At 38.3% G+C, this 72,089-nt stretch overlaps 2 protein-coding genes and 3 pseudogenes across 2 annotated transcripts; 1 reads left to right on the plus strand and 4 right to left on the minus strand.

Annotated features, from left to right (window-relative positions):
* Positions 1-8,914: 8,914 nt before the first annotated feature.
* LOC141632620 (phospholipase D alpha 4-like) lies at positions 8,915-10,379 on the minus strand (annotated as a pseudogene).
* Positions 10,380-20,853: 10,474 nt separating this feature from the next.
* On the minus strand, positions 20,854-23,812 carry LOC141626795 (phospholipase D alpha 4-like; annotated as a pseudogene).
* A 7,180-nt stretch (positions 23,813-30,992) lies between these two features.
* Positions 30,993-31,715, plus strand: LOC141632622 (secreted RxLR effector protein 161-like). Its single transcript, XM_074445153.1, has one exon. It carries the CDS (start codon positions 30,993-30,995, stop codon positions 31,713-31,715), a length of 723 nt encoding a protein of 240 aa, XP_074301254.1.
* Positions 31,716-33,991: 2,276 nt separating this feature from the next.
* Positions 33,992-36,951, minus strand: LOC141626798 (phospholipase D alpha 4-like; annotated as a pseudogene).
* A 7,887-nt stretch (positions 36,952-44,838) lies between these two features.
* LOC141632623 (uncharacterized) lies at positions 44,839-45,426 on the minus strand. Its single transcript, XM_074445154.1, has one exon. It carries the CDS (start codon positions 45,424-45,426, stop codon positions 44,839-44,841), a length of 588 nt encoding a protein of 195 aa, XP_074301255.1.
* Between the last annotated feature and the right edge of the window lie 26,663 nt (positions 45,427-72,089).

A 72,089-nucleotide genomic window follows, 5' to 3' on the forward strand; every position in this document is an offset into this window, starting at 1 on the left:
CCGATTCAAGAAGTTGGTGCGAACCATACCGCATCATGGGTTCGAAAAGTGGAGTTTGTGCAATCATTTCTACAATGGGTTGTACGACGATCGAGGGCCATTTTGGATCTTTGCCGGCCATCGGGAGATTTCTTTGAAAATTTGGGAGCAACCAAGGGGTGGAAGATCATTGACGATCTAGCTACCCACAAGGCCGAGTATGGGAATTCAAGGGGAAACCGAGAGAAGAGCTGCTGAATCCTCTTCTGTTCTTTGCGCTTGAGGCTCTCACCGCGAGATTTGACAAGTATGAGCTAGGAGGAGCTTCTAAAGGTGGGATATACCAAGTTAATGCCGTATCAGACGGCCCCTTCGTCTGTGAAAGGTGTGGAGTTGAGGGCCATGTCTCGAAAAATTGCCCTAACCCCTTTGAATCTTGTGCTGCTTTTCAACACTATAGGCAGACAAACACCTACTACGAGCCACCGCATCCGAACTTGAGTTGGAGAAGCCAAAATGTCCAAAATCCAACCCAACAATGCCGCCACAAAGCGGCCATATGTCCCGCCTCATCAAAAGCAACAAAGAATACCGAGAAGCCTCCTTATGTGCCGCAAAGAACAATCACAAAACTCTGAGTTCTCCGAGCTTAAGAATCTTTTGCTAAAGGAGTCCCAAGCAAGAGAGGCCGGGATGAAGTTACTTGAGAGCCAAATTGCTCAACTGGCTAGTAAAAGTAACACTCGAGCTCCCGGACACTTACCCACTCAACCCGAACAAAAGGAGACCCTAAATGCCATCACTCTGAGGAGCGGGTCCACCCTCGATGGTCCTGCCATGGTTGAGGATGCTGTCGAGAAAGATGAGCCAGAAATAAGTCAAGAGAAAGCTCCAACGAACAAATCAAAGAAAAAGGCGTCTGCCAGGCATTTCAGTCGATCGACTGAAGTACCTAGTCGATCGACTGAAACACGGGTTCCAGGAGCTTCTGGAACTGTGCAACCCGGTCGATCGACTGAGGAGGTTGGTCGATCGACCAATATCACTGCTGATGTTGAAGAGTTTCGTCCTTTAATGCCAAATAATCTACGAGACCACTTGTTTCGGGGAACCACCGTCCCGAAAATTTTAGGGGCAGACCCGAGTGCTGATAGGTCAGTCCCGGCTCCGAAGTTCGATCCAATGACGGTCAATGGTTCTCATTTGAGACGGTCTGAGGAGGGGTCTAGCTTCAACAAAGAAAAGGTGACGGACTTTCAGCCTAAGTCCAAGGATACCGGCACGCGCGAGTTAGAGGAGAGGGCTAAGGTGCTCCTTACAGCCCCATATCCGGAGAGACTCGTGCCGACGAAGGAGCAGGTATATTTTAGTAAATTCGAGAAAGTTATTCGTAGCTTGAATGTTCAGGTACCATTCCTAGAGTTAGTTAACCAAGTGCCAGCATACACTAAATTCATGAAACAGTTGTTGTCAAAGAAAAAATCTCTTGAACATGTTCACACTGTTGCGTTAACTAAAGAGTCTTGCTCCTACTTGTCTCACACTTTTGCCCCATAAGTTAGAAGATCCGGGCGTTTTTCGATTCCTTGCGGATAGGTACCTTTTCTATCGAAAAGGCTTTATGTGACTTAGGAGCTAGCATAAGTGTCATGCCCTTGAGTCTAGCTAGGAGGCTTAAGTTGACCAGGTTTGCAATAACTGAGATGACAGTTCAGATGGCTGACCGATCTGCGGTCGAGCCTATAGGAGTCCTAGAGGACATACCCGTCCAGATAGGGAAGTTTTTCTTCCCTGTTGACTTTGTTGTCCTTGACATGCCTGAGGATGACCATATTCCCATTATTTTGGGTAGGCCATTTCTCGCACACTTGGTGCGATTATAGATGTCGGTCTAGGAAATTTGACTTTTAAAGTGGGAAAGCACTCTATTGTCTTTGCCCAGCCGGCTAAGAAAAAGGATCCCATGTGGCCTGTTACATGTAATACGGTCTTTGACAAGAAATCGTACTTTGTACTTCCCGATATGCCTGTTTCTATTCCTGTTGTAACCCCTCCGCCCCGGATTGGGAGCAAGAAGGAGGAAGAATCTGTTATTTTAAATAATGCAGGAGCTGGTTTGGGGAAGAGCAAGCTGCAAGTTATTCCAGCCGCGAGAGAGCCGATCATTCAAAGAGGAGGTCTTGGATGCCTAAGCTATGGGACCGATGAGGAAGTGGAAAATGAGCCAGCCAAGGTGAGATGGTCTGATTTGGAGTCTAACGATCCCAAGGAAGTCCTTAATTGGGGAGATGCCGAAGCTGATCAGCTGAGTTCTCCAACTGTTGAAGCTAAGAAGGGTGCAGCTGATGAGATGAGCACCATTGAGAATACCTCTAGTAGCCAAAAGCCGACGAAATGGGCCATACCATGGTCCTTCTTGATCAACTATTAGTTGATCATGCTCGTTATAAACTTCATTCTTTTTGCTTTGTTCAGACATTTTTATTGCTTTTGTGTGCGCGAAAACTTCGCTTTTATTCTTTTTGCTTAGAATTTTCAAGTACTTTAGACTTCTTTCTGGGTTTTGCGAAATTTTGGGCGCGTACTATTGTGCATTTGCAGGTATTTAGGGCTTGTTAGCTCTACTCATTGAGAAATTACGAAGAAATAAGAAGTACAGCAGTTCTTCCAGTCGATCGATCGCTATCGTGGTCGATCGACGAGTTTCGCTTTCCGGAGCTTCGATCCTGTTCACATGGTCGATCGACTACCCCTATAGGTCGATCGACCACGTCTCTTCTTTGCACTGTTCTCACGACCTCTCCCCTGCTGTGTTTGGTCGATTTGCGGACTTAAGGGAGTTTTCTACTCCACTTTATTTTCCGTCACAATTATTTATTTCTTCCATTTTCTCAATTGTGCACAGTTTTACCCTTCCAAATTGTTTCCTTCGGTCTTATGCGTGGTTTTGATTGTCTTTCAGGCACTCTTATTGGTAGCACTGCTGGCTACTGAAACCACCTAGCTCACGCTGGTTTGGGGAGGTTTCCTTTGCTGCGCTTAAAGTCTTGTGAGTTCCATATCTTTCCTTTATGTCTTGCTTATTTAATCTCTCGCAAATTCCCATTTCTCTTTTCTTCATTACATGATTTTGCACAATGGGGACATTGTGCGATTTGGTTTGGGGAAGGGTTTTGCGTCGCACATCATTTGCTTGCATTCACGTTTAATTTTGTTTTGCATTGTTTTATCTCATTTCTCTTATATATACAAAATTCCAAAAAAAAAAATTGAAAAATTTCAAAAAATTTCCATAAAATGCACGTTTATTTTAGCATATAGGTAGAGTCGGAACGGTAGTATTTCTATGATGATTTTGCATTTGCACCTGTTTTTGCCTGAGCCTTGCTTATCATCATGTTATCAGTAGAATCATATAAGTGCATACCTACGAGTTTTCGTTAATTTACTCACTGAATCTTGAGACTTGACTTTGAAAATTGGCAAACTACATTATATTCTGAGATTTAGAGCCTATAACTGGTGACAATCATGACCAGTTCATCTAGGAATGTGAGTAGTACTCCTTATAAGACATGTTTCCTTAATTTGCATGAATATGAATTTGATCTACTTAATACCTGTATGCATTCGGTCTGTGGTTTGTTGACACATGTGGTAGAGGTTTCCTTTTCTCATTTTGCCCATAAGCTCCACACTGCCAAAAATATCTTTTTTGTCCCATTTGCTACATCCTACATATAGCCTACCTTTGTCAAGCTAGTAGTCTGGTTTTTGGGATTGTTACTCGTTTTTGGTAGCCATTGCTCTTTTGAGATGAAGTTGGGAAGATGAAAAGAAGGAAAGAAAGAAAAAAAAAAAGAAAAGAAAAATGAAAAAGATGAAAAAAAAAAATGATTCGAAAAAAAAAGAGTTCTGTACTGTTCAAGGCAGTCGATCGACTGCCCAATATAGTCGATCGACTGAAGTTCGAAGAGAAAAAGAAAAAGTCAATTCGCACACTTTAATCCTTATCTTTTGGCGATTTTTGCTCCCATGTTTTATTCTTATTTTATGGGGAGTTAGTTGATTACTTTTACATCTGGAGATTGTGAGTTTGTGCTTGCTATAGCACCGTGTTGTTTGCCTATGAGCAAGAAGTTGGATGTAGTCCTTTGGTTCCGTTTTGGTACTAGCTTGATCACCTGTACCTCCACTTTACCATGAAATGTTTTGCCTCTTCTTACCCATACCTCACATTTCCCATATATACCTCGGCATGTGTCATTGGTCATCTGTTTGGTTGGAATGCGTATGTACGGCCGTAGAGATCACTTTCATATTTTATTGCTGGCATGTTCTCATAGGTCGTAGTTAGGTGAGAGTCTCTACAAAAATGAATTCTTTCTATCCTCTTACATATATATCACCTATGCTTACTTAAGTGATTTGAGCGACCCGCGAGAGTCCAATTTGATAAGTCTCTATAGTCAACGGTTCAGCAGTTTTTAACGACTTTATAATTCGTTTGCATGATTCACATTACTAATTGATTGTTGGTTGTGCATTAAATTGGTTTGGGCTTAACGGTTTGCATTTCGCTACGAGGTCGAACTCGTTCCATTAGGTCATTAGATCGAGTCTAGTTCTTGCTTGGGGACAAGCAAGGTTTGGTTTGGGGAGATTTGATGCGTGTCTAAAATATGACGTTTCGCACTCTATTCTACACGCATTTCAGAGCTCAGATGTGCAATATATGCCTATATTTCCCTATTTTCTTCTACTTTCGTGTTTTTGTACTTTATTGCAGAAATGTGAAGAATTCAACGGGAAATCAAGCCAAATCCGTCCCCGAGTGACCTGCATTGCATATGACGTAAAGGAATTACTTAAGGAACGAGCTTGGTGCGCGATCCAAGGCCCAAAAAAGACAAGTCCACGAGTTAAAAGAAGTCAAGTAGCAGGCTCGGCCGATCGATCGACCCGGCCTTGTCGGTCGATCGACCAATGCTCGGTTCCGAACTCTTTGTTCTTTGAGGAGCGATCGATCGACCATCCTTTTCATCGATCGACGGATTTCTATTTCAGACGAGAATTAGATGACCGTGAATCTTGAAGCCCGTGAAGTCTAGGTTTAGGAAATAAGTTGTTGCGTTGATTGCTATATAACGTAACAGAGATCATCAAGTTTTTATCTAAGTTTTACATCACAATACAGTGCTTTGAGTTTTAGTTTTATTTCGAGTAGCTAGGGTTTGGGATAATCGATTGTAGCATTGGAATTCCCCCTTCTTGATCCTTCCTCTGAAATTCTCGGTATTCATTCGCCTAATTCCATTTATTGTTTCGCTTTTCGTCATTAGTATTAGGATTGCTAGATTAGTGCCCAAAGCCAATCATTGTTATTGTTATTTGCTATCTATTTCAAATCATGAATTCAGTACCCTATTGTCTTAGTTGTATTATTGTTTTTACCTTTATCATGAGTAGCTAAATCTGTAGTGCTAGGATGTAGGGGAATTGTAGCATAGGCGGCATTAGATTGAACACGGACTGAACCCGCGTGTCAGTCGATCGACTGATCTTGGTGGTCGATCGACTGACCTTGTAAGGTTATCCTTCGTTTTAATTGTTCTTAATCTTGTATTTAGCAAATCGAATGCATGCGACCAGTTAAATACCTATTTTGTGACCGACCCATTAGATCGAAAGATAGGGAAGGTTATTTGACCGTCAATTAAATCGAATAAATTGTGCTAAGATCGAAAGATAGGTATAGTTTAGACCATTAGTCACTTTTCGGACGAAAGTCGAGATTAGTGACAGGGGACCTATAGCGAGATCGAGAGATGCTATATGTTAGGAGTGGACCGAGAGGACCTCTTATTTCCCGCCTTACCTGTGATTGATTCAGACCGACTTAGTTTGCTGCCGCCGAAGCTATAATGACCCGACCATCCTAGTACCCTTATTTTATCTGTTTAAATCGTATTTTTAGTTTATTTTCTTTCTATTGTTATTAGCTATAGACCAATTCAAATCAACCCCCATAATAGTTACCTCAGACTGAACATAGATCAACTAAAGTTTACAAGTGCCTCCTTGTGGTTCGACCTTGTTACCACTAGCCTAGGTTAGTCTTAATAGGAGATTATAAATTTTATCTTTGGTACTCACAACGACGGGTATCAATATTAATCAACAGGTTACTCCTCTCCCTCCATTACTCTACTTCCCCTTTCTTCTTTTTTATTTCCTTCCTCCTCTTCAACCATGACCAAACTCCATTAATCCATCCATACCCAACCCAGAAAATTAATTACTTACAAGACCCAATTTAATTACAAACATCTTTATGTAATGGGCTTACGATATTTATATTACTCCAATAACTGAAATAGTTAATCATCAACTCCATTAATCCATTAAACCATATAAAATCATCCAACCAATTCAATTGAATGTCATAAACGTAAGGCAATAATAAAAGGGTCTGGAGCAAAAATAATAATCATACTAAACTCAAAAAAAATAATAAGCAAAGGGCTATAATAGTTAGCAAACAGTTTATACATTTAAGTGTCACATTGCTGATTACTTTAGTTAACCACCTCTATGTCTCTGTAACTAAGCGGTAAGGCTGTGTGAATCCTCGTTAGTCCGTTCATTGATGTAGATTAGTTTTGAACTCAGCTCCTCGACAAGTTGTTAATGTCAGTCTGAGCATGGATAATTTGACAAAACCCAGAAATTAAGTGAAACTGATTAGTAAATGGAGAAATGGGTTGTTAATGTTAGACTGAGCATGGATAATTTGACAAAACCCATAAATTAAGTGAGACTGATTAGTAAATGAAGAAATGGGTTTTGAAGATGAAGAACAGGAAGATGAAATTAAAGATGGAACATGGGGATTTCTAAAGATGGATATGACGATGATGAATTAATGATATGGCAATGATAACAAAACCTTTCTCTATTTCAACTTCTTAGCCGCGCCATACCAATGCGGCGTCGTCAGCCATGTTCATATTTTGTTGCCTTGGACCGCCGCTCCACCAGTAGTTGGGTAGTTTTTTAAAACCATAGATCCCAATTTCAATTTGATGATAAATGTAATTCGGGGTAAGGGTAGATGAATGACATGTCACAATGGCAGGTGCAGATGGATGATGATGACAGAATAAATTGAGGAAGATGAAGCTTTAATGGATAGAGATGAAGAACGTTGAAAACAGTAAAAAGGTAGGGACATAGGGTAAATAAGAATAAGACGAAAGATAATAAAGAAAAAAAAGAAAGAAAGAAAGAAAGAAAGGCGTTTAAGATAGGTAAAAGGTAACCTGTTCACCAGGTTGCTCTTCTAATGGAGTAATACGAGAAAAATGAGTGCAAAGATGGGATTAATATGGGTTAAAGTATAGGTTAGGGTAATTTGAGAAAGGGGAGCATAGGTTGGATTAATACCATTAAATAACCCAATCTTATATAAGGCTGTGAAGGTTCTGTTTAGATTGTTAGATTGTTAGTAGACAAACTCCAGATGTAGCATCTGTATAACCGATTGTGCGTCGTGAAGATTATATTTTGTGATGGTAATATTCATATTCTGAGTCCGGAGTTTACTGGAATTCGGTAAATCCATTCACCTGTTAATCACCTCATATGCAGCATAAGTGTGAAATTCTTAATTCTCGTTGCTGTAAAACATTGCCTGTGGAGATCTGTTTTTATATGCTATTTTAATCTCATTCGTCATTTCCCTTTCCCTTGTCATGTTCTATGATCCTTGTGATAGATGAACCATCTCAACCAAAACCTTACTCAAATGCCCGTTGGGCTTGAAGAGTGGTTAGTTGTGCACCGGCTCCCCCGTACCGTGTGCTTGGTTTCCACTTCAAGTTTTTGAGGAGTTTTGAGGTTGCCAGGATTTGAACCCGTGACCTTCGGTCACACTGGCTCTGATACCATAATAGATGAACTATCTCAACCAAAACCTTAAGGTAATGGTTGATGCCCAACTATTATAAATAATCCTATTACCTTGTGCCTTATATCTATGTTTGCCTATATGATATGTGCGAACAACCTGTTTCAAGTACTCCTTATAGTTTAGAAAGAAAAGAATACGACACTTCATTTTTGAAGTCTCTTGGGAGTTCCCTTCTTTATTTGTTAAGATCAAGGCTGAGCCATGGTATGAAATCGCGGTTTAAATCATGATCTTAGTATCGACGGAGGTGGCTTAATCTTGGTCGTCGTGACTAAGTCACATGTTTCTAGTTTTGTTCAATGGATGTTTGATTGTAATAAATCAACCAGATCATTTGAGTTATGAGTATCTCTATCATTCTGAAAGGCGTAGGAAGCATTAAGGTCGGTTTGGATACCAATTTAGGAGGGAAGGTGAGGGGAGGGGGAATGAGGGGAGGGGAGGGGATGGAAAATGAATTGTGGTTGTTTGGATAACATAATTGATGAGAGGGAGTTGGGAGGGGGGGGGGGGGGGGAGGAAGGAGGGAGATGGCAGATTAGATAGAGAATGCCGATAGAATATGATGAATAATAACAATAATAGAGTCTAAACAAAGGTTTCCTTCCAAATCTTGCCATTGTAAGAAAGATTATAATTTGTTCTATAGGAGGGAAAATAAATCCTCTCAATTCCCTCCCTTTCCTTTTCCCTCATTCCATATTTTGTTTCCAAACAAAGGAAATTGAATCCCTCCCTTTCCCTCCCCTCCTCTTCCCTTCAATTCCCTCAATCCAAACGGACCCTTAGATTTGGACTTGTTTCTTCTGCAATGCATTATCTCAGTATTTTGCCAACTATTATTTTACTTTGGCATCCGTACTCCAGAATTACATGTTAGAGACTCCTTATACACAATCTGTGCAATCTTCAAACATAATTTTTGTCCAAATTGTGTGGAATAATTTATTCATTTTTACTGTTTTAATGAAATCTGTCAATCTGTCATTGTGTCCAATTGTACATTTAACTTAGTAAACAAACATGATAAGAAGAACTTGTGCACTATATATTTCCGACGTTATGTTGTGAAGATAGGTGGTAAAAACTTTGATCTTTTCCCCTTAATTAGAGCTTGTGTGTCTGGAAAGTGCAGCCTGCTAGATCCTCTAAGCATCCATCGTCTCCCACAGTCACAAGATAAGATACCAGATGAACTTCGTTCATGTCTACAATCTCGTCTCCACTGTATATCTTCCACATGTGCTCCCCTATAGAGCGTATGCTGGCCACACATTCTAGGCTATGCGGTTCCTAAAACTCTTTCTCTGCTCTTCCTGTGTGCTCGTACCACAGAGACATCCGATAAGCATAAATTCCTCCATTCTTCTGTCCGCTCTCATCACTGGTTTTATTTTGATAACAGCCTATCGCAATCTCTGTGTCTCTTGCTCCGTCCATTGATCTCTGGTTTATGTTTGCGGAGCCTGTTAGGATGTATCTGTCATCCACTGTCACGTAAATAGTGGCACACCAACCAATGAAATGTTAGTATGCTCTAGCAATGGTGTTTAGTTAGATTGTAAAACAGGTTAGTGATGACTAAGTAGTTGGAAATAGAATTCATACCTATCATTAACTTGGAGTGGACATACACCATGAACCTTCTATTTTTTTGGGCACTCCAGTATAATGTCGAGGGATGAGGAAAAAATGGGGGAAGAAACTCTCCTGGTCCCTCCTTTTCTCTATTAGCGAGGCAGAAAAAGTTCAGGTAATCTCTAGGATGCGCTTGTTCTCCTGTTTCTCTGATTGCTTCTCCTATCAATCTGTACATCATCTTCATGGTCTCCCTCGTCCAGTGCAGTATATCCTGTACACTTTCGCTCTCTGGTGATCCTTCTGGCCACATTGGTATAACCACGTAGACCGAGAATCTCTCTTGTGCCCTAATCTTGTTTGCCACGTTAATTGCAATCTCAATTGGAATCAAATTTTTGCATCCACTATTCTGATCAACCTCCCACAAGCTGCATCCTCCGATAAAATATTGGTTTTCTATATATATGAATTTTTCTGCTTTTCTGATAGCCTCAACATAAGCGTCGTGGGTACTTTTTTCAGTTTTGACCTTAAGTGACAGTGGACTTGCAGAGAAATGATCAATTGACCTGAAAACCTGCACATTCCAGTTCCTGTCGGAGCTGCTTGGAGGAGACGATTTGATTATCTTCCCTATGGCGCTTGCTGGGATTAATAAGGAAGGGTCACATTGCTTGGTCCATCTCTGCTCGAAATTTGTAAGCAGAATGTATAATTCACTAAGATGAAAATTCAGAAGTTTTCAGTGAGAATGTTCTATGGAAAGTTGGTAAGACGTGGTTCGTCTTCAGAAGTTTTAAGCTGAATACCTACTCCGAAACCTTAGAACTCCACCGTCTCTTACCATAGTACATTCTTACCCAAAATTTGCTCAACGAAGTAGTATTTTGCACGAGCATTTTTTTTTTAAAAAATATCATGCAATGCATATAGCTCGGATATTTAGTGTAATATTGTGTCAATAAATGCAGTTTCTCATGGTAATACTTACGGTGAAGGGAAAGGATGGCGCAAATGGTGTAGCATGGAAGATGGTGGCTTCCAATGTTCCATGGAAGAATTTTTTGTCGTTCATCTATCTTGAAAGCGGCCTCAATTACGTGATTTTTGTTAGACAGACAAAGAAAGTGACCGATAGGGAAAGGTCAGGTTTAAGGTGACCTGTTGGAAGATGGAGAGTAACTGATCATCATTGCTGTGGATATATATGCAGGTAAGTTTACCAGTTTTGAAGTATAAGTAACAAATTTTGGAACGAAACTTTTGATGCAATTATAACATTAGCAGTTGGAGAAACTTGTAAAACTATGTTATTTAGTCTTAGAGGCAACTCCTTTTACCTAATCACATGTTTTACCTTTAAGCTTAAGTCACTAAAATTGGAACATAAACAATGTAGTTTCTATGGCTGACCAATTTGTGTATAGTTTGTTTCAGCTAATGTTTTACGCTTTTTGTGAAGTTATGTTCATAGTACCATATGGCTGACCGATTTGTCATTGGAAACTACCGCAATGTACTTGGTTGTTTGTCGTGTCGTTCGCTAATTGTCATTTAGAAACGCTAAGAGATCTACTAAACTTGCTGACATTTAGAATTCGGCGCGAGTTACTTTTGTTTATCGAAAACTGACCTATATTATATTGGACTTTAATGCCCTAATTTGTTGGATTTATCCTGGTTTTATTGGATGTGTATTGCTTTGTAGGTGAAGCTGTGAAGATGCTGATGTTCCATTTTTTCGAAAAAAAATTGGAGTCTGTCATCCATCAAAGGTGATGGCTCAGGTTTACGACGCTTGAAGTCGACTCAAAACCATTCTCACAGGAATATAAATTTGGAAACTCTTCTTCTTTGGTAAGGCAACGAGCAATAGTTGCGCGATGGCCACAATATTTGTAGCCACCCTTCAAAAGCATTCCCAATATGGGAAGCTAAACAAATGAATGATACCCAAATATGGGATAGGTAAACAAATGAGCGGAACGGAGGAGTATTCTGTAATGTTGAAATCAACCGATGAACTGTTGATAATCATTATCCGATTGATTCAGGAAGCCGATTGATTCAGGAGGCCTCTTATGATACGGGAGGTATTACTATGCCCACATAGTAACGTGTCTATTAAAAATTTGAAAGTCAATCTTGGCATTTTGAATAACTAAAAGTCATATTGCTACCATTACCTATCTCTCATCTCAACCCCTTTCTAAATATGTCCCGAATATTCATGAGTTTACGTCATTGTCAGGAGCAAACTGAATTAGGCTTATGTACAAAAAGTGAACAATTTCTCAAATATTTCTTAGTTACCACTTTGACCCATATATTATCGTTTTCCATAAGAATTTTCCATAAAAGTTTCATTTGGAGGGCTTTATTAGCTACGTCAGAGGATTTTATTCCTAATCCACCAAGAGACTTTGGTAAACAAACTTTATGCCAACCAATTAAATTAGGAGAACGCTGTGAAGGATTTTTATTCCATAAAACATCTCTATTAATTTTGTCTAATTTGTTATGGATACTTGAGGGAAGGAGGAAACTTTGCATTTGAAAGGTTCCCTTCGCAGCAAGGTTAGCATTAACAAGAACCAGTCTACCTGCTTGCGATAAAGAATTCGCTTTCCATTTCGATAATTGAGCGCAAGAGGAATTAATAATACTTTCAAACATATTTTTAGTCACTCTGCCGTCAATTAAAGGACAACCTAAGTACTTACCCAAATGAGCTTCTTTGTTCATACCAAGAATACCTCAAAAAGACCCACGAAGTGAGCGATCAATATTTCTAGTGCACTGGAAAGTCGATTTGTCAAAATTAACAAATTGTCCAGAAATCGTGCAAAATTTATCCAAAATAGATTTAATAGTTCTACAACTCTAATTAGATGCTTTAGCAAAAATGATAGTGTCATTCGCAAAAGTCAGGAATGGAATTTTTTCCAATCCAGATCCAATTCTAATACCAATATCACTAGAACTAAGACCACTATTCTTTTGTAGGAATCTTGCTAAAACCTCAGCACACATAATAAAAATATATGGCGAAAGTGATTGGATGTTTAATGTATGCAATTTCACAACTTGAGTACTCGCAAGTGATTGGATGTTTAATGTATGCAATGACGAGTACAAGACCGGATATTGCTTATGCAGTAAGAAAGTTAAGTAGGTACACAAGTAACCCAAGTACTCATCATTGGGTAGCGGTTAAACGTGTATTACAATACTTAAAGAAAACCATGAACTATGGTTTGACTTATATGGAACATCCATCGGTAATAGAAGGATATTCGAATGCAAGTTGGATCTCCAATGTGGAAGATCATTCTTCTACAAGTGGATGGGTATTCTTGCTTGGTGGAGGCGCCATTTCGTGGGCTTATAAGAAGCAAAATTGCATTACAAGTTCGACAATGGAGTCGGAATTCATAGCCTTGGCTTCAGCCGGAAAAGAGGCGGAGTGGCTACGGAATTTAATTTATGAGATTCCATTGTGGCCTAAACCTATATCACCAATTTCGATTCTTTGTGATAATGAGTCTACTTTGGCTAAGGCATATAGCCAAGTATATAATGGTAAGTCGCGACACCTAGGCATTAGACATAGCGCGGTACGAGAGTTGATCACTCAAGGGGTGATATCGGTGAGTTTCGTGAGATCTCAACAAAATCTAGCTGATCATTTGACCAAGGGATTGGCCAGGGACTTGGTTTACAAGTCAATGATCGGGATGGGTCTAAAGCCCTTTTAACTTATGGTGGTAGGACACCCAATTCCCCTCTAATATGACATTAGAGGTAGAATTCAATGTGGAAAGCCTACTATTTTAAGTTGAAGCACAAGTTTAAATAATCCCGAAGGTATGTGCTTAGACCTACATGATATGTTAGGATGAAGTTCATCTTCTTAATGGATCTTTTGAAAAATTGCTTTTGTAGGAGCATGAAGAAAAGAGTCTACCTATGTGATTGTGAAGTTGGCCGCTTCAATAAGCTCGGGCTTGGCTTTTAAGCACTCATGAATGGATAGGGACACTAGGCCGTGTAATATAGTGTCGGTTAATTAGCTTATGAAGTTGTAATAAATTTATATGTGTTTAATCTTCATGTATTCAAATGAATTTGAAGGGTTCAATCCATTGTGACACCCCGATACTCGAATGCAGAATGTATAATTCACTAAGATGAAAATTCAATCTTTGTGAAATTTTCGTTTTATGTATAAGTTTGGTTTGGTTTGTTGTTTTGAATCAAGGATTGCATTTATATGGGGGAGGAATGTTGGTGATTTTTGTTAATCACCATATCATTTGAATGAAATCGGGATTTGGCCAAAAATCGTAGCGAGTTTGACCGTTATAATATGGGTTAGGGAGCGTGGAGTACACGCTCATATAAACGAGTTTGAATGAGCAAATTTAAAGAATAAGTTGCAATGCAATTAGACGATGAAATCGTAGCAAAAATATGGAAAATGGACTAACCCCTATCGGGGTTGCTAGCCCCGATCGGGGCCATTGTATTCTAGTGAAAAATTCCAATTTTGTTGTTTACGTGAAAGTAGAAAACCACGTCCCCGATCGGGGACGCTAACCCCGATCGGGGTGAGTATTATTTATCGGGTTCTATGAACCGTGTTGCATTGTTTCATACTTGTCTTTATGTTCCGTTTGGAAAGTAACTACCTTTCGTTTTTCTGATTATTTTGCATAAGTATATATATACTTAAAGTGTGCATGAGAAAGGGTTAGATAAAATAATAAACACAAACTTTATTTTTAGATTTTTGGTATAACAAATAAAACATAAAAACTTCATAAGTTTTCTCTTGTTTTGCCTTAGAACAAGAGGGAATTTGGTGTATTATCCTAGGAAAGATTTCTTGCAACCCAAAGGCTTAATAGGGTAGAAATACTTTCTAAGGAAAGCGATATATTTCGTGATCATCAAGTAATCCAAGTTCGATTTGTCAATTACCCTACACAAAACTACAACATTTTTAGAAAGTATTTACTGTTTTAACAATGTCGAATGTTAAGGAAATGACATCCAAGTTTGGAAAACTTGAGAAATTTGAAGGGGTTGATTTTAGGAGATGGCAAAAGAAAATGCATTTCCAACTCACCACGCTCAAGGTTGTGTATGTCCTAAGTACCCCAATGCCGGAGCATCGAGATGATGAAACTATGGAGGAAGCCCGCAACCGTCTCAAGTGGGAAAATGATGATTACATTTGTCGGGGACACATTCTAAATGGTATGTCTGATTCTTTATTTGATGTTTATCAAAATTATGTGTCAGCAAAGGAACTTTGGAATGAATTAGAGTCTAAATACATGGCCGAAGATGCTTCTAGTAAGAAGTTTCTTGTAGGCAATTTCATGAACTATAAGATGACGGACTCAAGGCCGGTAATGGAGCAATATAATGAATTGCTCCGGATATTGGGACAATTTGCCCAACACAAGATGGAAATGGATGAATCCATTTCGGTGTCAAGTATAATTGACAAATTGCCTCCTTCTTGGAAGGATTTTAAGCATATGCTCAAGCATAAGAAAGAGGAGTTGTCTATTGTACAACTAGGAGGGCACTTGTGCATAGAGGAGTCTCTTAGAGCGCAAGAGAGTACTAAGGGCAAGAACAAGGAAACCATGGAACACTCTTCAATCAATATGATGGAAGTAGGTGAAAGTTCTAAGGGATTTAAGGGGAAAAAATGCCCCATGCCTAACACCAATGATGACACAAACAAGAAACCCAAGGGTGCTTGTTGGATATGTGGTAAGACCGGGCACTTTAAAAATGATTGTCGGTTGAAGAAGACCAAGAAGGTTTCTAATTACAAGAACAAATCCGGGCAAGTGTCTAAGGACAAAGGCCCTCCAACTCATCAAGGTCAGAATTTTGACAATGGTATTAAACATATTGTAAATTATGTACCACTAATTTCTGAGGCATTTTATGTGCAGGATGATGAGATTGCATGGTGGATTGATTCGGGTGCTACAAAGCATGTATGCAAGGACCGTATATGGTTCAAGACTTATGAACCGGTTAATGACGGTTCAATTCTTTATATGGGCAACGAATCAACAACTCCAATACTTGGTCGGGGTGTAGTAGTGTTAATATTTAGTTCCGGGAAATCTATTCATCTTTACTATGTTCTTCATGTACCCGGAATTAGGAAAAACTTAGTTTCCGGCGGTCTCTTGTCAAAGTATGGTTATAGGCAAGTGTTTGAGTCGGATAAATATGTAATAAGCAAATGTGGTACATTTGTAGGATTTGGATATTTATGTAATGGAATGTTTATGTTAAATATTATGAATAAAATGCATGATGTTGCTTCTAATTTCATGGTTAGTCATAATGAAAATGTTCCATATCTTTGGCATGCTAGACTTGGACATGTTCACTTTAAAAGGATGATTAATATGTCTAAACTTGGTTTAATTCCACCTTTTGATTCTAATGTTCAAAAGTGTAAAACTTGCATAATGAATAAGATCACAAGACAACCTTTCAAGACTATTCATAGTTGTTCACTTGTCTTGGATTTAATTCATAGTGATTCGTGTGACTTTAAGTCTTCACCATCTTTAGGGAATAAAAACTATGTTGTAAATTTCATAGATGATTATTCCAGATTTTGTTATATATATCTTTTGTCAACTAAAGATGAGGCCCTTGAAAAGTTTAAAATATTTAAAAATGAGGTAGAATTACAACAATCTCTTATGATTAAAAGATTGCGCACCGATCGAGGTGGAGAGTATTATGATCCTATGTTCTTTAATTCATGTGGCATTGTGCATGAGGTTACTCCACCGTATACACCACAATTAAATGGTGTAGCGGAGAGGAAAAATCGTACTCTAAAGGAGATGGTTAATTCTATGTTATCCTACTCAGGATTGAGTGATGGTTTTTGGGGTAAAGCTATGTTAACGGCTTGCTATTTATTAAATAGAGTTCCTAACAAAAGGAACAATGATGTAACCCCATATGAACTTTGGTACAAGAAGACACCAAACTTCAATTACATTCGAGTTTGGGGATGTCGGTGATAGTAAGATTACCGTAACCCAAAATTAAGACATTGGGTGAAAAAGGCATTGAATGCATATTTATAGGATATGCTATGCATTGCAAGGCATATAGGTTCTATGTTATAGAACCTAATAGATCAATTGCGGTAAACACCGTAATTGAATCTAGAGATGCAATATTTGATGAAAATAGATTTTCTTCTTTACCAAGACCAAAGGACATTGTTTCATTAAATAATGGAACAAATGAGGAGAACATAAATGTTGAACCTCAAGATGAGTCACCCGAACTCCGTAGAGGTACAAGGATTAGAAAAAGAAAGTCTTTTGGTCCAGATTTTCAAACCCATTTGGTTGAAGGATCAAGAGAGGAGGTAGGATGTCAATATGAGTATTTCTACCATGTTGATGAAGATCCTAAGACATTTGGTGAGGCTATGAAGTCTCAAGATGTTGCCTTTTGGAAGGAAGCCATAAATGATGAGATGGATTCCATCATGGGAAATAATACTTGGGTCCTAACGGATCTACCTCATGGATGCAAACCTTTGGGCTGAAAATTGATCTTCAAAAGGAAGATGAAAGTCGATGGCTCAATCGACAAATACAAAGCAAGGTTGGTAATCCAAGGTTTTAGACAAAAAGAAGGTATTGATTACTTTGATACCTATGCTCCGGTTGCTCGAATTTCTACGGTTAGATTATTAATTGCACTAGCGGCGATTAATAATTTAGTGATCCATCAAATGGATGTTAAGACGGCATTCTTAAATGGGGACTTAGATGAGGAAATTTATATGAGACAACTGGAAGGGTTTGTTATGCAGGGAAATGAGCATAAGGTGTGTAAGCTTGTCAAATCCTTACATGGACTCAAACAAGCTCCTAAGCAATGGCATAATAAATATGATGAAGTGGTTTTGTCAAATGGTTATAAGCTAAACCAATCCGACAAGTGTGTATATAGTAAATTTGATGATGCCGGAAATGGTGTTATAATTTCTCTATATGTTGATGATATGTTGATATTTGGTACCAACCAAAATCAAGTAGACCTCACAAAGGCCTTTTTATTATCAAGTTTAGAAATGAAAGACATGGGGGAGGCGGATGTTATACTTGGTATAAAGATTATAAGGAAGAACAAAGGAATTGCATTATCTCAATCTCATTATATTAAGAAGGTACTTAAAAGATTTAAGTATGATAATTGTTCTCTGGTTAGTACCCCCATGGATCCAAGAGTGAAACTTATGCCTAATACGGGTGATGCAATTTCACAACTTGAGTACTCGCAAGTGATTGGATGTTTAATGTATGCAATGACGAGTGCAAGACCGGATATTGCTTATCCAGTAGGAAAGTTAAGTAGGTACACAAGTAACCCAAGTACTCATCATTGGGTAGCGGTTAAACGTGTATTACAATACTTAAAGAAAACCATGAACTATGGTTTGACTTATATGGAACATCCATCGGTAATAGAAGGATATTCGGATGCAAGTTGGATCTCCAATGTGGAAGATCATTTTTCTACAAGTGGATGGGTATTCTTGCTTGGTGGAGGCGCCATTTCGTGGGCTTCTAAGAAGCAAACTTGCATTACAAGTTCGACAATGGAGTCGGAATTCATAGACTTGGCTTCAGCCGGAAAAGAGGCGGAGTGGCTACAGAATTTAATTTATGAGATTCCATTGTGGCCTAAACCTATATCACCAATTTCGATTCTTTGTGATAATGAGTCTACTTTGGCTAAGGCATATAGCCAAGTATATAATGGTAAGTCGCGACACCTAGGCATTAGACATAGCGCGGTACGAGAGTTGATCACTCAAGGGGTGATATCGGTGAGTTTCGTGAGATCTCAACAAAATCTAGCTGATAATTTGACCAAGGGATTGGCTAGGGACTTGGTGTACAAGTCAATGATCGGGATGGGTCTAAAGCCCTTTTAACTTATGGTGGTAGGACACCCAATTCCCCTCTAATATGACATTAGAGGTAGAATTCAATGTGGAAAGCCTACTATTTTAAGTTGAACCACAAGTTGGTATGTGCTTAGACCTACATGATATGTTAGGATGAAGTTCATCTTCTTAATGGATCTTTTGAAAAATTGCTTTTGTAGAAGCATGAAGAAAAGAGTGTACCTATGTGAGTGTGAAGTTGGCCGCTTCAAGAAGCTCGGGCTTGGCTTTTAAGCACTCATGAATGGATAGGGACACTAGGCCGTGTAATATAGTGTCGGTTAATTAGCTTATGAAGTTGTAATAAATTTATATGTGTTTTATCTTCATGTATTCAAATGACTTTAAAGGGTTCAATCCATTGTGACACCCCGATACTCGAATGCAGAATGTATAATTCACTAAGATGAAAATTCAATCTTCGTGACATTTTCGTTTTATGTATAAGTTTGGTTTGGTTTGTTGTTTTGAATCAAGGATTGCATTTAAATGGGGGAGGAATGTTGGTGATTTTTGTTAATCACCATATCATTTGAATGCAATCGGGATTTGGCCAAAAATCGTAGCGAGTTTGACCGTTATAATATGGGTTAGGGAGTCTGGAGTACATACTCATATAAACGAGTTTGAATGAGAAAATTTAAAGAATAAGTTGCAATGCAATTAGACGATGAAATCGTAGCAAAAATATGGAAAATGGACTAACCCCTATCGGGGTTGCTAGCCCCGATCGGGGCCATTGTATTCTAGTGAAAAATTCCAATTTTGTTGTTTACGTGAAAGTGGAAAACCACGTCCCCGATCGGGGTTGCTAACCCCGATCGGGGTGAGTATTATTTATCGGGTTCTATGAACCGTGTTGCATTGTTTCATACTTGTCTTTATGTTCCGTTTGGAAAGTAACTACCTTTCGTTTTTCTGATTATTTTGCATAAGTATATATATACTTAAAGTGTGCATGTGAAAGGGTTAGAGAAAATAATAAACACAAACTTTATTTTCAGATTTTTGGTATAACAAATAAAACATAAAAACTTCATAAGTTTTCTCTTGTTTTGCCTTAGAACAAGAAGGAATTTGGTGTATTATCCTAGGAAAGATTTCTTGCAACCCAAAGGCTTAATAGGGTAGAAATACTTTCTAAGGAAAGCGATATATTTCGTGATCATCAAGTAATCCAAGTTCGATTTGTCAATTACCCTACACAAAACTACAACATTGAGGTTGCCAGGATTTGAACCGTGACCTTCGGTCACACTCCTCGATACCATAATAGATGAACTATCTCAACCAAAACCTTAAGGTAATGGTTGATGCCCAACTATTATAAATAATCCTATTACCTTGTGCCTTATATCTATGTTTGCCTATATGATATGTGCGAACAACCTGTTTCAAGTACTCCTTATAGTTTAGAAAGAAAAGAATACGACACTTCATTTTTGAAGTCTCTTGGGAGTTCCCTTCTTTATTTGTTAAGATCAAGGCTGAGCCATGGTATGCAATCGCGGTTTAAATCATGATCTTAGTATCGACGGAGGTGGCTTAATCTTGGTCGTCGTGACTAAGTCACATGTTTCTAGTTTTGTTCAATGGATGTTTGATTGTAATAAATCAACCAGATCATTTGAGTTATGAGTATCTCTGTCATTCTGAAAGGCGTAGATAGCATTAGGGTCGGTTTGGATACCAATTTAGGAGGGAAGGTGAGGGGAGGGGGAGTGAGGGGAGGGGAGGGGTTGGAAAATGAATTGTGGTTGTTTGGATAACATAATTGATGAGAGGGAGTTGGGAGGGGGGGAGGAAGGAGGGAGATGGAAGATTAGATGGAGAATAGATGGAAAATGCCGATAGAATATGATGAATAATAACAATAATAGAGTCTAAACAAAGTTTTCCTTCCAAATCTTGCCATTGTAAGAAAGATTATAATTTGTTCTATAGGAGGGAAAATAAATCCTCTCAATTCCCTCCCCTTTCATTTCCCTCATTCCATATTTTGTTTCCAAACAAAGGAAATTGAATCTCTCCCTTTCCCTTTCCCTCCCCTCCTCTTCCCTTCAATTCTCTCAATCCAAACGGACCCTTAGATTTGGACTTGTTTCTTCTGCAATGCATTATCTCAGTATTTTGCCAACTATGATTTTACTTTGGCATCCATACTCCAGAATTACATGTTAGAGACTCCTTATACACAATCTGTGCAATCTGCAAACATAATTTTTGTCCAAATTGTGTGGAATAATTTATTCATTTTTACTGTTTTAATGAAATCTTTCAATCAGTCATTGTGTCCAATTGTACATTTAACTTAGTAAACAAACATGATAAGAAGAACTTGTGCACTATATATTTCCGACGTTATGTTGTGAAGATAGGTGGTAAAAACTTTGATCTTTTCCCCTTAATTAGAGCTTGTGTGTCTGGAAAGTTACTTTGACCTGCTAGATCCTCTAAGCATCCATCGTCTCCCACAGTCACAAGATAAGATACCAGATGAACGTCGTTCATGTCTACAATCTCGTGTCCACTGTATATCTTCCACATCTGCTACCCTATAGAGCGTATGCTGGCCACACATTCTAGGCTATGCGGGTTCCTCAAACTCTTTCTCTGCTCTTCCGGTGTGCTCGTACCACAAAGACATCCGATAAGCATAAATTCCTCCATTCTTCTGTCCGCTCTCATCACTTGTTTTATTTTGATAGCAGCCTATCGCAATCTCTGTGTCTCTTGCTCCGTCCATTGATCTCTGGTTTATGTTTGCGGAGCGTGTTAGGATGTATCTGTCATCCACTGTCACGTAAATAGTGGCACACCAACCAATGAAATGTTAGTATGCTCTAGCAATGGTGTTTAGTTAGATTGTAAAACAGGTTAGTGATGACTAAGTAGTTGGAAATAGAATTCATACCTATCATTATCTTGGAGTGGACATACACCATGAACCTTCTATTTTTTTGGGCACTCCAGTATAATGTCGAGGGATGAGGAAAAAAATGGGGGAAGAAACTCTCCTGGTCCCTCCTTTTCTCTATTAGCGAGGCAGAAAAATTTCAGGTAATCTCTAGGATGCGCTTGTTCTCTTGTTTCTCTGATTGCTTCTCCTATCAATCTGTACATCATCTTCATGGTCTCCCTCGTCCAGTGCAGTATATCATGTACACTTTCGCTCTCTGGTGATCCTTCTGGCCACATTGGTATAACCACGTAGACCGAGAATCTCTCTTGTGCCCTAATCTTGTTTGCCACCTTAATTACAATCTCAATTGGAATCAAATTTTTGCATCCACTGTTCTGATCAACCTCCCACAAGCTGCATCTTTCGATAAAATATTGGTTTTCTATGTATATGAATTTGTCTGCTTTTCTGATAGCCTCAACATAAGCGTCGTGGATACTATTTTCAGTTTTGACCTTAAGTGACAGTGGACTTGCAGAGAAATGATCAATTGACCTGAAAACCTGCACATTCCTGTTCCTGTCGGAGCTGCTTGGAGGAGACGATTTGATTATCTTCCCTATGGCGCTTGCTGGGATTAATAAGGAAGGGTCACATTGCTTGGTCCATCTCTGCTCGAAATTTGTAAGCACGTCCCAGGCTGCTTCACCCGTGATACAAGCGTGTGCATCATGCCATGGTTCTCTTGGTCCACCTCTGTGGAGGTTAGCTCCCAATATTTGTCGATAAAAATCATGTGCATGAGAATCGGTGTTAAGTGTTTTGAATAGGGAGTGTTGCTCAGTATCATAGCGACCGTCACAAAGATCTACACCCCCAATAAAACTCATTATCTCTCTTTTGTTTGGTGCATCTTCTACTCGGGTGTCTACAGAAAGTCTTTTGGTGATGGCTGAAGAATGTAGGAAACTTATTGTGCAATCTTGGGCATAGTTTGCATATCACTCGAGTGTCTCTGAAATATGCCAAAGCATCTTCGTCATGAGTCTTCATCAAGCCTTTGTTTTTGATGTGTGGTAAAGATGATTCATCATTCCAGAGCATTATCCTTACTGCAACATCTTCTTCCGCTTTCTGCTTGAGCAGTTCACCTAATTTCACTCCTTTTGCACGTGGAATTTCTGTGTTGGGATCTCGAACCTGTGAAACATTTGGTATGTTGTCTACTATGAAGAGTCGAAGTAACATAGGTCGGGCATTGAGCCAAGATGAGCCTATTTAAGACTGAATTCTTGTGGAATCGTTTGTCTTTGGTGAAAAGGTAATTACCAGCACCATCTTGGGGTTGAAAGACCATCCTACAATGTATATTAAATGTTTTGCTCCCTCAAGAGCTTTATAGGCATCTTCCCATAACTTTCCAGGGAGCTCATGAGAAGATAGCGGTGGTTGGAAAGAGGGAAGATGGTGAGCGTCCTGGTACAATGTTACACTGCAGTTAGAACGCTGTGGGAACGTTGCATTCCGGAGGCCTTTAAAGTTGTCATTATTAAGTAATTTTTCCCAGCTGGGCTCTAAATCTGCCGGCTTGAACCATAAAATGAACTGAAGCCCTAATTTCGGCTTTAGTTTTCCTTCTTCAGAGAGCAACAGAAAGAAGCCATTTATCAAGCTTGCTTGGTTTACTAGCTGGCGCGCCTCAAATTCTATCTTCCCAAGGACAGAGCATTTAGTTTTCATGGTGATTTTTACGGTTGAGTCAATAGGATAAGCACGTAGGATTTGGAAGGTCTGGTTCCAGACCCGGTTTCTTTCAAATGTTGTCCTTCCCACTTTATGGTGGCCTATCTTGATCGTCACATATGCTGCCCTCGTACCTGCTGATAAACACTGTCGAGAAGATCAATGGTAAGTCCTTGCGTATTTTATTCAAATATTACACACTTAACAAAGTCGGGATTTTTTTTTACATTTGGTTTAATAACAAATTGCAAAGTTTTCAGTGAGAATGTTCTATGGAAAGTTGGTAAGACGTGGTTCGTCTTCAGAAGTTTTAAGCTGAATACCTACTCCGAAACCTTAGAACTCCACCGTCTCTTACCATAGTACATTCTTACCCAAAATTTGCTCAACGAAGTAGTATTTTGCACGAGCATTTTTTTTTTAAAAAAAGATCATGCAATGCATATAGCTCGGATATTTAGTGTAATATTGTGTCAATAAATGTAGTTTCTCATGGTAATACTTACGGTGAAGGGAAAGGATGGCGCAAATGGTGTAGCATGGAAGATGGTGGCTTCCAATGTTCCATGGAAGAATTTTTTGTCGTTCATCTATCTTGAAAGCGGCCTCAATTACGTGATTTTTGTTAGACAGACAAAGAAAGTGACCGATAGGGAAAGGTCAGGTTTAAGGTGACCTGTTGGAAGATGGAGAGTAACTGATCATCATTGCTGTGGATATATATGCAGGTAAGTTTACCAGTTTTGAAGTATAAGTAACAAATTTTGGAACGAAACTTTTGATGCAATTATAACATTAGCAGTTGGAGAAACTTGTAAAACTATGTTATTTAGTCTTAGAGGCAACTCCTTTTACCTAATCACATGTTTTACCATTAAGCTTAAGTCACTAAAATTGGAACATAAACAATGTAGTTTCTATGGCTGACCAATTTGTGTATAGTTTGTTTCAGCTAATGTTTTACGCTTTTTGTGAAGTTATGTTCGTAGTACCATATGGCTGACCGCTTTGTCATTGGAAACTACCGCAATGTACTTGGTTGTTTGTCGTGTCGTTCGCTAATTGTCATTTAGAAACGCTAAGAGATCTACTAAACTTGTTGTCATTTAGAATTAGGCGCGAGTTACTTGTGTTTATCGAAAACTGACCTATATTATATTGGACTTTAATGCCCTAATTTGTTAGATTTATCCTGGTTTTATTGGATGTGTATTGCTTTGTAGGTGAAGCTGTGAAGATGCTGATGTTCCATTTTTTCGAAAAAAAATTGGAGTCTGTCATCCATCAAAGGTGATGGTTCAAGTTTACGACGCTTGAAGTCGACTCAAAACCATTCTCACAAGAATATAAATTTGGAAACTCTTCTTCTTTGGTAAGGCAACGAGCAATAGTTGCGCGATGGCCACATTATTTGGAGCCACCCTTCAAAAGCATTCCCAATATGGGAAGCTAAACAAATGAATGATACCCAAATATGGGATAGGTAAACAAATGAGCGGAACGGAGGAGTATTCTGTAATGTTGAAATCAACCGATGAACTGTTGATAATCATTATCCGATTGATTCAGGAGGCCGATTGATTCAGGAGGCCTCTTATGATACGGGAGGTATTACTATGCCCACATAGTAACGTGTCTATTGAAAATTTGAAAGTCAATCTTGGCATTTTGAAGAACTAAAAGTCATATTGCTACCATTACCTATCTCTCGTCTCAACCCCTTTCTAAATATGTCCCGAATATTCATGAGTTTACGTCATTGTCAGGAGCAAACTGAATTAGGCTTATGTACAAAAAGTGAACAATTTCTCAAATATTTCTTAGTTACCACTTTGACCCATATATTATCCTTTTCCATAAGAATTTTCCATAAAAGTTTCATTTGAAGGGCTTTATTAGCTACTTCAAAGGATTTTATTCCTAATCCACCAAGAGACTTTGGTAAACAAACTTTATGCCAACCAATTAAATTTGGAGAACGCTGTGAAGGATTTTTATTCCATAAAACATCTCTATTAATTTTGTCTAATTTGTTATGGATACTTGAGGGAAGGAGGAAACTTTGCATTTGAAAGGTTCCCTTCGCGGCAAGGTTAGCATTAACAAGAACCAGTCTACCTGCTTGCGATAAAGAATTCGCTTTCCATTTCGATAATTGAGCGCAAGAGGAATTAATAATACTTTCAAACATATTTTTAGTCACTCTGCCGTCAATTAAAGGACAACCTAAGTACTTACCCAAATGAGCTTCTTTGTTCATACCAAGAATACCTCAAAAAGACCCACGAAGTGAGCGATCAATATTTCTAGTGCACTGGAAAGTCGATTTGTCAAAATTAACAAATTGTCCAGAAATCGTGCAAAATTTATCCAAAATAGATTTAATAGTTCTACAACTCTAATTAGATGCTTTAGCAAAAATGATAGTGTCATTCGCAAAAGTCGGGAATGGAATTTTTTCCAATCCAGATCCAATTCTAATACCAATATCACTAGAACTAAGACCACTATTCTTTTGTAGGAATCTTGCTAAAACCTCAGCACACATAATAAAAATATATGGCGAAAGTGATTGGATGTTTAATGTATGCAATTTCACAACTTGAGTACTCGCAAGTGATTGGATGTTTAATGTATGCAATGACGAGTACAAGACCGGATATTGCTTATGCAGTAAGAAAGTTAAGTAGGTACACAAGTAACCCAAGTACTCATCATTGGGTAGCGGTTAAACGTGTATTACAATACTTAAAGAAAACCATAAACTATGGTTTGACTTATATGGAACATCCATCGGTAATAGAAGGATATTCGAATGCAAGTTGGATCTCCAATGTGGAAGATCATTCTTCTACAAGTGGATGGGTATTCTTGCTTGGTGGAGGCGCCATTTCGTGGGCTTATAAGAAGCAAACTTGCATTACAAGTTCGACAATGGAGTCGGAATTCATAGCCTTGGCTTCAGCCGGAAAAGAGGCGGAGTGGCTACGGAATTTAATTTATGAGATTCCATTGTGGCCTAAACCTATATCACCAATTTCGATTCTTTGTGATAATGAGTCTACTTTGGCTAAGGCATATAGCCAAGTATATAATGGTAAGTCGCGACACCTAGGCATTAGACATAGCGCGGTACGAGAGTTGATCACTCAAGGGGTGATATCGGTGAGTTTCGTGAGATCTCAACAAAATCTAGCTGATCATTTGACCAAGGGATTGGCCAGGGACTTGGTTTACAAGTCAATGATCGGGATGGGTCTAAAGCCCTTTTAACTTATGGTGGTAGGACACCCAATTCCCCTCTAATATGACATTAGAGGTAGAATTCAATGTGGAAAGCCTACTATTTTAAGTTGAAGCACAAGTTTAAATAATCCCGAAGGTATGTGCTTAGACCTACATGATATGTTAGGATGAAGTTCATCTTCTTAATGGATCTTTTGAAAAATTGCTTTTGTAGGAGCATGAAGAAAAGAGTCTACCTATGTGAGTGTGAAGTTGGCCGCTTCAATAAGCTCGGGCTTGGCTTTTAAGCACTCATGAATGGATAGGGACACTAGGCCGTGTAATATAGTGTCGGTTAATTAGCTTATGAAGTTGTAATAAATTTATATGTGTTTAATCTTCATGTATTCAAATGAATTTGAAGGGTTCAATCCATTGTGACACCCCGATACTCGAATGCAGAATGTATAATTCACTAAGATGAAAATTCAATCTTCGTGACATTTTTGTTTTATGTATAAGTTTGGTTTGGTTTGTTGTTTTGAATCAAGGATTGCATTTATATGGGGGAGGAATGTTGGTGATTTTTGTTAATCACCATATCATTTGAATGAAATCGGGATTTGGCCAAAAATCATAGCGAGTTTGACCGTTATAATATGGGTTAGGGAGTGTGGAGTACACGCTCATATAAACGAGTTTGAATGAGCAAATTTAAAGAATAAGTTGCAATGCAATTAGACGATGAAATCGTAGCAAAAATATGGAAAATGGACTAACCCCTATCGGGGTTGCTAGCCCCGATCGGGGCCATTGTATTCTAGTGAAAAATTCCAATTTAACCACGTCCCCGATCGGGGACGCTAACCCCGATCGGGGTGAGTATTATTTATCGGGTTCTATGAACCGTGTTGCATTGTTTCATACTTGTCTTTATGTTCCGTTTGGAAAGTAACTACCTTTCGTTTTTCTGATTATTTTGCATAAGTATACATATACTTAAAGTGTGCATGAGAAAGGGTTAGATAAAATAATAAACACAAACTTTATTTTTAGATTTTTGGTATAACAAATAAAACATAAAAACTTCATAAGTTTTCTCTTGTTTTGCCTTAGAACAAGAGGGAATTTGGTGTATTATCCTAGGAAAGATTTCTTGCAACCCAAAGGCTTAATAGGGTAGAAATACTTTTTAAGGAAAGCGATATATTTCGTGATCATCAAGTAATCCAAGTTCGATTTGTCAATTACCCTACACAAAACTACAACATTTTTAGAAAGTATTTACTGTTTTAACAATGTCGAATGTTAAGGAAATGACATCCAAGTTTGGAAAACTTGAGAAATTTGAAGGGGTTGATTTTAGGAGATGGCAAAAGAAAATGCATTTCCTACTCACCACCCTCAAGGTTGTGTATGTCCTAAGTACCCCAATGCCGGAGCATCGAGATGATGAAACTATGGAGGAAGCCCGCAACCGTCTCAAGTGGGAAAATGATGATTATATTTGTCGGGGACACATTCTAAATGGTATGTCTGATTCTTTATTTGATGTTTATCAAAATTATGAGTCAGCAAAGGAACTTTGGAATGAATTAGAGTCTAAATACATGGCCGAAGATGCTTCTAGTAAGAAGTTTCTTGTAGGCAATTTCATGAACTATAAGATGACGGACTCAAGGCCGGTAATGGAGCAATATAATGAATTGCTCCGGATATTGGGACAATTTGCCCAACACAAGATGGAAATGGATGAATCCATTTCGGTGTCAAGTATAATTGACAAATTGCCTCCTTCTTGGAAGGATTTTAAGCATATGCTCAAGCATAAGAAAGAGGAGTTGTCTATTGTACAACTAGGAGGGCACTTGTGCATAGAGGAGTCTCTTAGAGCGCAAGAGAGTACTAAGGGCAAGAACAAGGAAACCATGGAACACTCTTCAATCAATATGATGGAAGTAGGTTAAAGTTCTAAGGGATTTAAGGGGAAAAAATGCCCCATGCCTAACACCAATGATGACACAAACAAGAAACCCAAGGGTGCTTGTTGGATATGTGGTAAGACCGGGCACTTTAAAAATGATTGTCGGTTGAAGAAGACCAAGAAGGGTTCTAATTACAAGAACAAATCCGGGCAAGTGTCTAAGGACAAAGGCCCTCCAACTCATCAAGGTCAGAATTTTGACAATGGTATTAAACATATTGTAAATTATGTACCACTAATTTCTGAGGCATTTTATGTGCAGGATGATGAGATTGCATGGTGGATTGATTCGGGTGCTACAAAGCATGTATGCAAGGACCGTAGATGGTTCAAGACTTATGAACCGGTTAATGACGGTTCAATTATTTATATGGGCAACGAATCAACAACTCCAATACTTGGTCGAGGTGTAGTAGTGTTAATATTTAGTTCCGGGAAATCTATTCATCTTTACTATGTTTTTCATGTACCCGGAATTAGGAAAAACTTAGTTTCCGGCGGTCTCTTGTCAAAGTATGGTTATAGGCAAGTGTTTGAGTCGGATAAATATGTAATAAGCAAATGTGGTACATTTGTAGGATTTGGATATTTATGTAATGGAATGTTTATGTTAAATATTATGAATAAAATGCATGATGTTGCTTCTAATTTCATGGTTAGTCATATTGAAAATGTTCCATATCTTTGGCATGCTAGACTTGGACATGTTCAATTTAAAAGGATGATTAATATGTCTAAACTTGGTTTAATTCCACCTTTTGATTCTAATGTTCAAAAGTGTAAAACTTGCATAATGAATAAGATCACAAGACAACCTTTCAAGCCTATTCATAATTGTTCACTTGTCTTGGATTTAATTCATAGTGATTCGTGTGACTTTAAGTCTTCACCATCTTTAGGGAATAAAAACTATGTTGTAAATTTCATAGATGATTATTCCAGATTTTGTTATATATATCTTTTGTCAACTAAAGATGAGGCCCTTGAAAAGTTTAAAATATTTAAAAATGAGGTAGAATTACAACAATCTCTTATGATTAAAAGATTGCGCACCGATCGAGGTGGAGAGTTTTATGATCCTATGTTCTTTAATTCATGCGGCATTGTGCATGAGGTTACTCCACCGTATACACCACAATTAAATGGTGTAGCGGAGAGGAAAAATCGTACTCTAAAGGAGATGGTTAATTCTATGTTATCCTACTCAGGATTGAGTGATGGTTTTTGGGGTAAAGCTATGTTAACGGCTTGCTATTTATTAAATAGAGTTCCTAACAAAAGGAACAATGATGTAACCCCATATGAACTTTGGTACAAGAAGACACCAAACTTCAATTACATTCGAGTTTGGGGATGTCGGGCGGTAGTAAGATTACCGGAACCCAAAATTAAGACATTGGGTGAAAAAGGCATTGAATGCATATTTATAGGATATGCTATGCATTGCAAGGCATATAGGTTCTATGTTATTGAACCTAATAGATCAATTGCGGTAAACACCGTAATTGAATCTAGAGATGCAATATTTGATGAAAATAGATTTTCTTCTTTACCAAGACCAAAGGACATTGTTTCATTAAATAATGGAACAAATGAGGAGAACATAAATGTTGAACCTCAAGATGAGTCACCCGAACTCCGTAGAGGTACAAGGATTAGAAAAAGAAAGTCTTTTGGTCCAGATTTTCAAACCCATTTGGTTGAAGGATCAAGAGAGGAGGTAGGATGTCAATATGAGTATTTCTACCATGTTGATGAAGATCCTAAGACATTTGGTGAGGCTATGAAGTCTCAAGATGTTGCCTTTTGGAAGGAAGCCATAAATGATGAGATGGATTCCATCATGGGAAATAATACTTGGGTCCTAACGGATCTACCTCATGGATGCAAACCTTTGGGCTGAAAATTGATCTTCAAAAGGAAGATGAAAGTCGATGGCTCAATCGACAAATACAAAGCAAGGTTGGTAATCCAAGGTTTTAAACAAAAAGAAGGTATTGATTACTTTGATACCTATGCTCCGGTTGCTCGAATTTCTACGGTTAGATTATTAATTGCACTAGCGGCGATTAATAATTTAGTGATCCATCAAATGGATGTTAAGACGACATTCTTAAATGGGGACTTAGATGAGGAAATTTATATGAGACAACTGGAAGGGTTTGTTATGCAGGGAAATGAGCATAAGGTGTGTAAGCTTGTCAAATCCTTATATGGACTCAAACAAGCTCCTAAGCAATGGCATAATAAATATGATGAAGTGGTTTTGTCAAATGGTTATAAGCTAAACCAATCCGACAAGTGTGTATATAGTAAATTTGATGATGCCGGAAATGGTGTTATAATTTCTCTATATGTTGATGATATGTTGATATTTGGTACCAACCAAAATCAAGTAGACCTCACAAAGGCCTTTTTATCATCAAGTTTAGAAATGAAAGACATGGGGGAGGCGGATGTTATACTTGGTATAAAGATTATAAGGAAGAACAAAGGAATTGCATTATCTCAATCTCATTATATTGAGAAGGTACTTAAATGATTTAAGTATGATAATTGTTCTCTGGTTAGTACCCCCATGGATCCAAGAGTGAAACTTATGCCTAATACGGGTGATGCAATTTCACAACTTGAGTACTCGCAAGTGATTGGATGTTTAATGTATGCAATGACGAGTGTAAGACCGGATATTGCTTATCCAGTAGGAAAGTTAAGTAGGTACACAAGTAACCCAAGTACTCATCATTGGGTAGCGGTTAAACGTGTATTACAATACTTAAAGAAAACCATGAACTATGGTTTGACTTATATGGAACATCCATCGGTAATAGAAGGATATTCGGATGCAAGTTGGATCTCCAATGTGGAAGATCATTTTTCTACAAGTGGATGGGTATTCTTGCTTGGTGGAGGCGCCATTTCGTGGGCTTCTAAGAAGCAAACTTGCATTACAAGTTCGACAATGGAGTCGGAATTCATAGCCTTGGCTTCAGCCGGAAAAGAGGCGGAGTGGCTACAGAATTTAATTTATGAGATTCCATTGTGGCCTAAACCTATATCACCAATTTCGATTCTTTGTGATAATGAGTCTACTTTGGCTAAGGCATATAGCCAAGTATATAATGGTAAGTCACGACACCTAGGCATTAGACATAGCGCGGTACGAGAGTTGATCACTCAAGGGGTGATATCGGTGAGTTTCGTGAGATCTCAACAAAATCTAGCTGATCATTTGACCAAGGGATTGGCTAGGGACTTGGTGTACAAGTCAATGATCGGGATGGGTCTAAAGCCCTTTTAACTTATGGTGGTAGGACACCCAATTCCCCTCTAATATGACATTAGAGGTAGAATTCAATGTGGAAAGCCTACTATTTTAAGTTGAACCACAAGTTGGTATGTGCTTAGACCTACATGATATGTTAGGATGAAGTTCATCTTCTTAATGGATCTTTTGAAAAATTGCTTTTGTAGGAGCATGAAGAAAAGAGTGTACCTATGTGAGTGTGAAGTTGGCCGCTTCAAGAAGCTCGGGCTTGGCTTTTAAGCACTCATGAATGGATAGGGACACTAGGCCGTGTAATATAGTGTCGGTTAATTAGCTTATGAAGTTGTAATAAATTTATATGTGTTTTATCTTCATGTATTCAAATGACTTTGAAGGGTTCAATCCATTGTGACACCCCGATACTCGAATGCAGAATGTATAATTCACTAAGATGAAAATTCAATCTTCGTGACATTTTCGTTTTATGTATAAGTTTGGTTTGGTTTGTTGTTTTGAATCAAGGATTGCATTTAAATGGGGGAGGAATGTTGGTGATTTTTGTTAATCACCATATCATTTGAATGCAATCGGGATTTGGCCAAAAATCGTAGCGAGTTTGACCGTTATAATATGGGTTAGGGAGTGTGGAGTACATACTCATATAAACGAGTTTGAATGAGAAAATTTAAAGAATAAGTTGCAATGCAATTAGACGATGAAATCGTAGCAAAAATATGGAAAATGGACTAACCCCTATCGGGGTTGCTAGCCCCGATCGGGGCCATTGTATTCTAGTGAAAAATTCCAATTTTGTTGTTTACGTGAAAGTGGAAAACCACGTCCCCGATCGGGGTTGCTAACCCCGATCGGGGTGAGTATTATTTATCGGGTTCTATGAACCGTGTTGCATTGTTTCATACTTGTCTTTATGTTCCGTTTGGAAAGTAACTACCTTTCGTTTTTCTGATTATTTTGCATAAGTATATATATACTTAAAGTGTGCATGAGAAAGGGTTAGAGAAAATAATAAACACAAACTTTATTTTCAGATTTTTGGTATAACAAATAAAACATAAAAACTTCATAAGTTTTCTCTTGTTTTGCCTTAGAACAAGAGGGAATTTGGTGTATTATCCTAGGAAAGATTTCTTGCAACCCAAAGGCTTAATAGGGTAGAAATACTTTCTAAGGAAAGCGATATATTTCGTGATCATCAAGTAATCCAAGTTCGATTTGTCAATTACCCTACACAAAACTACAACATTGAGGTTGCCAGGATTTGAACCCGTGACCTTCGGTCACACTGGCTCTGATACCATAATAGATGAACTATCTCAACCAAAACCTTAAGGTAATGGTTGATGCCCAACTATTATAAATAATCCTATTACCTTGTGCCTTATATCTATGTTTGCCTATATGATATGTGCGAACAACCTGTTTCAAGTACTCCTTATAGTTTAGAAAGAAAAGAATACGACACTTCATTTTTGAAGTCTCTTGGGAGTTCCCTTCTTTATTTGTTAAGATCAAGGCTGAGCCATGGTATGCAATCGCGGTTTAAATCATGATCTTAGTATCGACGGAGGTGGCTTAATCTTGGTCGTCGTGACTAAGTCACATGTTTCTAGTTTTGTTCAATGGATGTTTGATTGTAATAAATCAACCAGATCATTTGAGTTATGAGTATCTCTGTCATTCTGAAAGGCGTAGATAGCATTAGGGTCGGTTTGGATACCAATTTAGGAGGGAAGGTGAGGGGAGGGGGAGTGAGGGGAGGGGAGGGGTTGGAAAATGAATTGTGGTTGTTTGGATAACATAATTGATGAGAGGGAGTTGGGAGGGGGGGAGGAAGGAGGGAGATGGAAGATTAGATGGAGAATAGATGGAAAATGCCGATGGAATATGATGAATAATAACAATAATAGAGTCTAAACAAAGTTTTCCTTCCAAATCTTGCCATTGTAAGAAAGATTATAATTTGTTCTATAGGAGGGAAAATAAATCCTCTCAATTCCCTCCCCTTTCATTTCCCTCATTCCATATTTTGTTTCCAAACAAAGGAAATTGAATCTCTCCCTTTCCCTCCCCTCCTCTTCCCTTCAATTCTCTCAATCCAAACGGACCCTTAGATTTGGACTTGTTTCTTCTGCAATGCATTATCTCAGTATTTTGCCAACTATGATTTTACTTTGGCATCCATACTCCATAATTACATGTTAGAGACTCCTTATGCACAATCTGTGCAATCTGCAAACATAATTTTTGTCCAAATTGTGTGGAATAATTTATTCATTTTTACTGTTTTAATGAAATCTTTCAATCTGTCATTGTGTCCAATTGTACATTTAACTTAGTAAACAAACATGATAAGAAGAACTTGTGCACTATATATTTCCGACGTTATGTTGTGAAGATAGGTGGTAAAAACTTTGATCTTTTCCCCTTAATTAGAGCTTGTGTGTCTGGAAAGTTACTGCAGCCTGCTAGATCCTCTAAGCATCCATCGTCTCCCACAGTCACAAGATAAGATACCAGATGAACGTCGTTCATGTCTACAATCTCGTGTCCACTGTATATCTTCCACATCTGCTACCCTATAGAGCGTATGCTGGCCACACATTCTAGGCTATGCGGGTTCCTCAAACTCTTTCTCTGCTCTTCCGGTGTGCTCGTACCACAAAGACATCCGATAAGCATAAATTCCTCCATTCTTCTGTCCGCTCTCATCACTTGTTTTATTTTGATAGCAGCCTATCGCAATCTCTGTGTCTCTTGCTCCGTCCATTGATCTCTGGTTTATGTTTGCGGAGCTTGTTAGGATGTATCTGTCATCCACTGTCACGTAAATAGTGGCACACCAACCAATGAAATGTTAGTATGCTCTAGCAATGGTGTTTAGTTAGATTGTAAAACAGGTTAGTGATGACTAAGTAGTTGGAAATAGAATTCATACCTATCATTATCTTGAAGTGGACATACACCATGAACCTTCTATTTTTTTGGGCACTCCAGTATAATGTCGAGGGATGAGGAAAAAATGGGGGAAGAAACTCTCCTGGTCCCTCCTTTTCTCTATTAGCGAGGCAGAAAAAGTTCAGGTAATCTCTAGGATGCGCTTGTTCTCTTGTTTCTCTGATTGCTTCTCCTATCAATCTGTACATCATCTTCATGGTCTCCCTCGTCCGGTCAAGATATCATGTACACTTTCGCTCTCTGTGATCCTTCGGCCACATTGGTATAACCACGTAGACCGAGAATCTCTCTTGTGCCCTAATCTTGTTTGCCACCTTAATTACAATCTCAATTGGAATCAAATTTTTGCATCCACTGTTCTGATCAACCTCCCACAAGCTGCATCTTTCGATAAAATATTGGTTTTCTATGTATATGAATTTGTCTGCTTTTCTGATAGCCTCAACATAAGCGTCGTGGATACTATTTTCAGTTTTGACCTTAAGTGACAGTGGACTTGCAGAGAAATGATCAATTGACCTGAAAACCTGCACATTCCGTTCTGTCGGAGCTGCTTGGAGGAGACGATTTGATTATCTTCCCTATGGCGCTTGCTGGGATTAATAAGGAAGGGCCACATTGCTTGGTCCATCTCTGCTCGAAATTTGTAAGCACGTCCCAGGCTGCTTCACCCGTGATACAAGCGTGTGCATCATGCCATGGTTCTCTTGGTCCACCTCTGTGGAGGTTAGCTCCTGCAATATTTGTCTGATAAAAATCATGTGCATGAGAATCGGTGTTAAGTGTTTTGAATAGGGAGTGTTGCTCAGTATCATAGCGACCGTCACAAAGATCTACACCCCCAATAAAACTCATTATCTCTCTTTTGTTTGGTGCATCTTCTACTCGGGTGTCTACAGAAAGTCTTTTGGTGATGGCTGAAGAATGTAGGAAACTTATTGTGCAATCTTGGGCATAGTTTGCATATCACTCGAGTGTCTCTGAAATATGCCAAAGCATCTTCGTCATGAGTCTTCATCAAGCCTTTGTTCTTGATGTGTGGTAAAGATGATTCATCATTCCAGAGCATTATCCTTACTGCAACATCTTCTTCCGCTTTCTGCTTGAGCAGTTCACCTAATTTCACTCCTTTTGCACGTGGAATTTCTGTGTTGGGATCTCGAACCTGTGAAACATTTGGTATGTTGTCTACTATGAAGAGTCGAAGTAACATAGGTCGGGCGTTGAGCCAAGATGAGCCTATTTAAGACTGAATTCTTGTGGAATCGTTTGTCTTTGGTGAAAAGGTAATTACCAGCACCATCTTGGGGTTGAAAGACCATCCTACAATGTATATTAAATGTTTTGCTCCCTCAAGAGCTTTATAGGCATCTTCCCATAACTTTCCAGGGAGCTCATGAGAAGATAGCGGTGGTTGGAAAGAGGGAAGATGGTGAGCGTCCTGGTACAATGTTACACTGCAGTTAGAACGCTGTGGGAACGTTGCATTCCGGAGGCCTTTAAAGTTGTCATTATTAAGTAATTTTTCCCACTGGGCTCTAAATCTGCGGCTTGAACCATAAAATGAATCAAGCCCTAATTTCGGCTTTAGTTTTCCTTCTTCGAGAGCAACGAAAAGAAGCCATTTATCAAGCTTGCTTGGTTTACTAGCTGGCGCGCCTCAAATTCTATCTTCCCAAGGACAGAGCATTTAGTTTTCATGGTGATTGTTACGGTTGAGTCAATAGGATAAGCACGTAGGATTTGGAAGGTCTGGTTCCAGACCCGGTTTCTTTCAAATGATGTCCTTCCCACTTTATGGTGGCCTATCTTGATCGTCACATATGCTGCCCTCGTACCTGCTGATAAACACTGTCGAGAAGATCAATGGTAAGTCCTTGCGTATTTTATTCAAATATTACACACTTAACAAAGTCGGGATTTTTTTTTACATTTGGTTTAACAACAAATTGCAAAGTTTTCAGTGAGAATGTTCTATGGAAAGTTGGTAAGACGTGGTTCGTCTTCAGAAGTTTTAAGCTGAATACCTACTCCGAAACCTTAGAACTCCACCGTCTCTTACCATAGTACATTCTTACCCAAAATTTGCTCAACGAAGTAGTATTTTGCACGAGCATTTTTTTTTTAAAAAAGATCATGCAATGCATATAGCTCGGATATTTAGTGTAATATTGTGTCAATAAATGCAGTTTCTCAGGGTAATACTTACGGTGAAGGGAAAGGATGGCGCAAATGGTGTAGCATGGAAGATGGTGGCTTCCAATGTTCCATGGAAGAATTTTTTGTCGTTCATCTATCTTGAAAGCGGCCTCAATTACGTGATTTTTGTTAGACAGACAAAGAAAGTGACCGATAGGGAAAGGTCAGGTTTAAGGTGACCTGTTGGAAGATGGAGAGTAACTGATCATCATTGCTGTGGATATATATGCAGGTAAGTTTACCAGTTTTGAAGTATAAGTAACAAATTTTGGAACGAAACTTTTGATGCAATTATAACATTAGCAGTTGGAGAAACTTGTAAAACTATGTTATTTAGTCTTAGAGGCAACTCCTTTTACCTAATCACATGTTTTACCTTTAAGCTTAAGTCACTAAAATTGGAACATAAACAATGTAGTTTCTATGGCTGACCAATTTGTGTATAGTTTGTTTCAGCTAATGTTTTACGCTTTTTGTGAAGTTATGTTCATAGTACCATATGGCTGACCGATTTGTCATTGGAAACTACCGCAGTGTACTTGGTTGTTTGTCGTGTCGTTCGCTAATTGTCATTTAGAAACGCTAAGAGATCTACTAAACTTGCTGTCATTTAGAATTAGGCGCGAGTTACTTGTGTTTATCGAAAACTGACCTATATTATATTGGACTTTAATGCCCTAATTTGTTGGATTTATCCTGGTTTTATTGGATGTGTATTGCTTTGTAGGTGAAGCTGTGAAGATGCTGATGTTCCATTTTTTCGAAAAAAAATTGGAGTCTGTCATCCATCAAAGGTGATGGTTCAAGTTTACGACGCTTGAAGTCGACTCAAAACCATTCTCACAAGAATATAAATTTGGAAACTCTTCTTCTTTGGTAAGGCAACGAGCAATAGTTGCGCGATGGCCATATTATTTGGAGCCACCCTTCAAAAGCATTCCCAATATAGGAAGCTAAACAAATGAATGATACCCAAATATGGGATAGGTAAACAAATGAGCGGAACGGAGGAGTATTCTATAATGTTGAAATCAACCGATGAACTGTTGATAATCATTATCCGATTGATTCAGGAGGCCGATTGATTCACGAGGCCTCTTATGATACGGGAGGTATTACTATGCCCACATAGTAACGTGTCTATTGAAAATTTGAAAGTCAATCTTGGCATTTTGAAGAACTAAAAGTCATATTGCTACCATTACCTATCTCTCATCTCAACCCCTTTCTAAATATGTCCCGAATATTCATGAGTTTACGTCATTGTCAGGAGCAAACTGAATTAGGCTTATGTACAAAAAGTGAACAATTTCTCAAATATTTCTTAGTTACCACTTTGACCCATATATTATCCTTTTCCATAAGAATTTTCCATAAAAGTTTCATTTGAAGGGCTTTATTAGCTACTTCAGAGGATTTTATTCCTAATCCACCAAGAGACTTTGGTAAACAAACTTTATGCCAACCAATTAAATTAGGAGAACGCTGTGAAGGATTTTTATTCCATAAAACATCTCTATTAATTTTGTCTAATTTGTTATGGATACTTGAGGGAAGGAGGAAACTTTAAATTTGAAAGGTTCCCTTCGCGGCAAGGTTAGCATTAACAAGAACCAGTCTACCTGATTGCGATAAAGAATTCGCTTTCCATTTCGATAATTGAGCGCAAGAGGAATTAATAATACTTTCAAACATATTTTTAGTCACTCTGCCGTCAATTAAAGGATAACCTAAGTACTTACCCAAATGAGCTTCTTCGTTCATACCAATAATACCTCGAAAAGACCCACGAAGTGAGCGATCGATATTTCTAGTGCACTGGAAAGTCGATTTGTCGAAATTAACAAATTGTCCAGAAATCGTGCAAAATTTATCCAAAATAGATTTAATAGTTCTACAACTCTGATTAGACGCTTTAGCAAAAATGATAGTGTCATTCGCAAAAGTCAGGAATGGAATTTTTTCCAATCCAGATCCAATTCTAATACCAATATCACTAGAACTAAGATCGCTATTCTTTTGTAGGAATCGTGCTAAAATCTCAGCACACATAATAAAAATATATGGCGAAAGTGAGTCTCCCTGTCTAATACCTCGAGTAGGTGTGAACATGTTCCCCGGTCTTCCATTTACAAGAACCGAGAAAGAAACAGTTTTAATACATTTCATAATCCAAGAAATCCAAGTAGGATTAAAACCCATTTGCGTAAAAGTCTCTTCAATAAAGTTCCATTCAAGTCGATCATATGCTTTCTCCATATCAAGTTTAATAACAATCCATCCTCCTTTACCTTTTTTACGCTTAAAAGCGTTAAAGATCTCATGCGCTAGAAGGATATTATCTTGAATAAAGCGATTAGGTGTAAAAGCACCTTGATACGGATGTATAACCTTATGTAATACACTTCGGAGACGAGTTGCTAAAATTTTCGAAATAATTTTATAAATTGTTGAACAAAGACTAATTGGCCGAAAATGGTTTGGTTATTGAGAATTATCAATTTTAGGGATTAATGCTGTAAAAGTATGATTGACTTCTTTAAGAAGTTTACTAGAATGGAAAAATGCTAAAACTGCTTTGGTAACAGAATTTCCTACTATATCCCATTATTTTCGAAAAAATTCCACAGGATAGCCATCAGGTCCAGGACTTTTATCTGCAGCTAAATTGAAAACAGTTTCTTTAACCTCTTCCCTACTAACCTTACTCGTAAGAAAATTGTTATCTTCATCCGTTATTATTCCACTAATAGACCTAAAGTCCTCATTTTTATCAAAATGACAAAGTTGATTCTTTGTAAACCTCAATTTGAACTCATTAGATATTTCTTGTTGAATGAGATCTTGATCAATAAAAAGAGCACCATCCTTATTAATATATTGCTTAATACCATTTCTACTACGTCTAATTGTAGCATGATTTTGAAAATACTTAGTATTATTATCTAGCTCTATGAGTTTTTTTTTGCTGCCAATAGATACGTTTGTAGTCGAGGAGGGCATCACGCTTTTTTAGCCATTTCAACTGTGCGACTTCTAAAACCAATGAATGAGATGAACCAAGTTGGTTTTGTATATTCTCTAACTTTTTTCTGCAATTGGTTGTCTAAAAATATTTCCAAAAGTAGATTGATTCCATTTTTTAGCCTTTTGCTTTAGTAATTTGCATTTTTGAGAAAGACAAAACATATAAGACCCCTGAAACTGGTATTGCCAACACTTTTTTACCAGCTTACTAAAATCATCTCGAAGAGTCCACATAAGTTCAAATCGAAAAAGAGGGGCTTTCTTATGAATTTGGTCATGAAACTTCACAGAGATAGGACAATGGTTGGAGCTAGTGAACGCATGATGCACAAACTGCATGTTTGGATAAATACTAATCCAACTAGGAGATGCTAAGGCTCTATCAAGGATTTCAAAAACATTTTCAGGACCAGATTTCTTTTTTTCTCCAAGTAAAAAAATTACCGGAAAAAGGGTAGATCCACACAATTAGTATTACTTAAAAATTTAGTGAATCTCAAACAACGCGCATTGGTAACTTTTGCACCCCTTCTTTTTCACTAGGGCTCTTAATCTCGTTAAGATCCCCTAATAATAAGAAAGGCAAATCAAGACTAAGAACAAAGTTTTGAAATTCATTCCAAAACTCCGTTTTTTCAGTCGGTTGAGCAGGAGCATAAACAGAAATAAGGCAAAATTTTACATTATTCATTAAGTCACACACTTCACATGCAATGAATCTATTCGACTTGAATGTGACAATTAACGAAAAGGTCATGGAGATAGATTCTTTCCAAAATAGCCAAATACCACCGGATAACCCAACACTAGGAATGAAGTCACAATTATTGAACCCAAAACAAGCTATTAGATAAGGGTCGGGCTTAGAAGATGATTTAGTATCACATATAGCTAAGATTTTAATTCCATTTGACGAGCAAAAGACATTAAGTTCTTCGGCAAAATTCTTTCTTTAGGTACCCCTAACATTCTAAAAGGCAATATTCATGGAAAATACATTGAGACGATATAATTGGTTCTAATTGAGACGACAAGACCCTAATGAGGTATAAGAAAAACAGACAACTGAAAGTCTACCCCTGCTCAAAACAAGAAGGCAATGTCTAAGCCAACAAGCAAGACATGTTTGAAGGACCAACAACTGGTGAAGACTGACAAGTATCGATAAAGATGGCCAATAAAAATAGACAAGATTATCAAAGAGATAGATAATACTGAGAGATGGAAATCTATTACCATGCAACAAATTGTTAAACCTTACAGACCAACAACAAAAGATTATCCAGAAAAATGTTGTAGCAAAAGTCATAGAACGATCCAAAAGCTGACTAACAAAGGTCAGATTAAGTAGAACTATACAAGCCACCGAACAATCATCAAAAAAGAAATGATTAAATGCAGTGGTCGAATTCTCAATAGGCATCTTGAAACATTAGCTAATCGAGTAAGATAGAAAATGTCAAGAATGACATTAAGCTTTACAAAAGTCAAAATGTAAAACACTTGAGTATAAACCATGTCTACATGGTTGACCTCAGTAAACAAAAGGATGTTTGCAATATAGAGACCAAGATAGCAGCAAAGGATGAGTTTCGTATAGGTATACATATTAGACAAGAATAAACCTTCAGCTACAAAAAACCATTTTGACAAGATAGTTAAACAAGCATAATACATAATCCGATTGGATTCACAAAGAGTGAGGGAAACATAGCCATAACACAGGTGGTAAGTACAATCACCTGATTTGCAAAAAATGTTCCAGACGGAAATTCTACTAAAAGCTATGAAACCGATTCGAAACTCGAAAATCAAAGGCTAAATTTGGTACAACAAAATATACCACCAACTGCTTATCAAAAATAAAATGAAACTTTTCACTAATCAAAAATTCAAGGAACCATGTTGAACAATAAGCTAATCGAGTAAGATAGAAATCATCAAAGATGATACTAAACTTAAACAAGGGCAAAAAATTATACATTTGAGTAACACACATGTATACATAAGGAGCCTCAACAATCACCAAGATATAGCAATAAGACAATGTTTGGATACTTGAATTTCATTTTAAATGACCAATCTCAAATTAGAAATGTGAAATCATAAATCTCAAATCCAAATTCTTTGTTTGGGAAACAAAGTATTTGAAATTTAGAATTTGAAATCCAATTTCTATGTTTGGCAATACAAAGAATTTGAGAATCCAAATTTGATCCAAACTCAATTTTCAAGTAATTAACTCATATTACAAGGTTTTAGGCCAAAATTTCCCGCAATACAAAATAGTCGTTCGACATAGATTTTAACTACAACCCACAAATTTCAACATCAAAACAAAAAAAAAGCAACAAATTGTTCAACTATCATAAAATTTGGGCTTTTTTCGGCCTTTTTTCTTTTTTCCGTTTTTTTTTTCTTTTTTTTTCGGCCTTTTTTCTTTTTTTTTTCCGCTCACTTCCATTTCTTAACTTCAGCTGTCAGGTGTGGCTTTTTGAAAAATTTGGGCTATCTGACAAGCTACCTGAATCCAAAAAAATATCAAGTAAGTGGCTTCACTGCTCAGCCACTAAGATGTGCATTTGACCAGACATTGGCTTATTGGCGCGAAATGCTGACTATTGGGGCGAGGTCCCATGTTCGTTGGACCTTGCCTTTGCCTCCTCTACACTCGTTCACAGGGCTTTCCGACATTGACAAGGCGAGGTATATCACATTTTTGGGCCTAGACCATTCCATCTATATTTTATTTGGACTGAGTACTTCGTCAATTCGGTCGCCGACAAACTGTCCTTGCAATTGAAGCTGCTCGTGGCCCAATTTTAGATGTCACTCATTCTAAATGCTAGGCTTGGCTTCATGCTTGGCGCTGCAGAACTATTTGGCACATGCTCAAACTAACAGAGCCGACATGGATTTATCCTTCTTACTTAAAATAGGTTACCAAACCATCTTACGAAGCTAGGAGAAAGTTGCGAAAGGACGATGCCATGGATTGGAAGTACTATCACGAAAGATTGCTGAATCAAACATATTTCAAAGAATCATTCCCAATCCTGCTTGAGTCTGAACCTAAAACTGACCATAATTCTAGGACTGACCCTAACACTTCAAGTGTTTGGCAAAGGTAGGGTTCACAGGCCAATGAAGGACCGACATTAGCTGAAAGGCTCGGTCCTCGACTGAGCGTGAAATACAAACTTCGCCCGCGCGAAAAAAGTGCAATTATTCCAAAGAAATGGGCTAGAGTGATGATGGGTGAGACGTCGCCTCGTCATGATGGGCCACGTGACCCGGGTTCGGCTTAGGCTAGGTCTTAGCTTTGGCTTTTTTACTATCTATTATCTTTATTATCGTTGCGTGCTTTCCTTTCTCGTTTGTGTGTGATAGGCTTTGCACGGAATAAAACTTTGTAACGGGCTTTCCCCGGAATTTAAAAAATAAATAAAAACTATTATTTATTAGAAATCCCGAGTTTATGCATTCAAAAATTTCATTTTTGTATTACATTGTTTTTGTAGTACTCTTTTAAAAACTTGCCTACGTATCTGCTTTCACAGAATCAAACCGAGTTCGTAGTTCTCTCAAAACAAAATTATGCAGTGTCGACAAATGCCAACAACTCGTGACTTATTCTAAATACATTGTAATTCAAATATTATTTCATAACATTTGAGAATGAGGCCTTTTCAAGGGTAATATTTCTTCAACTGATCCAAGTTCGTAGGATTCGCAAAATCATTTCCGTCCAAAACTGGCAGTCGAACGGCGCCTCCTGATAAAATCTTCTTTTCCAAATAAGGGTCTGCCCAATTTGGTTTGAATTTACCCCTCGGGTCCACTGGTAGTAAAGCATGAACTGATTTCAGAACCAAATCCCCATATTAATTCCTCGAGGTTTCACCTTCTTATTAAAAGCTCTCTCTATCCTCTTCTGATATAGTTGTACATGATATAACGCATTCAATCGTCGCTCATCGAGCATCACTAAAGAATCATATCAGGCTTGGACCCAATCTTCTATTCCATAAACCAACTAATATGGAGTAGCCCTCGTGGCTATTCTAATTGAAGGTCTGTACCCCCATAACGCGAAGGGTATCTTCTCAGGCCATTCACGGTAATTATATGAAATCTTTTTCAAAATGGTCATAACTGTCATATTAGCAGCCTCTACCGCACCGTGTGTCTGTGGTCGATAGGGTGATGACTTGTGATGCTTTATCTTATACTTTTGAAGTATAACTTCAATTTCAGCTTGGAAATGAGTCCCGTGATCACTGATGAACCTATGTGGTACCCCATATTGGCAAATAAGGTCATTATTAATGAATTTTGCCACCTGCTTCACATTGAGCACTTTATAGGACTGGTTTCTACCCACTTCGTGAAGTAATCAATTGCAACAAAGATAAAACAGTGCCTCCCTGTTCCGGATGGGTTTACTTTTCCAATAATGTCAATTCCCCAGGTTGAAAACGGCCAGGGTGATGTCATGTTATATAACATGAAGGGTGGTACATGTTGGATATTTGCAAAAATCTGGCAATTATGACAATGCTTGACGTATCGGCGACAATCTATCTCCATCGTTTCCAATAGTAACCCAACCTCATAATTTTTCGGACCAACATATGCGCTTTCATGTGCGGCCCACATTCTCCGTCATAGACTTCTTCCATAACTTTCTCAGCGGTCGGTTTATCAAAACACTGCAACAAAATACCTTGGGTTGTTCTTTTGTATAACGGCCCATCATCAGTCTTAATAAATTGAGATTCCAACATTCATAAGGCACGTTTCCCTCGTGTACCAAGATAGGGAGGATGCTCTCCTATTTCCTTGTACTTTAAGATGGCCATATACCAAGGTTCAGTTTTGCTTTCTTCGACATCACTAACTGCATTCACATAAGAAGGTGACAATCTTCTTTCGACACATATCAGCATACTGTCTATGTTAATGCATCTGCAAATTGATTTTTATCCCTCGGAAGGCGAACATACTTAACGTCGTCGAAGTATCGTTCCAACTCTTCGATCCTTGCTTGGTACGGAGCCAAACTATTACGTTTGATCTTCCATGACTCGACCACTTCATTAATCACCAAGGACGAGTCCCCACACACTAATAGCTTCTTCATGCCTAAATCGAGCGCGCTGCATAAACCGGGCAAACATGCTTCATATTCAGCGGCATTATTCGTTACATTGAAGTACAACTTGCTCGACACCGGGACGTGCTCACCTTTCGGAGAAATGAGGAGAATTCCTACTCCGTACCTCATATAATTCGATGCTCTATAAAAGTATAAATCCCACACATCATCTTCTACGTGAACCACATCTTCATCGGGAAATGACGAAGTGTCAACCACCTCAGTTTCCTCGATTTGATTGTCGGCGAGAAAATCGGCCACCACCCTTCCCTTAATTGCTTTCAAGGGCAAATATTTGAGGTCGAACTCAGATAACATGAGAGTCAACCTCGACATTCTTCCATTTAGCACCGGGTTTTCAAATAGGTACTTGATCGGATCCATTTTTAAATAGATACTCACGCTGTAACTGAGCATATCGTGTCTTAACTTTTTCGCTGCCCAAACTAGGGCCAAACATGTCTTTTCAAAGGGTATTAATGAATCTGTTACATTATATAGTAAACTATCTTGGGGAATAATCCAAAATTATTCTAGGCGATAATATTATGATACCCGTAATATTATCTTTCCTAATATTTTCCTAATATCTTATTCTATCACATATCTCTAATACTATTTAGATTTTTACCAAAACAATTGGCAACTAATAGAATGGCAGCGTAAAAAATCCGATTATTCAAACCGATCCGATATTCTATCCGAATCCGATCCGATTTTTAGGATATCTGATCCGAAAGTTAAGTTTGGATCGGAGATCCGATCCGATTTTTTTGGTTTTGGTTTGGATATGGATATGAATATTTGAATTAAAATATTTGGATATCCGATTCGATCTGAAACTTTAGTATTCTAGTATAATTTCGAGAAAATACAAATTTATCTGATACAACAATTTAATAAAAGTTTAAAACATAAGAGAAATATGTAAGTGGTACTTAAATTTTATGTTGAGAACATTGGAGTAAGAATACTAAATAAAATCATCATGTAGGACGATGAATATGATCTCGGACTTAATTTTAACGTAAAATCTAAATTATGGATATCCGATGGATATCTGCAACCGATCCGATTATTTTGGATATCCGAATATTGGATATCCGGCATATTTGGTTTGAATATGGATATCTGACTTCAGGAATTCTAATATAGATATCTGATCCGAACTAGTACATTGGATCGGATATCTGAGTCGTGCTCTCCCCTACCTGATTGGGTTGCTTGAAATTGTTTGTGTTCTTTTGCGAATTGATGAGTTTCTCTATGAGTTTTAGCTATGAAACCTAATATACATGATTTTTTTTTTGTTTAAGACAACATAACTATTTTAAATGAGAGAAACCGATGAATATATGAGACTGTATTAAAAATAGTACTCTATAATTATATTTTCTTATTTTAGGGAAAGATATCTGTATTATTTAACTAAAAGTCGACATGAAGTTGGAGGATATAATATCTGTAACACCCCCACACATCAAGGTGCCTTACCAAGACCACCCTAGCACATAGAGATGCTACCATCTCGGTTACCCGAGGTATAGTAATCAAAGGAGACCTTAAAGAAACGTACTTTAAGTTTAGAAGTTTAATGTGCTTACAGCATAACCAAAACTGGAATATAAAATACAAACGTCTCAAAATGAAATCCAAACTAAAATAAAAACTGTCATAGGAAAACAGCAGAAGAATAAAGACTCAGACTAGTGATGACTCCATCCCCAGTTAGATCTCGCGCGTACTCCAAAGAAATACCCGCTAGTCAACTGCTCACCATCCCCGAATAGATCACCAAAATTTTCAAAACATTTAAACGGGGTCAATTACTGAATAAACAAGATAGGTAAACAACAACATCCAATTATACAAACACATTCCTCAAACTCCGTTTCATCACAAATCACCTGACTACACACTAAAGTGTGTAGCCCTGCCAGAATACCCTTCGCAACAGATATTCCACTCAGCCAGTGGGGACCGCAGCCGTACAACCTAAGCCCCGCTCAAAACCATAGAGCGAATAATCCATGTCCATTAATGTGCACATCCGCCGTGTGACGGGAACCACAAGGGGCGAATCAAGGGCGTGGAGCCATTCCCGCAAAAGACTCCACTCAGCCGAGGGTGCACCTCGCTTATCACATACAATTACAGCCAAAACCACAATACCAATATAAACATGCCAATTCCAATTAACGATAACAGTAATCATGCCAATAAAACAATCATGCCATATTATACTTATTTGCGCAGTCAACTGAGTAGGGAAACCCTACCTAAGACGGAATCACCAACAATCAAATGCAACGGATCAAAACGCTTCCTCCACGAAATCACCTCCTATAAACAATAATCATATAATCACAAATCTACTACACAATTACTCCCAAAAACCCCCAAATCACCCAATTAGGGTTTAACCCACATTTACTATTTGACATAAAAACGATATAGAAACCTTACCCAAACGATGACAATCACAAAGGTATGACAATCTCAGAAATCTGACAACCCTAGCCTTGATTGGATAGCAAAGAGAGAAGAGGATTGAACGTCGTTTTGTTTTTCTTTTTTGAAAGGTTTAGAAAAGTGAAAGTAAAAGTAAAAGAACTTTAAATGCCACTCCTCGTTTTACTATCAAACCCGACCGAAAAACCGTAAAACAAGACTTACCGCCTACTCGATCGAGTTGCCCCTACTCGATCGAGTAACTACAAAGCAGAACATACTCCGGAATGCGTTAATGACTTACTCGACAGAGTAAGTCCTACTCAATAGAGAACCCAATAACTCAAATATCTGAGGTATTACAATATCGGCAATTTAACTCCGGACACGAGTCAACCCAAACTCTAGTCGAGTAATCTAAAGGGGAGCAGTAAGCCATGCTATTAGTGGCCTTGTTACCATTCCGCTTTACAAAACTGAAAGAGCACAACTCAAACTCTTCACTCAACTTAGGTATATCACGCACCATATTTCCTAAGTAGTTATTCTCTACTTTTCGAGCCTAAAGTAGCATAATTAGGATCAAGGAGTGCGACTCCGGCACAAGGGACTCGATTCCTACCTGTCAGGCTATTTGGTGTACTAGTAATGTCGCCCTTGCCTCGGTGATGTCCACGTCCCACTATGCACGTACCTGTTTTAACCTCTGCTCTTCCAATCGAACCCTCATGGTCACGTATAACCACCCCCATCCCTCATCCCTTCTCATCAAATGTGATCAGGAGTACTATGTACATTTTAATCTATGTTAACATATAAATTAGAGTACATGATACGTGCATTTTACATAGTCCTTTCTGGCCTTTATTGCACGTATTTCCAGTTAATTCTCGTAGTTTTATATTGCAAAATGCCCCGAATAGGCTAATTTGGTTTGGTTCGCCTTATTTGCAGGAACGGACCCGAAAGTAGCAGAATCGTACCTTTTTCAGTCCCCTTAGCATGCATTTACGGAGATGGAAGATTTGGAGTGGAGTTGTTATGCCTCGGGAAATGTGAAGTGGTCTCGGAAGCTAACCAACGAAGGAAACAAGCTGGTTCAGTGGCTGAGTACTCGATCGAAGTCCTTTCTGCTCAATCGAGTGGTTTTGGTGGTCAGAAATGTTCGATCGAGTCCCTGCTGAACTCGATCGAAGGGTGGCATTATGAGGTTCCTCGATCGAGTGATTGTTTTACTCGATCGAGAGGTTAGGCTAAGGGAGTGTTCGATCGAGGAGATTCATTCTACTCAATCGAGAGCTTCTATCTTTAGTTTTAGGATTTATTTCTTAAGTGTTGTTTTTAGGAAAATAAATATCTTCCCTATATAAGGAGAAGACGGGATTAGGTTTAATGATTCTCTTAACTACTCTTTAATCTCAGAATTATTCTTAAGCAGACTCTCTACCTCTGCATCGTTACTTTCGCTCTTATTGCCGGATCCGAACTTTCTAATCTTTCTTTCTCTTTTATTCAATTTAATCTTCTTTGCATCCATAATCCTTGTTCCTAATTACTGTTTTAATTACTGTTATTGTTTAGTTTATGTTAATTCATCTCTATCATCTTTATATCATGTCTTTTGCTATTTCATCAATTATTGTTATTAGTTTCATCATAAACATGAGTAGCTAATTCCTTTTATGTTAGGATTAGGGGAGCCATGGTAGTGAATAGATGACGTTGTAAATAGAATAGATGGTATGATTGTGAGAACTATTTTATAACAATTTAATTGTAATCGTTTAGTTGAGTGCACGCTTCTAAACTAGTTAATCTGGTTAAATTCAGACCTAGATCGAGAGATTGGAATGAACAGGCCTGCTATGAACAGTAGACTACACTAATGAGGGCGAGAGCTAAGTTAGTACTCCCTCCGTACCACACCAAAGGTAACGTAGGGAAAAATGGAGTATTTAAGAAAAGGTGGAAAAAGTAAGGGTAAAGAGGGGAAAAATAGGTGGGGTATGTAATTGTCGGTTTAATTGTGGGTTGGTAGGTGGGGTATGTAATGGCATTTTGTGTAAATACCAAATGGGTATAAGGATAATTTGGTAATGTTGTGGGCCAAATAAGGAATGTTACCTTTGGTGTGGTACGCTCGTTTATAGTAAGTGTTACCTTTGGTGTGGTACGGAGGGAGTAGTTTTCTAGGGCAGAAAGTGGACCGAGAGGACCTTTCCTTTACCCTTATCACATTAGACTGACTGATCTATTTATGACAGAATTGACTATTTACCATGGTGAACCGACTTCCTAGCATTTCTCTCCTTATTTGATCACAACTTTATTTCTCTTACTATTTTTATTGCTCTATTTCTCTCTACCTTAATCTCATTTAGTTAATGAGAAAACAAATCAAAACACCCAATTGTTACCGTGACAGACTAGGTAGACAAGTAGATATAATAGCCTCCCTGTGGAGTACGATACCTGACTTACCTCTACTATATTAGTTGAGCCAGTTGGTTTATTTTTGATAGGGTTGCGATAGCCGTGTCAAATTTTGGCGCCGTTGCCGGAGAGGCAATTAGCCTATTTACTGGCTTATTTTCGTCTGTCTCAGTCTCAAGGAATTTTTAATTCCTTGAGACAGTTCTTATTTATTTTCTGTAGTTTTGTTTATGCCCAGGTCAAACAGGTCGGAATTAGTACCAGCTGATCCGGAACCGGAGCGGACTTTTCACCATAGACAAAGCTTATTGAGAAAGATACGTCAAAAGGAAGCCTTGAGTACTTTTGAACCTGATCTTGAACATTTTACATTTGTAGAAGACCAGTATTTAAGTGAAGACACTTCTATTTCTGCAGCTAAATCTTTAAAGATGCCTAATATTGCGAGCCATTCCGAGCCTACAGCTGATTCCATTCCTAAAGGTTTCAACCTTACAACAGAAGATGGGAATACATTCGATATTCGGCCATCTTACATCAATCTAGTTGAAAGAAATCTGTATCGTGGAGTAGCTGGTGAGGATCCGCGAAAGCACATGGAGGTCTTTACTGATTACTGTTCTACCATTCTCGCTACTAAGGGAGTGACGCAAGATAAGATAAAGGAAGTCCTTTTTCCTTTTTCTTTGACTGATGGAGCCCGAGAGTGGCTTACTGATCTTGATAGGACTGCAGCTGGGATTACCAATTGGGAGACCTTGGCTCTCACTTTCTACAAAACGTACTTTCCTCCATAAAGAACCAATGCATTGAGAGGGAAGATTACGAGTTTTAAACAAACTCCAGATGAGAACTTGTATGAGGCGTGGGGATGGTTCAAAAAGATTGTTCAGTCTGTCCCTCATCACGGTTTTAATCAGTGGTTTTTATGCAACCAATTCTATAATGGGTTGTACGATGACCACCGTATTATTTTAGATGCTACAGCCAACGGTCGGTTTCAAACGAATATTGATGATGACAAAGGTTGGGGAATTATTGAGGAGATGGCTACCCATTGTGCTGAATATGGAAATCCTAGAGGTGGTATTGGAACGGTTTCTTCTGTTGATAGTGCACTTATGGCTCAAATGGAAGCCATGAATGCCAGATTTGATAGGTTTGAGATGCAGGCTGCGGGGAATCAATAGACGGTTCACTTGTTGTCTAGACAAGAAACCGTCTCATGTGAGAGATGTGGTAGTAATGATGGTCACACTGCCGTGGATTGCTTAGCGGAGAAGGAGCAGGTTTATGCCTTTCAACAATATAGGCAAGGGGCTCCTATTACAATAATAAAGGTGGAGTCCATCCCAATTTGAGATGGACCAGTCAGAATGTGCTAAATCCAACACCCCCACCACAGCAACCATATGTGCCGCCTCATAAAGCTCAACAAGGCTTTCAAAAGCCTTCATCTTTCCCACCGCCGCAACATGGTGCCTCCTCTAGTGGAATAAGTGATGTAGCCAAGTTGAAGTCGATGGTGCAGTCTGATGCGTGTCTAATATATGATGTTTTGCACCTCATTTCACACGCATTTCAGAGCTCAATTGAGTAGTTTATGCTACTATTTCCCTTGTTTCGTGTATTTCTTCCTTTTCTTGTGATTTTATAGGAATATGAAGATTTCAGTGGTAAATAAGCCGAATCCGTCCCTAAGTACTTAGCATTGCATTTGACATGGAGTATTGACTCGAGGAATGAGCTTGGTGCGCGTTTCAAGGCTTAAAGATAGCAAAAGCAAGGGTGCGTACGAGTTTAACAAGCAAAGAAGCACTTCTCGACATTACAGGCTGCTTCAGATGGCAATATCTAGAGTTATATAGCTGATAATTAAGTGATACCAATTGTAGGTGAAAGCTTATCCTCTTAGCTTTCCAACGCCGCGTAGAACGCTTGATTTTACCAAGTAACGAAGAAATGGCAGCTGTTCTAAGATCAGTGCGCGCTGCAGAATTCGTCAGAATGCATACTTTGACAAAGACCCTTGGTCGATCGACTGGTCTCTATGGTCGATCGACCATATCACGACTCTGACGAGAGATTTAAAAGAACGAGAATTAAAGGATTTTAATCTAAGCCCATTTGTAATTAGGTTTGGAGGAGGAGTTACGTGATATTTTCTATATAACTAATTCTTCCTCATCAGTTTCATCACCACCTAGTTCCTAAAATACAGTAGCGGTTTTCGTAGATTAGAATTCTCAATAAAGTTCGTACTTTGCTTTCGGATTCCTCTTGTTCCTTTGCTTCGGTAATTCTAATCTTTCAATTACTGTATTGCTATTTCGTTTCATTAGTATTAGTTCTTGCTAGATAGAATCCCAAAGCCCTAGTTATAGTTTTATGCGAATTTGTTCATCAATTATTTCAATTATGCAATTCTTTATGTCTATTATCGAATTAGTTCTTATTATTTGCGTAAGTATGAGTAGCTAAATACCCCTTGCTAAGATGTAGGGGAGCTATAGCGTAGATGGCATTAGAATAGGTGACCTCGCATTAGGGCTTGGTCGATCGACTGGCTTATCTAGTCGGTCGATCGAGCGGTTGGTCGATCGACTGGGGTAGCTGGTCGATCGACTGACTTCGCGTCTGGTTTTGCTTTGTTTGTTTCGTTAAGTGCTTTATCTTTCAATGAGACCGAGAGGAGACTTGATAGATGCTTAAACTTGACCATCCCGTAGATCGAGAGATAGGAATGGACAATAATTAACGAATTAAAACGACTAAATTACTAAGATCGAGAGATAACGTGATCTAGTTTGCATTAGGAATCATTAATCAAGAACGAGAGTTAGTATTAATTAGACTTAGGGATTAGTAGCTTAGGCCGAGAGGTAGTTACTATTTAACATGGACCGAGAGGACTTGTTTTCCCCATCCTTCGCGACCGTATTTTGAAGTTACCTAGGATTATGTGCCATCGCAGCTATAGTGAACCGACCGTCTTAGCATTCCTTTTATCATTTGCTTATTCCTATTTTTATTCCTTGTTTATTTATTTTCGCATTTAGACTTAGATATAACTCAAATCAAAACCCCCTCAAAACTGTTACCCTTAGACTAAGATTAAAAGCAATTATTATCTCCCTACCTCCCCGCGGACCGACCCTTACTACCGCTTGCTAGTTGTAGTTCGGAATTTATAAATATTATTTTTGGTACTCACTTCGACAGGTATCAAATTTTGGCGCCGTTGCCGGGGAGGCAGCGCTAGTTTTAGTTGTTTTTCATTTTAGTCTATTTTTCGCCTCAAGGGAAGACTGAGTACCTTGAGACAGTTCTTATCTTTTTCTTTAGTGTTGTTTATTTGCAAGATTTCAGAGAGTCCACTCATGTTCCATTCTCGGGAGCAAAGCAGTGCTTTTTTTGTGGGAGATGCGGCGGAGTTGGACACACACCTAAGGCATGCAGGCACCCTAATGAGAAGATGTTTGCTTTTCATCAACTTCAGCTCGACAATTCTTATAATTGCGCTCCTACTTCACCGCATAAACCATATGAGCCTCCTTATGAAGCCCCACCACCATCCACTCCGTCACAGCAAGAGTTGAAAAACGAAGTTGCAGAGTTGACGAGTCTAGTGCAGCTGCTTATGGTGGAGGTACAGAAAAGCAATGCGGCGAATCAGGCCCTAATCACGAAGCTGATATCTCAAATTGCTACATTAGACAAGAATGCAGCTGAGATACCGAGTCAATTCCACTCTATGAATCAGCGTATTGAGACCGTACATGCAATGACACTGAGGAGCGGGTCCGCTCTTGATGGACCTAAGAAAGCTGCTGGAAAAGGAAAGAAGAAAAAGAGCAAGAAAAAGACGGACAGCAGCGATTCCGGTCGATCGACCACATTACCTAGTCGATCGACCACTCCGCGATCCTCAGGGACGCCTTCTGATCTTTCTGTTCATTCTGGAAAAGAAGATGTCAGTCGATCGACCGACCACACTGGTCGATCGACTGATGATGCTGCTGATGATGAGCCAATTCGTCCTCCAATGCCAGATAACTTGAGGGATTTCTTGTTTCGGGATGAGACGACTCCGAAATTATTGAGGCAAGACCCGAATGCTGATGGGTCAGTCCCGGTTCCGAAATATGACCCGATGACGATTAATGGTTCATTTTTGAGACGGTCTGAAGAAGGGTCAAGCTATAACAAGGAGGAAGTAGTGGATTTTCAGCCTAAGTCCACTGATGCCGATATGAGAGACCTAGAGAAGAGGGCAAAGCTACTTCGATGCTCCTTATCCGAAAGACTAGTACCAACCAAAGATGAGGTTACATTCGATAAATTTAAAGATGTCGTGCGTAGTCTTAACGTGCAAATTCCTTTCTTAGAGCTAGTTAATCAAATACCTGCATATACGAAGTTCATGAAACAATTGCTAGCTAAGAAGAGGTCTTTGAATGTTGTGGAGTCGTGTGCATTTAATCAAGAGTCTAGTTCGTACTTAACTCACACTGCTACTCATAAACCGTCTCGACCCGGTAGTTTTTCTCGTCCCATGTAGTATTGGTACCTTCTCAATTGAGAAGGCATTATGTGATTTAGGGGCTAGTGTCGTGTTATGCCTTTGAGTCCGGCTAAGAAGTTAGGATTGACTAGATTTGCCATTACCGACATGATCGTGCAAATGGTCGACCGTTCAGCTTCACCGGAGGGGTCTTAGAGAATGTGCCTGTTCAAATTGAAAAGTTCTTTTTCCCTGTTGACTTTGTTGTTTTGGATAATCCTGAAGATGTCAACACCCCAATTATTTTGGGACGACCGTTTTTGCACACTGCTGGTGCAATAATTGATGTAGGGGAAAGAACTTTGAAATTTAAGGTAGGGAAGCATTCTATTATGTTTGCCCAGTCCCCTAGGAAGAAAGACCCCATGTGGCCCATGACCTGTAATATGATTTCTGAAAAGAAATCTTATTTTGTGCTTTCTGGCATTCCCACTTCCTTACCTGTACCTATTCCTGTTATGACACCTCCGCCCCAGATTGGGAGCAATATGGAGGACAATTCTCTTGTTTTGAATGTTGCAGGCACCGGTTTGGGAAGGAAGAGCCGCTCAATGCTCCAAATTGTGAAGGAGCCCATTGTTCGAGAGGCGGTCCGGGATGTCCGAGCTATGGCACCGACGAGGAGCCGATGAGGAGCCCAAGAAGAAGGAGCCGTCAAAATTTCGAGTCGGATCTTGAGTGTGAGGAGCTAGGAGATGATGGCCATGTTTGGGAAGATGCTAGGGATGATCCATTGAGTATTCCAATCGGAGTAGAGTGGAGTCCAAACGAGATGAGCACTGCGGAAGCTACTTCATGTAGGCAGAAGCCTTGGTCGGAGATTTTCCGCAGTTTTCGTTGATCTATTTTATTTATTTTTAGACTATTTATCGTTTTTCGTGTGCGCGAAACTTCGCTTTAATTTGATTTGCTTAGGATTTAAAGACATTTAGATCACATTTTTGGGTTTTGCGCAATTTTGGGCGCGGTATTTTGTGCGTTTGCAGGTTTATAGACCCTATTAGCTCAAGTTCTCGAGCTAATTCAAGAAATCGAAAAGTTACAAATGAGTTTTCCAGTCGATCGATTGCCTACCCTGGTCGATCGACTGAGGTGCGACTTCCAGGAGCTTCTGTTCCTGTTCATTCCGGTCAATCGACTGCCTGCTATGGTCGATCGACCGTTGTCGCTGCTGTACCTAATCACGACCTTTCCCCTGCTGTGTTTGGTCGTTTTGCGGAATTGAGGGAGTCTTTCCTCCCTTTTATTTTCCGACATTTTTCTGTTTTCTTCCATTTCTTCATCTTTTGCACATAATTACCGCTTCTATGTTGCTTTCTTGGTTTTATGCGTGGTATTGTTGTCTTTTTTTCGGTACTTTTTGGTAGCATCTGCTGCTCTCAAACCTCCTAGCTCACACTGGTTTGGGGAGGTTTCCTTTTTCTGCGCTTAAAGTCTTATGAGTTTCCGAGTTAAATTTCATGTCTTTTATTTATTTCACCGCAAAATCCCATTTCCTTTGCTATTTTCATTACATGATTTTGCACAATGGGGACATTGTGCGTTTTGGTTTGGGGAAGGGTTTTGCGTCGCATTTCATTTGCTTGCATTCACGTTTACATTTTGTCTTGCATTGTTGTTCATTTCACATTTATACATACAAAATCAAAATCAAAAAATTTCAAAAATTTGCACGTTTATTTTAGCATGTAGGTTGAGTCGGAACGGTAGTATTTCTATGATGACATTGCATTTTCATCTGTTTATGCCTAAGCCTTGCTAATTGACATGTTATTAGTAGAATCAAATATGCATAATCTACGAGTTTTCGTTAAATTTCTTGCTGAACTTGAGACTTGACTTAGATTTTTGGCAAGCTACATCATATTCTGAGGATTAGAGCTTATAACTGGTGACATTCATGACCAGTTTATCTAGGATTGTGAGTAGTTACTCCTTATGAGACATGTTACATTAATATGCATAAATATGAACTTAATCTGCTTAATACCTGTATGCATTCGGTTTGTGGTTTGTTGACACATGTGGTAGAGGTTCCCTTTTCTCATTTTGCCCATAAAACCCCTCATAGCCAAATTTAGCCTTTTGTCCCTTAACTACATCCTATATTCAGCCGCCTTTGTCAAGCTAGTAGCCTTAGTTTTCGGGAATATGTTTATTGCGGTTTGGTTATATGCTCATTTTTGAGATGATGATGGACAAAAAGAATGAAGTAGGAAAAAGAATTGAGAAAGTTGAAAAGAAAAGGAAAAAAAAAAATAAGAAAAAAATGATTCGAAAAAGAAAAAAAAAGTGTGTCAGATCAAGAGGGTGGTCGATCGATCGCTTCCTTTGGTCGATCGATCGCAGCCCGAGAAAAAGAAAGGAAAAATCACATGTTTCAATTATTATGATTTGGCGATTTTCACTCCCATGTTATCATCTATATTCTTTGGGGAGTTGACTTTTATGGAAGTTGCGAGATTTGTGCTTGATAATTAGCACCGGGTTTGATTGTTGATTTTGAGCAAGAAGTTGGATGTTGTCATATGGTTTTGTTTAGGTACTAGCTTGATCACCTATACCTCCACATTCCCATAAATGTTTTGCCTCTTCTTACCCATTACCCCACATATCCATATTTACCTCGCCATGTGTCATGGTCATTTGTTTGGTTGGAATGCGTATGTACTGTTGTAGAGATTACTTTCATATTAGATTGCAGGCATGTTTTCATAGGTCGTAGTTAGGTGAGAGTCTTTACAAATTTTACTTCTTTCTATCTTTTACATATATTCACCTTGTGCTTATTTGAGTGATTTGAGCGACCCGTGAGAGTCCAATTTGATAAGTCTCTACAGTTGATGGTTCAGCGAATTTTTAACAACTTCATAACTCGTTTGCATGATTCACCTTGCTAATTGATTGTTAGTTGTTTCATTAAATTGGCTTAGGCTTGACAGGTTGTATTTCGCTCTGAGATTGAACTCGTTCCATTAGGTTTTAGGATCAAGTCTAGTTCTTGCTTGGGGACAAGCAAGGGTTTGGTTTGGGGAAGTTTGATGCGTGTCTAATATATGATGTTTTGCACCTCATTTCACACGCATTTCGGAGCTCAATTGAGTAGTTTATGCTACTATTTCCCTTGTTTCGTGTATTTCTTCCTTTTCTTGTGATTTTATAGGAATATGAAGATTTCAGTGGTAAATAAGCCGAATCCGTCCCTAAGTACTTAGCATTGCATTTGACATGGAGTATTGACTCGAGGAATGAGCTTGGTGCGCGTTTCAAGGCCTAAAGATAGCAAAAGCAAGGGTGCGTACGAGTTTAATGAGCAAAGAAGCACTTCTCGACATTACAGGCTGCTTCAGATGGCAATATCTAGAGTTCTAGAGCTGATAATTAAGTGATTCCAATTGGAGGTGAAAGCTTATCCTCTTAGATTTCCAACGCCGCGTAGAACGCTTGATTTTACCAAGTAACGAAGAAATGGCAGCTGTTCTAAGATCGGTGCGCGCTGCAGAATTCGTCAGAATGCATACTTTGTCATGAACCCTTGGTCGATCGACTGGTCTCTATGGTCGATCGACCATATCACGACTCTGACGAGAGATTTAAAAGAACGAGAATTAAAGGATTTTAATCTAAGCCCATTTGTAATTAGGTTTGGAGGAGGAGTTACGTGATATTTTCTATATAACTAATTCTTCCTCATCGCTTCATCACCACCTAGTTCCTAAAATACGAGAGCGGTTTTCGTAGTTTAAAATTCTCAATAAAGTTCGTACTTTGCTTTCGGATTCCTCTTGTTCCTTTGCTTCGGTAATTCTAATCTTTCAATTACTGTATTGCTATTTCGTTTCATTAGTATTAGTTCTTGCTAGATAGAATCCCAAAGCCCTAGTTATAGTTTTATGCGAATTTGTTCATCAATTATTTCAATTATGCAATTCTTTATGTCTATTATCGAATTAGTTCTTATTATTTGCGTAAGTATGAGTAGCTAAATACCCCTTGCTAAGATGTAGGGGAGCTATAGCGTAGATGGCATTAGAATAGGTGACCTCGCATTAGGGCTTGGTCGATCGACCGGCTTATCTAGTCTGGCCGATCGAGCTGGTGGTCGATCGATCCGGGGTAGCTGGTCGATCGACCGACTTTCAGCGTCTGGTTTTGCTTTGTTTGTTTCGTTAAGTGCTTTATCTTTCAATGAGACCGAGAGGAGACTTGATAGATGCTTAAACTTGACCATCTCGTAGATCGAGAGATAGGAATGGACAATAATTAACGAATTAAAACGACTAAATTGCTAAGATCGAGAGATAACGTGATCTAGTTTGCATTAGGAATCATTAATCAAGAACGAGAGTTAGTATTAATGAGACTTAGGGATTAGTAGCTTAGGCCGAGAGGTAGTTACTATTTAACATGGACCGAGAGGACTTGTTTTCCCCATCCTTCGCGACCGTATTTTGAAGTTACCTAGGATTATGTGCCATCGCAGCTATAGTGAACCGACCGTCTTAGCATTCCTTTTATCATTTGCTTATTCCTATTTTTATTCCTTGTTTATTTATTTTCGCATTTAGACTTAGATATAACTCAAATCAAAACCCCCCAAAACTCAAGTACCCTTAGACTAAGATTAAAAGCAACTATTATCTCCCTACCTCCCTGCGGATCGACCCTTACTACCGCTTGCTAGTTGTAGTTCGGAATTTATAAATATTATTTTTGGTACTCACTTCGACAGGTATCACAGTCACTGATAATTCAGTTGCAGCAGAGTAATCAAGCGAAAGATGCCGCTATTAAATCACTTGAATCACAAATGGCTCAACTGGCTACTAATCAATCTTCAAGGCAGCCGGGACATTTACCGTCACAACCAGATAAGAAGCAACACGAGACGGTAAACTTGATTAATATGAAGAGTGGTATTTCTTATGGGGGACCCAAAATGCCAAGTAAAGATGCTGAAATTTATGACCCGGAAATTGAAGTTACTGCTCATGAACAGTCGTCATTTGACGAAACAGTGCTGACGCCAAGGAAAGTCCTCGATCGACTGATTTCTGGTGGTCGATCGAGGGAAAATGCTGAAGAAGTCCTCGATCGAGAGGTTGAATGTGCTCGATCGAGAACTGCTGAAAGGACCACTCTCGATCGAGTAGATGAAAATGCTCGATGGAGCACTCCTGCTGATAAAAGTACTCGATCGAAGGGAAATAATGCTCGATCGAGTAACTCTGATGGTGAATGCGAGAATTCATTGGAAAAGAAGAATAAAGTACTAGCTATCCCAATCACGACTCCATTTCTAAGAAGACTACAGAAAAAAAAGGTTGAACAACAGTTCGGTAAGTTCGCTGAAATTTTAAAAAGTCTTCATGTTAATGTCCCTTTTGCCGAGTTACTGACCCAGGTACCCTCCTATATGAAGTTTATTAAATAAACTTTAACACGTAGGAGGCATATAAATGACCATGAGACGGTGGCTTTGACTGAAGTGAGCACTGCCCTAATTCAAAATAAGACCCCACCTAAATTGTCTGGCCCGGGTAGTTTCTCTATACCATGCCATATTGGGACTCACTTAATTGATAATGCATTATGCGATTTGGGAGCTAGTGTGAGTGTCTTACCGTTGTCTCTTGCTAAGAGGCTTGGTTTGACCAAATTTCATTGTACTAATATGACTCTGTAGATGGCCAACCGCACGTTATCACGACCCTTAGGTGTCTTAGAGGACATACCTGTTAAGATCGGGAAATTATTTATTCCCGTTGACTTTGTAGTCTTGGACATCCCCGAAGACTCTTACACTCTTATTATTTTAGGACGACCATTTCTATTTACCACTCGCGCAGTAATAGATGTCTGGGGGAAGACTCTAACTTTTCAGGTAGGTGATGAGGAGCTGATATTCTATCAGTCCAATATTCGTAGGGCTCCTATGCAACTCCAGCCCTGGAATGCACTACCCTCTACAGACCCTGACACGGAACCTCCAATTGACAATGTTGAATCAGTTGCTGTGATTCTAACACCTCCGCCCAGATTGGGAGCAATATGGAGGACCATTCTGTCGTTTTTGTTGTTACAGGTACAGGTGGATTGGACATTGGAGATTCCGGTGATGAAGGTATAAGGAAATTTAAGCTCACGGTCAAAGAAGATGCCAGGGATACGAGCCATAAAAAGAGAAAGCAGGACAAAGGAAAGAAGAAAGTGAAAGCGTATGTGGACGCGGATTATTCTTCTTCGATCAATTCAAGTTCATGGAAACCAAGAAAGACGGTCCGAGATGCTGAAGGGACCTCGTCTAGTCAGAAGCCCTCTTTTGGGCTATTGAAGTATTTCGGAAGATGAAACAGGAAGCCATCCCATTTGTAAAAACAATTTGTAATTCAATTCTTGTTAGACATTTTAAATTGCTTTTAGACAATAGCTTAGATTAGTTAGATTTATTAGCGTAAGACCGAATATAGACTGCTGCTGTGAATTTGGTATTTTTCGGGAAGTATTTCTGTGTTTTTATGCAGGTTTGGGGAAGATATTTGACCATTGGAAAGCGTGCCCAAAAAAGAACCCTCGATCGAACACTTTTGTGTTCGATCGAGCACATTGCTCAGGTAAAGCACTCGATCGAGTGATTCACTGTACTCGATCGAAAGGTCAATATTGAGGGGTTCTTGATTGAGTTGTTCTGTACTCGATCGAGCAAAATGCAGAGGAAAAGTCCTCGATCGAACAACTTACTAGCGTTCAATTGAGAAGAATGCAGAGCAAGGGAAGAGATCTCGATCGAGCACCTGTAAAGTATTCGATCGAAGCAAATGACAAGGAAAGCTCTCGATCGAGTTGATTCAAATCACTTGATCGAGTACAATGCACTGATAATACACGAGGGAGTCTCTTTTCCCCTTATTCTATTTTCATTTGCCTAATTGTTCTTCCCCTTTTCTTGCGATAAACCCTCAATCATAACCCCATATCCCTAATTTCTTCCTCTTTTTACCAAATTAATCACCCAAAATCATTTGCTTATCATCAATAAAATCAATCCCCTTATTTGCCCCATCAAATTGCATCTTATTTGCGGATTTTTCGCGGGTTTTAGGGTTTGAAAAAAAATTGAAATTTTTGATTGTTTGTGCTTTTTGGTTGATTTTATTTGATATCTTTGTTGGGTGATCGTCACAAGATGGATAGTAGTACTGTTTCTGCCTCTACTTCTGCTACTGTTTCGTCCTTTTCTGAGACGGTGATCCCTGCTGCCACCACAACTATTACCACCACTGCTACAGTGGTTACTACTGCCGCTGCCGTTACTGTCCCTATCCCGGTGTTGACCCCTGCTGTGTCGACACAAGCTGTCACCGTCACTTCCTCAACCCTTGTACCCACACCGGTTACTTCCCGTGCTCCTGGGCTCGCTTCTACTGCTCTTGCTGCTGCTTCTGCTTTGGGTTCACATGGGGGTGGGAGGGGGGGAACGTACGTACTGCTACTAGGTACGCTGCAGACACTTCTCTGGATACTCTACCTGAGTTTCTACTGGTACGCTTCATAAACCCGCTTCATCGCACTCGTTTTATGCATTTGATGGATTGTGACGTTACTTCCACCCGGTTTTTGTGTCGACCTTCATTAGAAAAGTTGGGCATTTTTGAGCCCGTGGCTAAGTTGCTTAACGGGACTGGGATGACGGGTTTGACAACCATGAGAGAGCTCACGTATGAACAAGTGACCTTAGAATTCTTTAGCTCTTTCACCTTTTCACCCGCTGCTTATGCGACTGACCCAGGGAGTGCTTGTATTTATTTTAGACTGTTTAACACAACCTTCACCTGGACCTTAGCTGAGTTTGGGAGGCGGTTGGGTTTGACTAGTGACGGTCTTTGGGAGTCTCCTAAGAAGCTCCTGCCTCTACTTTGGCCCACTCTTGCACAGACTCCCTACGGTCTGAGACGTGTTGCTCACGTCCACCTTCCCCCAGCCCGTTACTTTCTCCGTCTGCTAGAAGAGACGATTTTTCGACGCAACGAGCCCAACAATGTTAACAATGTCGAGCTGTCTATTTAAGCGGGTTACCTGAGAATTGACTGCGGTGATCCCTTTGTTTTTAACATTTCTTATTTGACGGCTCAACATTTTAACACTGTTGGGCAGAAGGTGAAGGGCCCGATTTCTTGTGGCGGGTTGGCGGCCCACATTGCCCGTAGCCTTTTCCCCGACTTTCCCCGCGGCCTTAGACATGTAGATAGGAACAATGCCATTGATATTCAGGCCATGTTGGCCATGTATTGGTTAGCAAAGGACCAACGAACGTGGAAGATAGGCAGTTCCATGTCCGTGACCTTACCTTTAGCTGACCTACCCCGTCTTTTACCCTTGACTACTGTGTCGGGTAGGTTACCTCCACCTCCACCTCCACCTTCTTACCTCCTTACCCTTGCTCCTCCTGCTTCTAAGAAGCGGAAGAGACCTGACAGTTCTGTCAGGGAGACCGGTGAGGGGTCCACTCAGACACGGGCTAGGCAGACGCCCACGTCTACGCCCACGCCTATCCCGACCCCTACACCTGCACCCTTTGTCCCTCAGTCGGCTTTGCCGGCTAATTTTGTTGCTCCTCCTACTTTTGAGGCGCCCGAGGTCATGGAACGAGGGCGTCGTGACGCTCTTCTTTTAGAGATTTGCAGTAGAGTGGCTCGTATAGAGCGGGATCAGGCACTTGCCTTGTTCCCTATATATGAGTACCACATGATGAGAGGGCATCCTGTTCCTGACGGCTGGCCACACCCTTTCTTCTACCGGTACCCGGCGAGAGGGTACCCTCAGCCAGAGAGCGAGGAGGACACAGCTGAGAGGGAGGTGAGACACAGAGCTGACCTAGCTGCATGAGGTCGCCGGAGGAGGAGAGGAGAGGAGGAAGACCCCACCTTTACGGTGGTTGACGAGGAGGAGGAGGCTGACGAGTAGCTACTGGTCTACTCACTTCCCCAGTTTTCAGGCTGGTTTGGGGAAGTTCGTATATATTGTGAGCATTTTCTGGTTTTCTTTCTTTTTCATCTCCATTTTATTTATTTCATTTGTTTGTATATTGGTTGTATTATTCCCTTATCCCTTTTACTCTGCTGTGTATGCTGGAGGACAACGAGGACGTTGCCCATTTTGGTTTGGGGAGGGTAATGTATCCTTTGAGTCTGCATTTGCATTTGTTATGCATTCACGTTTATTGCATTTCTTTTTGCATTGTATTTATATAAAAAAAACAAAAAATATTCAAAAATTCAAAAAATATTTCATGTTTATTTTTGCATATAGGCCGAGTCGGAACGGTAGATTTCAGTGATGATATTGCACTATAATTTGTCATTTCACTTAAGCCTTGCAACAAATTGATATTTTATTAGCTTTGTCATTTGCATAATCTACGAGTTAATGTTGAAAATACAGTTGATCAAATAGACTTGACCTGAAAATTTTGGCAAACTACTTATAATTTTTAAGATATTAGAGCCTTATAACTGGTGTCCTTTATGACCAGTTCATGTAGGAATTGAGAGTAGTATACTCCTTACATAGCATGTTTAATTTATTTGCACGTGTATGAAATTCAATTACTTTTTGCCTACATACATTCGGGTTTGTGGTTGGTGTCATATGTAGGGAGGTGCTTACATTTTTCCTTTTCTTTCTTTTTTACCCATTTAACTCCACTATTAGCCAAATTAGCCTTTCTGACCCTTAACTACATCCAAATTTAGCCTGCCTGTCAAGCTAGTTTAGTGTGTTTATGCGGTATTCTGTCTATTGATCCGAGTTTGGCTCGTTTCATTTTGTTTTGGAGTTGGTAACTTATGAAAGAAGGGAGGAGGATGTATTGAAAAAAAAAGAAGTTGAAAATTAAAAAAAAAAAAAAAAAAAAAAAAAAGAGAAAAAAAAAAGAGAAAGAAAACCGTGAGAAAGAAAAGGAAAAGAAAGAAAGAAGAAAAAAAAAGAATTTATATTGATGAGACGGTTTTACTCCTATGCTTTATTTATATTTTATAAGGAGTCGTTGTTTGGTTAGTGAGTTTTTGTGCCAAAATGACGGACATTGTGCTTAAATTTTGAGATGGTTAAGAATCGGATATTGTTTAGTATGGTTTCGTAAGGTAGCTAGCTTGACTATTGCCTCACAATCCCATAAATGTTTTGCCTTTTCTTTTCCCATCGCCTCACTTTACCATAAATTTTGTAAGCCCTCGGCTGTGACGGACCATAACTGTAGCTAGAATTGTCTATCATATTAGTTGCATGCATGTCTATGTGGGTCGTAGTTTAGGTGAGCGACTATTTTTCTTCTCTTCTTACATTCATATGCTTACCCTTTTGCTTCATGAGAGAAGAGTGACCCGTGAGAGTCCATTATTAAAGGTCTTGCAAGGTCGACAGTTCAGCTTATTTATAAACATCATACAACTCGTTTGCACTTGACTATTTTAGCTATAAGTGTCAGTTTTGTTTGCATTAAATTGGTTTAGGTGGACAACTTGTAGTTAGCTCTGAGTTTTCTTTTCTGTTCCATTAGTTTGCGTATAGTTTAATCGAGGACGAGTAAAGGTTCGGTTTGGGGAGATTTGATACGTGCATTTTACATAGTCCTTTCTGGCCTTTATTGCACGTATTTCCAGTTAATTCTCGTAGTTTTATATTGCAAAATGCCCCGAATAGGCTAATTTGGTTTGGTTTGCCTTATTTGCAGGAACGGACCCGAAAGTAGCAGAATCGTACCTTTTTCAGTCCCCTTAGCATGCATTTACGGAGATGGAAGATTTGGAGCGGAGTTACTATGCCTCGGGAAATGTGAAGTGGTCTCGGAAGCTAACCAACGAAGGAAACAAGCTGGTTCAGTGGCTGAGTACTCGATCGAATTCCTTTCTGCTCGATCGAGTGGTTTTGGTGGTCACAAATGTTCGATCGAGTCCCTGCTGAACTCGATCGAAGGGTGGCATTATGAGGTTCCTCGATTGAGTGGTTGTTTTACTCGATCGAGAGGTCAGGCTAAGGGAGTGTTCATCGAGGAGATTCATTCTACTCGATCGAGAGCTTCTATCTTTAGTCGTAGGATTTATTTCTTAAGTGTTGTTTTTAGGAAAATAAATATCTTCCCTATATAAAGAGAAGACGAGATTAGGTTTAATGATTCTCTTAACTACTCTTTAATCTCAGAATTATTCTTAAGCAGACTCTCTACCTCTGCATCGTTACTTTCGCTCTTATTGATGGATCCGAACTTTCTAATCTTTCTTTTTGTTTTATTAAATTTAATCTTCTTTGCATCCTTAATCCTTGTTCCTAATTATTGTTTCAATTACTGTTATTGTTTAGTTTATGTTAATTCATCTCTATCATCTTTATATCATATCTTTTGCTATTTCATCAATTATTGTTATTAGTTTCATCATAAACATGAGTAGCTAATTCCTTTTATGTTAGGATTAGGGGAGCTACGGTAGTGAATAGATGATGTTGTAAATAGAATAGATGGTATGATTGTGAGAACTATTTTATAACAATTTAATTGTAATCGTTTAGTTGAGTGCACGCTTCTAAACTAGTTAATCTGGTTAAATTCAGATCTAGATCGAGAGATTGGAATGAACAGACCTGCTTTGAACAGTAGACTACACTAATGAGGGCAAGAGCTAAGTTAGTAGTTTTCTAGGGCAGAAAGTGGACCGAGAGGACCTTTCCTTTACCCTTCTCACATTAGACCGACTGATCTATTTATGACAGAATCGACTAATTACCATGGTGAACCGACTTCCTAGCATTTCTCTCCTTATTTGATCACAACTTTATTTCTCTTACTATTTTTATTGTTCTATTTCTCTCTGCCTTAATCTCATTTAGTTAATTAGAAAACAAATCAAAACACCCAATTGTTACCGTGACAGACTAGGTTGACAAGTAGATATAATAGCCTCCCTATGAAGTACGATACCTGACTTGCCTCTACTATATTAGTTAAGCCAGTTGGTTTATTTTTAATAGAGTTGCGATACCCGTGTCAGTACACATCAATGTATATATTGATTTTCACCGAGTGCTAGTTAAAATCCCAACACGAAATAATGCTTCGTCTCAACATAATTCATAAAGATAATCTACCCTAAGAACTATAATCAAGCGTCACATAAGTGAATTCAATTCATCATTAGTGTAGCCACAATATTTCTTCAATCGCTTAAGGAGGAACCCCGTATGGCCATCAGACTCCTTGATACCTTACAAAAATCAACCATACAAATAAAAATAGAACACAAAAATCCGCCATAAAAATACGAGGCATATTAAATTCTCATTTAAGACAAATATAGCGTGTAGGAAACTTGGTGTACTTGCTTTCCTACTAGGCGTCCCAAGAGCTCATCCGCATCACGCAGTCTTCGTGCTATCGCTAATTGATCCAGAGCATTTATCATACCTAATCGATACATATAATGACCTCTTGAATAAGGCATTGTATAACGACAGGATCAGCCAGGGTGAAAAAAAGCATTAAAAGGGGGGAAGGGTATGAGTACCTCGAGGCGGTCCGAAAATCCGAGCAGCAAAACCTACTTCAAACACAACTAGAGCGAAGTTAGACTGTGGAAGATTGGTTTAACTAATGGAATCACAATCATTATGAGAACCTTTAGCTAGTAAATTTGAGAGTCGCGGTTCTAAAAATCGTTTGAAACCCCATACGGCCATACGTAATAGAAAAACTCAGTCGAACATGGGTGTTTAGCTAGAAAGTTACTCTCTAAAAGAGTTTGGTACTGATTAGAGAACCTTTTGAACTTGCTATTAGACAGCCCTGCATCCCGATCCTATCTAATGGGATGATGACAGTTAAATCGAGGAAATGGTACGTAACGTTACATGATTATACGAGAGACGGCTGCTAGGAACATTAATCATACTCCTTATATGTCAGTAGTTGGATGACATGAATCTTTAGGTGACGGGTGTAAGTGTGTAACTAATTGAGTGTGAGCTCCTCCTTTCGTCCTAATCATTCTACATGTGATTCAAATATCCCTTACAAAGAATAAAAAAAATAACAAATGATCGGGATGGACGGAGTAATTTAGAAGTTGGAGGAACCTCATACGGTGTACAATTTATAAAACATCTACAATCAAAGACAAATCATTAACATGTTTAGTAGCGCTACCAGTAACATTAAATTTTTGGAGCGTGTAAAAAGGATTATGGTCCTGTTTTTTTGGACTTAAAGTTGCTGAACTTAACTTAATTTTGCTGAACTTAACTTAATTTTGCTGAACTTTTCTGAACTTAATTTTGCTGAATTTTTCTGAACTTAATTTTACTGAACTTAATTTTGCTGAACTTTTATGAACTTAATTTTGTTGAACTTAATTTTGCTGAATTTAACTTATAAGGCCCTGTTCTTTTGGACTAAAAGTTGATGAACTTAACTTAATTTTTCTGAACTTAACTTAATTTTGCGGAACTTAACTTATTTTTGCTGAACTTTTCTGAACTTAATTTTTCTGAAATTAATTTTGCTGAAATTTTCTGAACTTAATTTTGCTGAACTTTGCTGAACTTAACTTATAATAGCTTAACTTTTCTAAACTAAAATAATCTTACTTAAATTAACTTAATTTAATTTCACTTACTACTACTACTACTACTACTACTACTACTACTACTACTACTAATACTAATACTAATACTAATAATAATAATAATAATAATAATAATAATAATAATAATAATAATAATAATAATAATAATAATAATAATAATAATAATAATAATAATTCCCTTCAAAAAAAAATAATAATATTTAATAATAATAATATTTAATAATAATAATAATAATAATAATAATAATAATAATAATAATAATAATAAAGAAATATAACTAAAAACACAAATAAAGATTATAAAATACTTTATTTATATAAGTTAATATTTTCGTACACATTACCTAATACATAAAAATAAAAAGTAAATCACATTACTTTTTTTTTCTTTCTAACCATCTAGTTCCATATTATCATCTTCCTCGTCACTTTCTTCATCTTCATTTGAGCTCACCCCGTCAAATCCATTGCCTCGCCAAATGTTCTTGACTATGTTATTTCGCACCTTGTACATAGCTTTTTTCCGCTTCTTATCAAACATGCCTAAATCTTTTGTCCCTAGAACGTTCTCATGTTGTATAACAGGTATCCCATGAGTGTGCATCCGTATAAAATTATGAAGTGTGAAATTAGAAACAATAATGGACATTTGATACTTATGTGACATTTGAGGCATAACTTTTAACACCTTCCGCCTTTTTTTCAATTGACCAAATGTCATTTCAACTTTCATTCTCAATGACGAATGTCGGTAATTAAAATTCTCTAACATACCTTCGGGGGATAGGTAAGAATTCGGCTTTAAATAAATGTTTTTTTTTTTGAAAAAATTATATAGAATAATAATTAATCTCGGATTGTTTATACAACCGATTTGAACGAAAATTGTATCTATTTTTTAAAACTCGTCAATATTATGAAACTTATTATTCTGCTTAACTTTTCTGAACTTAATTTTGCTGAACTTTTCTAACTTAATTTTTCTGAACTTAATTTTGCTGAACTTTTCTGAACTTAATTTTGCTGAACTTAATTTTGCTGAATTTTTCTGAACTTAATTTTACTGAACTTAATTTTGCTGAACTTTTATGAACTTAATTTTGTTGAACTTAATTTTATTGAATTTAACTTATAATTGCTTAACTTTCTGAATTAAAAGAATCTTATTTAAATTAACTTAATTTAATTTCTTAACTACTACTACTACTAATAATAATAATAATAATAATAATAATAATAATAATGACACAAGTAAAGATAATAAAATACTTTCTTTATATAAATTAATATGTTCGTACACATTACCTAATACATAAAAATAAAAAGTAAATCACATTTTACTTTTTTTTTTTTCTTCTAATCATCTATTTCCATATTATCATCTTCCTCGTCACTTTCTTCATCTTCATTTGAGCTCATGCACCCCGTCAAATCCATTGCCTCGTCAAATGTTTTTGACTATGTTATTTCGCACCTTGTACATAGCTTTTTTCCGCTTCTTATCAAACATGCCTGAATCTGTTGTCCCTAAAACGTTCTCATATTGAATAACAGGTATCCCAAGAGTGTGCATCCGTGTAAAATTATGAAGTGTGAAAGTAGAAACAATAATGGACATTTGATACTTAGGTGACATTTGAGGCGTAACTTTTAACATCTTCCACCTTTGTTTCAATTGACCAAATGCCATTTCAACTTTCGTTCTCAATGACGAATGTTGGTAATTAAAATGCTCTAACATTCTTTCGGGCGGTCTATGTTTAAATTCGGGCATATGACATCTAAGATTTGCTTTTTTTATCGCTAATAGGAGACAAATATCCTATTGTATTCGGGGTTGAAATAAATACCTTTTTTTTTTGAAAAAATATAGAATAATAATTAATTTCGGATTGTTTATACAATCGATTTGAACGAAAATCGTAGCTTTTTTTTAAAACTCGTCAATATTATGAAACTTATAATTTTGCTTAACTTTTCTGAACTTAATTTTGCTGAACTTTTCTGAACTTAATTTTGCTGAACTTAATTTTGCTGAACTTTTCTGAACTTAATTTTGCTGAACTTAACTTAACTTATAGGAGCTGAACTTCTCTGAACTTAACTTAATTTTGCTGAACTTAACTTAAAGGGAGTGACTTTAAGTCCAAAAGAACAGAGCCTAAGGGAATTAGTTAATCACACAAATTTGTCGGACAAAATTAGAGAATATTAAGAAGCAAATCTATATATAATAATAATAATAATAATAATAATAATAATAATAATAATAATAATAATAATAATAATAAATAATAATAATAATAATAATAATAATAATAATAATAATAATAATAATAACACAAACTAAGGCTTCGTTTGGCAAAACATTTCAGGTACCTGATTTGGTCAAAGTAGCTTATTTGACCAAAATTTCAGGTATCTTATTTTTTTTGTAAGCGTTTGACAAGTAACTTATTTAACCAAATAAGCTACCTGAAATGAAATGCTACCTAGAGTAGCATTTGAGATTTCAGGTACCTGATTTGATTTGCTTTTCCGTTTTTACCCCTTAAATTTATACTATTAAATAATTATCATATACCAATCGTTGGTTGGCGCAGTGGTAGCATGGGGCTGCGCTTGGTAGGGAGGTCTGCGGATCGATCCCCCACAACTGCGATTGGGAGGGTTTAAATACCGTAATCCTTGGACACGCCCCGAAATCCGGATTAGTCGGCCCAATGTGGTTCGGATTACCGGATGGTTTAGACCAAAAAAAAAATAATTATCATATCCTTTTACGTCATTTCATCAGAATCAGTTACCTTTTCAGTTAGTTTGCCAAACATTTTTTTATATAATCAGCTACCTTATCAGTTCCTAGTTTTTAGCTACCTTATCAGTTACCTTATCAGGTTTCAGTTACCTTTTTAGTTTTCAGCCACCTTTCCAGGTTTCAGTTACATTTTCAGTTAGTTTTACCAAACATAGCCTAAACATTTAACTTTTTGTCACGTCAACATTTACCACTTACTCAACCATTTATTATCCACTTCACCACCAACACATTTCCTTAAAAAAAAAAAAGAATAAAGAAAAAACTTCCAAGCAACAACTCTTCGTCATCCCTTATATTCATTACCCATTTTATAAAGAAGAGCCCCATTTACTTGTGTAAGGCGGCCTTCAACAAGATTATTATAAAACGGTCATTTAGTAACTGACATTATCAATTTTAAGGAAGATATATTGTCTTGACCCAACGGTCAATCCGTTACGGGTCAGGTTTCGACCCGCTATTTATGGGTCAAAACGGGTTCGGATATTTTTCTGGTTTGGGTTGAAAAAACCGGGTTATTTACGGGTCGGATTACGGTCGATTTTCGGATCGGGTCAGGTTATGACAGGTCTACCAATAGATCATTAACTCCCTCTTTTTTAGCACGTATGAAAATAAAACGGAGACTAAATTGTTACTCCCTCCGTTTCCGTCATTTATTTACTTTTCGTTTTGGCACAAAACCAAGAAAAGAGGGAAATAATTATTAGATGATAAGTAGACTAAATTGAGTACGCAGGATCAAATTGTCCATCAAAGTATTTTTAAAATAGAAAGGTAAACAATTGACTGGGACACCTCAAAATGGAATAAAGTACTTCCGTTGTCCCGATAAATTCTTACTTTGTTTTTTACGCCACCAAAGAAACGAAAAAATATTTTTTGGAAAAATATATATAAAAAAAAAGTAAAAGCAATTTGTAGGAGAATTCTACTTTCTAAAACCAAATGACAAAAAAGGTAGCTTGTAATTATTCCACATAATTTTTCCATTATTTGTGTAAGAAATTAGATACAGCTTTTTAAAGATATTAGTTTAAGCACAAATACTTACGTAAGGCGGGTGCGGGTTTTACACAAATTTATCATAAAACACGTCTTTTAGTAGCCACCTTTTTGGATATATTTACAACTATATTAGTGT

This window comes from Silene latifolia, chromosome Y, assembly GCF_048544455.1.
Source record: "Silene latifolia isolate original U9 population chromosome Y, ASM4854445v1, whole genome shotgun sequence".
Classification (NCBI taxonomy): Eukaryota; Viridiplantae; Streptophyta; class Magnoliopsida; order Caryophyllales; family Caryophyllaceae; genus Silene; species Silene latifolia.

What these genes read in the sequence shown, in the direction of transcription:
- LOC141632622 (XM_074445153.1), top strand. Translation starts at nt 30,993, where the DNA reads ATGGATCCAAGAGTGAAACTTATGCCTAATACGGGTGATGCAATTTCA.
- LOC141632623 (XM_074445154.1), bottom strand. Translation starts at nt 45,426, where the DNA reads ATGGATCCGATCAAGTACCTATTTGAAAACCCGGTGCTAAATGGAAGA.